This window comes from Malania oleifera, chromosome 10 (genome assembly GCF_029873635.1).
Source record: "Malania oleifera isolate guangnan ecotype guangnan chromosome 10, ASM2987363v1, whole genome shotgun sequence".
Lineage (NCBI taxonomy): Eukaryota > Viridiplantae > Streptophyta > Magnoliopsida > Santalales > Ximeniaceae > Malania > Malania oleifera.
In genome coordinates this window covers 37,414,854-37,486,942 of record NC_080426.1, presented here as the reverse complement: position 1 = coordinate 37,486,942, position 72,089 = coordinate 37,414,854, and the positions used below count along the sequence as shown (strand labels likewise).

At 35.1% G+C, this 72,089-nt stretch overlaps 3 protein-coding genes across 3 annotated transcripts; 1 reads left to right on the top strand and 2 right to left on the bottom strand.

The window, feature by feature from the left end:
• Positions 1-4,114: 4,114 nt before the first annotated feature.
• LOC131166618 (pEARLI1-like lipid transfer protein 3) lies at positions 4,115-4,504 on the top strand. The gene has a single exon (XM_058125202.1). It carries the CDS (start codon positions 4,115-4,117, stop codon positions 4,502-4,504), a length of 390 nt encoding a protein of 129 aa, XP_057981185.1.
• A 1,298-nt stretch (positions 4,505-5,802) lies between these two features.
• Positions 5,803-6,501, bottom strand: LOC131166036 (putative lipid-binding protein At4g00165). The gene has a single exon (XM_058124257.1). It carries the CDS (start codon positions 6,406-6,408, stop codon positions 5,980-5,982), a length of 429 nt encoding a protein of 142 aa, XP_057980240.1. The 5' UTR covers positions 6,409-6,501; the 3' UTR covers positions 5,803-5,979.
• Positions 6,502-14,109: 7,608 nt separating this feature from the next.
• On the bottom strand, positions 14,110-48,476 carry LOC131165966 (vesicle-associated protein 1-3). Its single transcript, XM_058124157.1, has 8 exons — positions 47,954-48,476; positions 33,541-33,611; positions 33,348-33,429; positions 32,760-32,875; positions 32,504-32,665; positions 32,101-32,142; positions 16,303-16,380; positions 14,110-14,469 (listed from the first exon to the last, which is right to left on the bottom strand). Exons 1-8 carry the CDS (start codon positions 48,003-48,005, stop codon positions 14,356-14,358), a joined length of 717 nt encoding a protein of 238 aa, XP_057980140.1. The 5' UTR covers positions 48,006-48,476; the 3' UTR covers positions 14,110-14,355.
• Between the last annotated feature and the right edge of the window lie 23,613 nt (positions 48,477-72,089).

Below are 72,089 nucleotides of genomic sequence, written 5' to 3'. Positions count from 1 at the left end.
CTCCTATGACAAATCCACTCCAATAGAAATGTCAGTGGCGGAGAATGGAGTCCAGCGGTATTTTCTGATTTTCGATCAGGCAAAAATCAGTTGAGAAATTGAAGGAAGTGGGAGAGAGACGGAGACAAGCGAGAGAGACTCAGAAAAGGGGGGGGGGGGCGGCTGCGGCTTCTCTCCTTGAAATTTCAATTCCTTCAGATGCTTCCGGAAGCTTTGCTTTAGAAAGCTTTGGATGATGATAATAATAATAATAATAATAATAATAATAATAATAATAATAATAATAATATAATATCAATATCATTATTATTATAATATTTAATTAATAATAATAATTTATTTACTTTAATTAATATAATTAATTATTTTATTATTTATTTCTTTTTAGGATCCACTACATCCTCCTGTAATAATTATTTTTGGGGCGTTACAATTACGGTCTAAAATTCCAAATGAAATACCATTCTTCCTTAGACCCGATTCATATTTTACATCACATATGGTTTTTACAACACCATCATACATTTTGATTTTGACATTTCTAATAACAAATATTTTGTATGAAATATTATTTTCAATCAAAATACAACCAGCATAAACTGACCTATCGGTGTCAAACCATTTCCTAGGATAAAAGCTTTCGGTGACTAAGATTCAAGAATCATCTGTGAGGCACCCCAAACCCGATGAAACACATAGCATATCTCCAACACTACATTATGAGTCTTCCTCCACTACACTTGCATATTTTGACGAACCCTTAGACATATATCAGCATTCCCGTTTTCACCAAACTAATGCCGGAGATTTCTCATCCATGACAAGATACAACACGTCCTTAGCCAAATAAAGACAAATGATTGCTCCCAATTCATTCCAAGTCATTGCATCCATGCTATCCGGTTGAAATTTTGTATAAACCTTTCACCAAAATCTTGTTGCACTAAGAGATCCTTCAATTCAGAGTCATACAACACGCTCTGATATCAATTGTTGTGAAATAAGGGCGGCCTCTCCCAACAATGCGCAGCGAATGAACATTGTGTAAAGGATCACACATACATACTTGCAACAAAAAAATTTTGGTGACAAACATAGCAATATAAAGAGAGTAAAGATAATAGTAACGACACCAGAAATTACGTGGTTTGGCAAAGCCTATATCTATGGGAGCAATCGGTAAGAGATTTCACTATGAAAATCAAAGATACACACTCAATGATCTTTTCTCGTTCTCTTACCCCTCTCTTACTCTCTTACATGTCAAATATGCCCAGAAGAGCATATATAACAAGCCCTCGGAGGTTTCCCTCCGAATCCCCAACTGTCATAGCATTCAAATTCAAAATTCAAATAACCTATTGCAGCCAAGTCGCACTCGTCGACGAGAACATTGAGTGCCTACTGTGCAGCCCCTCCATGTTCTTCTTCCTTCCCTTGTTTATGAAACTCCAAGTATAAGAGCCACGCCATAAACAACACTCCATCCTCGAGGGACTCGCCGATTTCGAAGCCACCATTTGCCTCTACACTACCTTTTAAGCCAATGTCCTTGGCGTTGACATAGACATTCCCATTTCCATGAACTTGCTCATGAATTACTGTGGAAAGAATGCACCAGTAGATTTCCAATGTGCCCAGATTTCATATCTTTTATTTTTTACTTTTCAAGTATACGTTGCAGAGGGGTTTGATCATAAACTGATCGACTATTTGTGAGCATGATAATGTAGTGTATTGGATATGATAGAAAGAGGAGCAATTAAGTTAGGTAAAAGGTTTTATCTAATTTGTATTTTGTAGAATGCAAAATTAATAAATGAAACACAATAATATTGTTTTTGGAGTATGCATATCAGACTTTGAATTTGAATTTGAGTGAATTTGAATAAATTTTAATACAATTTTGTATTATATTTTAGCCAAATCCAATCTCTCTCCAAACATATAAAGGGCAAATAAAAATAAATTTATCTACCTCATAAAACAGAGCAATTGACAGAAAGTTGAGTAGTAACAATTCATATATATTTTGCTTATAATCATTTCTCTTTCCTTTCATGTTCTTCAACTCAAAAAATGAAATAGAAAAGTGAGTTTTTATTGTTCTTCTTCCATAGCCTTTTTTCTTGCATTTTTATTTTCTATAAATATATATATATTTTAAACACGTACAATATTAAGAGAAGTGTTTCTTGGCAAGTCTTAGTCTAATGCTTACGATGGCACGAGAAAAGTAAAAATAATAAAGGGGTAAGGGTGTTTTCCTTTTTATCCTTTTTTTAATGATTTGGAACTCTAACTTGGACAAACCCTTGAGATGTAACCTCGGGAGAAATTAAACAAGGGGTCTCCCCCTCCACATGTCCGTGTACCTATATTTCAATGTTAAACATATGGCAAATTGATTATATATTCATTAATAAACATATAAATAGGGGATTCATTTTCAATTTGTTTAGAATTTAGGAAGCAATCACACGGACATGTGGAGGGGGGAAAATTGACCACCTCAAATTATTTGTTAAAGTGATCCGAGTTCGGATTTGCACTCTTAAGATTGAAAAATTATCTGCATAGGCCCAACAAAAAATGACTAGTGGATAGCCCCAAAAGCTCGTCGATTCATTTGGATTAGCGGATCCTAGAATGTGCCAAATGAAAATCAAAATCCAAAACATTTCTCGATGGGGTGTCATTTATTATATTACTCTATCAAATAGATTAATTCTCTTGAACTTAATTATTATTGAGTTAAAAGAATTGTAATGCTGTAGCTCAAATTTCACATCATCAATTATGAATGACGAGGGTCTGTGGCTTAAAAGATTAATGAACAAACCTAACAAAAAAAGTAATTAATTTAACGCAAATATTTGTAAGCCAAGAAATTTTTGTGCCCATCACCTTGATTGTTGAACTTTATTAATTAACAAAAATACCCATTAATCCTCAGTACTAGAGGTCGACCCACTTACTATTTCATCATCATGAAATAATCAACCACATAAAAAATATATGGGTTTCAAAAACATAATACCACGCAAATTAAATACACAACTGCAGTGGCTTTCTACTCGCATAGAAAGCCTTGGGGAACCTTCTTCCCACATGCGTTTACAAGCAAAGTGAGGGAGATTGGTATATTGTTGGGCTTGACAGTACTGCAGCGCTCAACAGATTAGCCTGAATGGCAGTGCACTGGCAGACTGCGGCCTCAAGTTCGGCAGGACCCCTCAGCAACGCCCAACACATTGGTTGTGAATTTTTTTTTTATTATAGTTAATGAAGTGCAGAAATTGTTTAAAGATTTTTTTATGAGACAAGGATTTTTTAGGAACGTTTTTTAGATATGGTTCACGTAAGAAATACTCCATTGTGCAATTTTTTGAACCCCAACTGAAATTTTTTTTATGAGAATTAATGCACTTTTAATGTTCTTTCTAGTTATAATTCGGATATAGAGAATTTTCAATGGCAATGATGTAATGGAGCAAGCAATATACATGGTAAAATAAAGAAATAGACACTTCGATTTTAACTGACTACAAATAGGTTAACCATATTCATTTTTCAGGCATTAACCTTAATTATGATTAGTTGAAAGTAGTTAAATAAGTGTCCCCAACCATATCATACCCATTCTCATGCCCTCTTAGGAAGGTCAGAACCCGAAACTTCAGACGCAAAATTTGCAAATCCAACTGTCAGAATGTCCTTGAAACAACACCTCAGCATGTTTATCTCTAGAAATTAACCAAACTGGGCTCTATTATACATGTCTTTGGTCAATTGGTACTGTTAATTCATTACAGCTATATTTAAGCCATTGGGTCAGTCTGAATCTGTCCAATTTCAGCCCATAAGCCAAGCGAATCGCATGGCTGCCTGATCATCAATACTCTTCGTACCTCTTAATTCTCTTCTCTCTATCTATAAAAGCCCAACGCCATCCCTTCCATTTCCCCACCACCACCCTTTCCCCAGTTGGAGACCAATCATCTCTACAACTTAACTTGATCATCCCAGCTTAGCCAGCTAGCTACCAATTCCAACCTAGCCTCGGGCCTCGAGCGTTCGGCTGTGGCCGACCGGTGCATACACATCCCTAAACATGGCTCCTCCAAAGGCTGCAGCTGCTGCAACCCCCACTGCTACCCTTATTTTTATCCTCTTCTTCGCGACGGCGAGCGGTTCGAGAGATATTGCTCATACCTACAATACTCAAGATGCCGCGGTGGACGCGTCGTGCCCTCAGGACAGCATCAAGTTTGGGGTATGCGGCGGACTGTTGGATGACTTGTTGCACTTTGCGGTGGGAAACCCCCCGTCCGGCCCTTGCTGCTCCGTCCTCGAGGGACTCGCGGATTTCGAAGCCGCCATTTGCCTCTGTACTGCCTTTCAAGCCAACGTTCTTGGCGTCGATGTAGACATTCCCATTTCCTTGAACTTGCTCCTGAATTACTGTGGGAGGAATGCACCAGTAGATTTCCAATGCGCCTAGATTCCATATCTTTTATTTTTTACTTTTGAAGTTATACGTAGCAGAGTGGTTCTATCGTAAATTGATCGACTATTTGTCTTCGGGATAATGTAGTGCATTGGATATGATAGAAAGAGGAGCAAAATTAAGTTAGGTAAAAGATTCTATCTAATTTTGTATTTTGTAGAATGTCAAATTTATAAATGAAAGACAATAATATTGCATTTCGGAGCATGAATTTCAGAATTTGAATTTGAATTTGAATTTAAGTGGATTTAAATAAATTTAAACATAATTTTCTATTACATCTTATTCAAATTCAATCTCTTTCCAGTCATATAAAAGGTAAATAAAAATAAAGTTGTTTTATTTTTACTAAAGGTAGTTAATAGGAGAACAATTGACAAAAAGTTGAGAAGTAACAGTTCATATATATTTCTTGTTCTTTTCATGTTCTTCAACTCAAAAAATGAAATAGAAAAGTGAGTTTTTATTGTTCTTCTTTCATAGCCTTTTTTCTTGCATTTTTCTTTTATATAAATATATTTATTTTAAACACATACAATATTAAGAGAAGTGTTTCTTGAAAAGTCTTAGCCTAATGCTTATGTTGGCATGAGAAAGGTAAAAATAATAAACGGGTAAAGGTGTTCTTTTATTTTATTTTTTTTAATGATTTGGAACTTCAACTTGGATAAGCCCTTCAAATCCAATATGAGGAGAAATTATACATGGGTTCTTCCCCTCCACATGTCTGTGTACCTTTATTTAGATGTTAAATATGTGACAAATTGATAATATATTCATTAATAAACGTATAAATAGAAGATCCATTTTCAATATGTTTACAATTTAGAAAACAAGCACGCGGACATGTAGAGGAGGAAAAATTGACCACCTCAAATTATTTGTTAAAGTGATCCGAGTTTGGATTTGCACTCTTAAGATTGAAAAATTGTCTGCATAGGCCTAACAAAAAATGACTAGTAGATAGCCCCAAAAGCTCATTGATTCATTTGGATTAGTGGATCCCAGAATGTGCCAAATAAAAATCAAAATCCAAAACATTTCTCGAATGGGGTTTCATTTATTATACTACTCTATCAGATAGATTAATTATCTTGAACTTAATTATTATTATATGGTAACACGAAGAGGAAGTTGCATATATATTAATTTGAGTTAAAAGAATTGTCATGTTGTAGCTCAAATTTCACATCATCAATTATGAATGACGAGTCCTGTGGCTTAAAAGATTAATGAACAAACCTAATAAAAAAAAGTAATTAATTTAACGCAAATATTTATAAGCCAAGAAGTTTTTGTGCCCACTGATTGTTGAACTTTATTAATTAACAAAAATACCCATTAATCCTTAGTACTAGAGGTCGACCCACTTACTATTTCATCATCATGAAATAATCAACCACATAAAAAATATATGGATTTCAAAAACATAATACCACGCAAATTAAATACACAACTGCAGTGACTTTCTACTCGCATAGAAAGCCTTGGGGAACCTTCTTCCCACATGCGTTAACAAGCAAAGTGAGGGTGATTGGTATATTGTTGGGCTTGACTGCGGCGCCCAACACATTGGCCTGAATGGCAGTGCACAGGCAGACTGCGGCCTCAAGTTCGGCAAGACCTTTCAGCAGGGCGCAACATTGTTGGCTAGGTTTAGCCCCAATGACCTCATTCACCACCCCCAACCAGCTTGAACACACCCCAAACTTTAGGGTATCCCTTGGGCACTTGTCCGGCCTTTTTGGGGCGGAAGGAACTGATGGCGGCGCTACCGGAGTCTTTGGAGGGAATGGGAGCTTATTATGAGACGAGAAGGCTGCAGTGAAAGGCAGCATCATGTTGAGGAAGATGAGAAGAGCTGCCCCCTTTGTGAATGCCATTTTCAGATAATGCATGCAGTAAACCCAAACTGTGTGTGTGTGTGTGTGTGTGTGTGTGTGTGTGTGAGAGAGAGAGAGAGAGAGAGAGAGTATGTGGTTGCAGCCACACACGGGTAGTGGCTAGTATTGATAGGGGCATGGATAGCGTTGGGGAATTTGGATACTTCTGGCTTGATGGTTGAGTAAGCTGGCTATCCATTGCCCGCAGCCACGCAAATTAATCCCCGGGCAAGTTTTCGGTTAAAACTGAATTAATAGACAGGACCAAAGTTCGGGCCGGTTCAATGGATCATTTCCATTAATTGAATATTTTCACTTTTAAGCAACCAAATGCTCAAGCATATACGAAGGCATATAGGCTAGGTGACATAGACCCTCAAAGAATGACTCAAGTAAGGAATGTGCGGCACTCGTTCAAACCTCTCCCCCAACCATGTCAATCGATTACACGTTCAAGTTTACAAACACAAGCATCACGTAAGTCGCTTTAATCACATGGCAGTCATTAAAGTAATATTACAAACAACCACAATTCACAAAGGCAAGAGATAGTCATACAAAAAGCATTAATAAATTAGTGAAATACATCACAATCCATCATAAGGAGATACAACGATGAAAATGACTACTTATTTTATTCAATCAAGAGAAGAACACTATATGCATCAACACAAGTAATTTGATATTCAATATAAGTTCCTAAAGAATACATATAAAGTTAATAAACACCCCCCCCCCCCCAAAAAAAAAAAATATCCCATTACATTGCTACTCCCTAACATCCTCTCCTAATCATTTTATTAACATCCTTGTCAATTCACTATAAGAAGTTTTCAGTCCTCTGATTCTAGTACCACTATCTTGGAGTTCAAGAAATCTTGAATCTTCTGGGTGGCATGCTAGAGATCTTTTGTCTTCTCCCAACCCTGTCCACTTTACCACGTACTATTGTTGATGACAACCTTCTTTGTTGATGACTCTATCTACAAGGATATTCTCATCAACATATCTGGTTGTAGTCTTCTTCTTGGAAATGGCTAATCTCCTTCACTTCTGTTAGCTCAAGTCTTCTTCATCGACATGGAATGGTTTTAAGTTGCTAACGTGAAACACTAGATGGAATGGCCGCCTATGACTCTTCATCCATTCTGGTTGTTCAAGTCGATAGGATGCATGTCCGACTTTCTCTATCATATGATTGGGCCTTCATATTGTCATAAGAGTCTTACTAGCACCAAGTCCCCAACTTTAAATTGTTATGGTCGTCGCCCTTGGTCTGCTCATTTATTCATGCACTTTGAAACTTTTTCAAGCCAAGCCTAAGTGACTTCTATGTTCTACATTGTTGACATGTCACAATCTTAAAAGGACTTTTATTAGTTGCAGAAGATTTCATTGAATTAAAACAAAATTGCATTGTGTCTAATAATGAAACCTAATTTTTCTGATTGGTGTTTACAAAATGTCGTAAATATTCTTCCAACATCCCATTCAAGCATTCTGTTTGGTCATCTGTTTGTAGGTGGTAGCTTATGGAGAGATTGAGACTCGATCCCATTTAACAAAAGAATTCTCTCTAAAATTCACTAGTGAATCTAACATCTTGATCGCTAATTAGGCTCTTTGAGACTCCCCAATACTTCATACCACATGTTTGAAGAATAACTAGGTTATCTTTTCTGCATAACATGGCTTTGAAATAGGCACGAAGGTCACATACTTTGAGAACCGATCAATCTCCACCAAAATTGTGCCATAGTCCTCCATTTTTAGTAAGGAGGGAATGAAATCTAAGGAGACACTTTCCCATGGTCTGGTCATGAACACTAGCAAAGGCTCCAACAATCTTGGTGTCTTCTTCATCTCCACCTTGTCTTTTTGACAAATCAAACAAGTTTTTGTATACCCTACTACATCATCTTCCATTTGTAGCCAACAATACCCCTTTGTGATTAGTGCATGAGTTCGTCGCCATCTCGGGTGTCCTGCCCACAAAGTGCCATGACATTCTTTTAATAATCTCTTCCATAAGTTCCTGACTTTGCGTACATACAATCAACTTCCTTTTGTTATTAAGAGATCGTTTTCCATCCAAAATTGACATATTTTCCCTTCTTAAACTAATTTTTTCAATGCCTTGGTCTATTGATCTATTCCTAAGCATAACCTATAAGTTCCTTTTATATATAGAATGGCCTTACTTGTCGATAGATGACTTATAAACTTCAAAGCTTCCAATTCTATTTTTTGCTCAAAGTATCAGCCACTTGATTTTTTCTCCCCGCCTTGTATTTAAAGTGGAAATCGAATTCATCTATTTTTTCTTGCCAACGGGCTTGCTTCAAAGTTAGCACTAGTTGTGATTAGAAATGCATGGCAGCCACGTTATCCATCTTTACCATACCAAGAACCCAAGAGATAGTGTCTCCAAACTTGGAGATAGTCTACCATTACTAGGAGTTCTTTCTCTTGGGTCATATTGTTCGACTTAACACCTATTAGTTTTTGACTTTCAAAAGCAATTGCATGGCCTTCTTGCTAAAGAACTCTCCCTAGTGCAGAAGTAGGTGCATTTGCCTATACTTTGAATGGCTTCATTAAATCGAGAAAAATTAACACTAGATCCCCCATAATTTTCTTCTTTAATTCATCAAAAGCATATTGACAATCTTCTGACCACAACCACTTGACCCTATTTTTCAATAGGGCTGTTAATGGTACGATTCTTCTAGAATACCCCTCTATGAACTTTCTATATAGTAGTTGGCAAGTCCTAGGAAGGAACGTAGCTCTGATAGATCTTGGTGGTTTCCACTCATAAATGGTTTGAACCTTAGTGGAATCCATTCATATATGTCTTTCTTCAATGATGTGCCCTAAGAACTTGATCAATCTCTGTGCAAAAGCACATTAATCTCCTTTTAGGTGCAACTAGTTTTCACCGAGCTTCTAAAATACTTAACGTAGATGTTCTTTGTGTTCATTTAGAGACAAACTAAGTACTATAATATTATTGAGGTAGACGACTACAAATTTTTCGAAGTAGTCTCGAAAAACCTTATTCATTAAAGTACAAAAAGTGGCAGGTGAATTTGTTAGTCCATAAGACATAACAAGGAATTCAAACGCTCCATACTGAGGTTGTCTTTGGTTCATCCCCTTTGGCAATGTGCACTTGATGGTATGCAAACCTCTAAAGTCCGGCTTTGTAAAATATTTGGTTGTACTCAGCTAGTCAAAGAAATTTGCAATTAGGAGAATAGGATTTTTTTTTTTTTTTTTTTTTTTTTTATGAATAGTCACTTTGTTGAAAGCTTGACAATCCATATAAAGTCAAAGACTTCCATTTTTTTTTTTCTAAAACAAAATAGGGGCTCTAAAAGGTGTTTTTAATGGCCAAATGAACCCTGCTTCCAATAGCTTGTTCAATTGTCTTTAGAGTTCAACTAGCTCAAGTGGTGCCATTCTATACGGTGCACAAGCCGAAGGTTTTACTCTAGGGTGAAGTTCAATTTCATGATTTATCTGACGTCAAGGTGGTAAAACCCTAGGAAGCTATTCTAGGATCACTTCTTTAAACTCTTCTAACACTTCTCTGATCTCCGTTGGACACACGTCTAGTTCTTCACCGCCTGAATCTACAAGCAACATCACAAATGAAGGTTCTCTCCTTTTAAATTCCTTTTTAAATTGGAGGTTTAAAAGCAGTTTCTTTTCTTTTATAGTGCTTTGGGCTACTAGCATGGTATAAGGGGTATCTCTCATCATCATAAGGCAACCGACAAAAGGGATCGGTACCGATCGAGTAATCTTGAGGAAATCCATACCCAAAACCACATCAAAGTCATCAGAGGGTGCCATTGTGAAGTTTATTGTCTTCAACCACAAACCCATCTGGCAAGCAACCATAAGGGCCCTACCATAACCCATTCCTCCCTTGGGTCTACTTTCGAGGTTTCTATTCGCTCTTGAAAGGCTTTCAAGGCGATTAGGGCCTTCTATTCAGGAAATTCAGCTGCCTAATGAGGCCTTATGTAGAGGAAACAAGAAATCAGTGGTCAGTTCTCCCCACTCCTTATATAATCGCCCCTTGATTCTCTAGTTTTGGAGGGCCTTCTCTCTCTTCCAAAATTATTCGGTGCCTTGTTGTTGCACCCACTGACAAGTCTATTCATCTTGTCAGGCTTTTGTTTATTATTGGTAGAAGCTAGGTTTTTCCTCTTTATAGAAATTTGTAAGAAACCATCTAACCATTCGATCAATGCAATGGTAGAGTCATGAACCCCTTGCCTCCGTAGCTCATTCTTTGGCTATGTCTTGAGTCCTTAGAGGAAATGAAATAGTTTATCAGATTCAGTCATACGTTTAATGTCAAGCATTAAGGCCTCGAACTCTCCTATAGAACCCCTTATCGAGTTTTTTTATTGTAGGTTATACACCTTGCAACGCATAATCTCCTCCACATTTTCCAGGTAAAATTGTTCTTTCAAAACTTGTTTTAGTTCCTCTCGAGTATTAAAAATGCATCGATTGTTTTGGATGTCCTAACATTTGGTTCTCCACCACAACTTATTGGCATCGTTGTAAAGGTATACTATCGTAATGTCTACTTTGTCCTTTCCACTTCAATCTGTGAACCTTTAAAATAGTGTTCTTGGTCAAAAATGAAGTTATCCAATCCCTTAGCATCGCAGGCACCCCTATAACATTTGGCCTCTGGTACTTCTATTCAAGATCCTTTGATGGTATCTATCATCGATCTTCGAGACATTTGTGCCAGTGCATTCAACATGGCACTCATCTCCTTCAAATTGCTCTAAAATTGGTCCATCGTGCTTTGGAACTTGTCCATTTCCTTTAAATCTTCTTTCGAAGCACTAATAAACTCTTTGCCATTTTATGCAAGCAAGTAAAAATTGTTAGTTATTTCCCGTAGTAAGGCCTCAAGCTCTATTGACTCTCCCCCTTGGGATGTTAAGGATGGCAACACGCCCTCAATCTATTTTAGCCTATTATCAAAGGCTTCCAATTGCTCGATGTTCCTCTAGATGGCCTCAAGCTATGTTGACCTTTTCTCTATGGATTTTATATGTAGAATAAATTTCTCTAGTTCCACAATTTTTTTCCTCAACTTTGGATGCACTATAGAGGATTCCTCTACTATTTTCTCTGACAACCTCAAGCTCTATTGGCACGTATTTCTCTTTTAATGATTTCACCATAAACACTTGAAGTTTTATGAGCTTTGTCTCCAAGGTTTCTAGTTCTGTCACTCTTGCCTTCAGCGCTTCAATGCACTCTGTCTTTGCAAACTTTGAAGTTCTCGTGTTACCACTCATGGTGCTAACACACTATGCTTAGATACCAACTGTTACAGACCCTTAAAGAATGACTCAATTAAGGGCCACACGACACTCATTCAGAGTTCTCCCTAAATCGAGTCAGTTGATTACATGTTCAAGCCTACAAATACAAGAATCACATAAGTTGCTTTAACCACTTCGTAGTCATTAAAGTAACATTACAGACAGCCACAGTTCACATAGGCAAGAAGCATTCATACCGAAAGCATTCATAGATTAGCAAAGTACATCACATCATAAGGAGATACAACGATGAAGAGGGCTACTTGTTATATTCTAAGAGAACAACACACATGCATCAACAATAGTAATTTGATGTTCGATATAAATCATAGAGAATACATATAAAGTCAATATCAACCCCCCCCCCCAAAAAAAAAATTATCCCATTACATTGTCACTCCTTAAGACTAGGTTTATACAAAACTAATCCATCTCCGTTCCTATCCATCTTGATTGTTCTAATTAATTATTTGTCACTAAATGCATCAACCACAGATATATTATATTATAGTGGCCAAAGCTGAACTTTAAGTTCGCCAATATGTCTAGTACTTTTACAACATATTTTCAAATTTGAATTTCTACATTTAGAAGAAAGGTAACACAAAATTATCAAAAACAAATTGTGTAAATTCAAATTCAAAGGTTGAAGTTTATGCTCTCATGTGTTAAGCGCATTTGGTGTAAGAAATGCCACAAGATATTATATTTATATTTGGATCCATTAAAGCGATATAAGAACCTCATTATTGAGATTCACACCAAATCACCATACCTCTCACATGTATGAATCAAAATGCTAATGTCGTATATTATGATTACTAGGTTTCAAATTTTAGAACCATTCTTTATAAATCTTCCTTATCTTGTATTTGTTCTATTTAATTGGTAGAATTTTAATCCATGGAAAAACCTCCCAATAGTACAAAAGGCATCACAACATATGCTTATTTTACTGGGGGGAAAAAAATTGTTGCTTAGTTCAGATTACATCTATTACTATAAGCAGAGTGATAGAAAAGTCTTTACACATGAAAATGTACTGTTGTCATAAAGTAAATAGTAATGTGATTACTATTTGCTAATGCAAAGTATTATTATTGTCAACTTCTTTTAATAATATTATTAATTTTATAATATTTATATAATTCATTAATAATTTGTAATTAGTAAATTAATCAAATGTTGAAAGTAACATTTTGCAGATCTAGACTCGTGGAGAGGGGGGGGAAGTGATGTTGAGTTCAGCTACTGTAGCATAAGGTGGGGACAGCACAAGGCAGCATGTGGCGATGGTGGTGCAAGGTGTCATGATCCTATATCGAATGTGTATTAGAAAAATCTTGAGCTTATAAGAATAGTTTAAGCTTCAATTATGTAAGTATTTTATAGGACAAACTCGTGAGACCAGTGAACCAAAGCGACAATATCTCATTAGAGTTGCACCCAAAACCGTTACATTTGATATCAAAGCTACCTGGGGGTACTATCATATGGGTGGATCCTACGTAGAGGTGTAACCCACTTCAACAAGTGCATCAGAGATCGATCATGAGAGCATGATCCCACATTGAATGTGTACTCGAGAGGTTTTGGACTTATAAAAATAGTTTAGACTCTAATTATGTGATGTGTCTTTTATAGGACAAACTCTAAGAGCAGTGGGTCAAAGCAGGCAATATCTCATAGAAGTTAGGTCCAACACCATTACATTATATAATGCAAGATGAGTAATCACTGGACTAGAGAGGTTTACAAACTCTTGACACAAAATCGTGAGAAGAGAGGGACAAGAACAGATGGTAAAATGATTTTCATAAAATTATAATATTTCTAGGGGAAAAACACATGAGAACAAAATTTGTTGTACTAGATCATTGTACATGAGGAAACACCAACTTTGGCTCATCTATAAATCACTTACCCTCCAATGCATTTTCTCTGGAAGGTCTTGTTCAATCCATTGAAGGCACAAATGAGGCATGAGATATCACGGAGTCGTTCATCTTCCATCTCTTGGTTGGATGAATTTAGATCACTAGAATTGTTTTGCCCTGTGTTTGAGAGGTATTGAATTTAGATTCCTATGAATTTAAATAAATATAATATTAAATTTTGTTAAAATTCATACAAACCTAAATCCAAACACTGAAATCTGTGCTCATTTTATAATTAAAGTTTAGAACTTTCATGTTAGAAATTTTTAGTTCGAATTGAGAAGACTCAAGTTGAGCTTTCATGGAGGGGTGAAATGCTTCCTACCAATTAGCAAAAAGACGAAGGCGAGAAGATGCAGCTATTAGCAAATCAAAAACATTCCAAGGCAATATGGGAAAACACGCACGGTCGCTAGACTAACTCCAGAGCTTGAGCCTTACCATCCACTAGTCATTGAAAACAAGGAAAATTTGATCCAAGAACAGTCCATCAAACTAAAACAAGACAATAATTCAAGGGAAAATAATACACAATGAAACACTAAATTTTTTTTTTTTCTGGTTGGGGCCTAAGTTCCTAGAATTAAAAATTTTTGGAACACCATTAACGTTCTTTGGGTATCCAGACAACAAATGGCAGATTACTCCAACCGCAACTCTTACGTCTTCTTAACCAAGTACCCAACCAGGATTCCCAGTAGGCCAATAAGCACCACAAAGATGAAGGAGAAGCCACCAGCACGGCTTTTGCTAATTTCTTTTCTCATTAACTCCTGTTTTATAGAAATTCATGTCAAGATAGAGCAGCCGTGAACAAAAAATAAACAAGTTAGTTGAGCTGCAAGTATAAATCGAGAAGCATGGAAACACAAAACCATGGTTTTGAAACCCAAACCAATCATTGTGTGTGCGTGCACGGGAATATATGTATATAACTAATTTAAAAGGATTCATCTAACAAATAACTAATCTATAGCTCAAACAAGTTGGCATGAAAATGACAATGTTTTGATTCAATTATAAATATGTTTAGGGAAGGAAAAAACACTTGTAGGATCAACGGATGAAGAATATAGACCTTCTGGTTTAAGTATCCGCACGTTAAAAAATACCTCAAGTTTCCCAATGTTGTAACAAAGCAACAAGAAAGAACCCGAGCTTGGCTCCTGTGGTTCTTTGCCTGGCTCCCCAAAAAGGATAGACCATCTTTTGTAATTTTCCATGGAGAGGATTTGGGAATGGGTTAGGGGTTCAACGGAATTTTTGGGGAGGCCGGAGGTAGCTCCCACCCAGTTGCTTATATCAGAGAATGGTAGGATGCCACACAGAACAGAAAAATGGAACAGAAGCACGCTAAAAAAACAAACAATGAGAAGGAAGGGGCAACAGCAAGGCAGATCAAGGGAGAGAGGCTGCGATAGACAGATGCAGAAACAGAGAGAACATTACCAGCAACGAACCGGGATGGAGAAAAATGCCAGAGATGAAAATCAGGCTGAGGCATTACAGCTAGGGTTGAGTGGCAGGAAAGGAGGTTCAGCAGATTGTCTTTTAAATAAATAAATAAACCAGTCTGATAGCCCTCTAGCGGCCTAGCCCCAGTTCATTCCAGTTCAACAACGGTTCGTTTTATTTTCAGGTTTTAGCAGTCAACCAAACTGACCTGGGGATCTCTTCCAGTTGAACCTGATTGGACCAACTAGCCTAGTCTAGGTTTTACAACATGGCACAAAACAACAAAATGATGTTGACCCATATACACTGCAAGACATTTATATATTGATTCCATCTATAAGGCCAGAGAGTTTCTCTTCCCTATTTTTTTTCCTTATTTCTATCATTCAGCCTTTTTTGACAGGAAACTTTCTTATCAGTCCCTTACTAATCTAAAATGAGAGGATGTGTTTTACCACAAATCCAAAGTCTTCAAAACTAAGGCTGCTCAGCTTGGTAGCCAGCATAGAAACACAAATATTTACAACCAGGAGAAGTCAAACATGAAATGTCTTCAGAATGCCAGATCCTGGTTCATATGCCAACCCAACTCAACAGGACATGGCAGAATATCTAGGCTAATGCCAAAAACACAAAACCCTCTGTTTCCAAGAAGCCAGAGATTCAAGACTTGACATAGAAGAAAACAGAGCTTTGTTGCAATGTCAACTGAAAATTGAATTATTGAATCCAAGAACATGAAATGACCACATAATATGCTAAACCAGAAAAAGATTCAAAATTCAAATTGAGAAAACAATGCGGAAAAAAACTGAGAATTTTGTGTCCTGGAGAGCCCTACTGTAATGACTAGTTCAAGAATCAATCACACAACATATATATGCAAAAAAACTACCTTTCAGATGAAAAGGAAGTTTCACGTATGTTGTCGGTTAGCAATTCAATTTTAACATCAGAATATGATACCAACTGCATTCAACTTACCTTGCTTTTAGACAGTGAAGGGTCTCATCATAGATAAGAAAGGTGCAAGATGAAACGCACAAAAATATTGTGGAAATAATAATGAGTTCTTGTACATTAAGCATATGCAACAAAGTTAAATTGATCAAGGCTATTCAGTGCATAAACATAATCAGCAGAAATCCTACCAGTTCCTGGCGAAGCCTCTGATTTTGTTGAATAGCAGAATTTTTCTCCTCATTCAATTTAGAAACCATAGACCATGCCTGAACAACAAAAGTCCAATGGAAAATTGATATATACCATAGCAAGGAAATAAAGTAATCAATCTAATGTAAAGCAGTAATAAGAAATCAGGGGAAAAATTTTTATATATAATATAATACATACACACACACACACACACACATATATGTATGTATTCCTGAAAAAGTCATAATAATTTTCTTCTAAACATGATAACAAAGTATTCCTTTGTGGTAAGCTCTCCCCTCTTAACAAATATGCCACGCATTTAAAAGGGTAGCTATTCATAATTTTCACTATTTTTTTAGACAGCTCTGAGCTGAAGAAATATTGTTTAACAATTAAAATGGGCATGGGATAGACTGGGCCAGGGTAACACCCTACAATAACACAACACATGTTGGTACTGCCCCTGATCAGGCCCTCAAAGAACTCCAGACCCTAAAACATGAAAGAGCATATATTAACAAATCTAACACCAATTATACACAAATCATGTTTATTTGGAATCATTAGATCATATTTACATAACTTGATCAAAATTAAAGTGTCGTCAGGTCAGGTCAGGACAGGCCAAGCTGTGGTACCCCCAGCATTTGTATAGACCTATAAAATTGCACAACCATGTGGACTTTAAGCAAATCAGGAGCCACATCTACCAGGGTCACTGGCCTGCTGATGAGATTTTACTTTCGTGATTACATGGTCGTTACTACTGCTGAATAATAATGATAATAATAACACTGCCAACAACAATTAGAAATATGTTGCACGTCATACAAGAAAATTGAATAAAAAGTATCCATTATTTATTGCAATCATGTAATATTTTATTTCCTTGGTGATCCACTATATAATACCTAGGCCAAAATGATCTAAAAAATTTTATTCTCACAAACCCCGCCCAAAAAAAGAACAAAAAAAAGTGAAATAGCCGTGCAACCACTTTAAACCAAGTTCTTAAAGGCCAAGTCCAATTTTGATCCACAATGAAGTATAATCAATGAAAAAAAAGTAATAAGCATTTCAATAATTAATAAAGAGACAAAACAGTGAGGAAGAAATATTTGCATTACTTAACATAGTTGTAAAAAACAACACTCTAACAATATACTCCCACACATGTTGTGGAGCCAGCACTGGCCCTAACTGTGATAAAAATGACCTGGTCCCTAGGAAAATATCATTAATGGTCACTCTAAAATTCATCATGATCAACTAGTAGGTCATATCAGATGATATTTAATGAAGGGATAAATCTAGTAACATCCCCTAAGTTTTCTGAATATGACACTCCAACCCCTATGTTTCTTAAAAATAAAAATTAAAAAAAACCCTAAAATTTAATTTTATTGACAACATACCTTTTGTTAGTCAACTGTTAATCAGCTGGTAAGTTTATGTGACTAAATGAATTTTATTCCTAATATAAAAGGATATTTTTTATGCCTTCATTCAATTGTGATAGGAAAATGACATGAATTTAATAAATGAAATTGATAAAGTCAATGTCAAGTATGATGCCTTGGAAATGGAATAAGCAAATTGGAGACCCATCAAGTTGATTGGCTTGACCAATTAACATCAACACAATAACATAATTATATTGTAATTTAAATTTTTTAAAATATATAAAAAATTAAAAATTACTAATAAATCTTAAAAATACCTAGTAATTATAATGCTATGAAATGTTTGTCTTACACAATTTTCATACAAATTAAATGACTAAAGACATCATAAAACAAATAAAACATAGTTCAATATTTTTAAATTCAAGTAACTTATATGTAAAAAAAGTGAAGAGTAAAATTTCAATGTGTATACTTCATAATTAAAATTATAAAGTTAAATGATAGCCCTTATGTGTGTAAAATATGAACGCTAAATGGATTAAAGTTTTTCAAATTTATATTAAGTTGTCAAACTTTGTTCGAGTTGATCCTTCGATTTTTATTTTTTTTTTATTTCGGTTTCTATGTTATTAAATGTGGCATTCAATTCATCCTAGAAAGTGAGTGGTTCCCAGTTTGACCCCAGTTCGACCAACCAGCCAACCCAGACCATGTTTTAAAACACAGGTCAAATCTCGGTTTCTGTATAGCATTCTAAATTTTCAGATCATTTGAAGAAAACAATGAAGGTCTCAGTGCTGCAGATATATGTATATATATTATGAGACTTTTAATTATTATTTTATGGACAATTTATATATGCTTCTGTTATTTATTGATATATATTATTTCATGGATTCATACGCTATAATGTTATTAATGCCACAAAACATAGAACTATACTCTAATTGGAATTTGTTAGGGAATTCATTGACTGAAATAAGTCATATTGTACAATTTCAGAATGTGGTAATGCACTTTGAACTCCTAAAAACGTAAATAAAAACGTAAATCAAAATATCAAATGTGGATCAAATGAGCAACACATGTCGTGGTCATATCATATACTGATCTGAGCAGGTTGGTTTGACTGGTTAGATTAGGAACTGGTTTGCTTTTTGGGCTGGGGTAAATGCCATACTGCACATCATCACAACCCCAATAAAATGGGGAAAGATTGACAAACATGCGACCCGACAAACCCACTCAAACTAGGGTCAATTAATTAATATAAATTAAATTAAGTTATTCTTTATCCATTTATCATTTACATTTTAGACATAGAAGGACTAACATTCAATTCTATTTAGTTTGTGTAGTACGTGCTTTGAATTTTTAATTTCCGTTTTTTTCTAACACTATCTTTGATAAGTTATTGTAATTTAAAAATATTAAACTATATTTTATTGTTTTTAAGATGTATTTAGTCATTTAATTCGCATGAAAATTGTATACAAACATTTTAGAATGTTATAATTATCTAAGTATTTTTTTATATATTAGTATTATTTATTTACTTTTATTTTTCTATTTATTTAAATAATAATATAATTATGTTATCATACTTATCTCAGCCGATTGACCCTAACCAGTAGGACCAGTCAGAACCTAGAATCAGGGCGTCAAATTCGCTTACCAATTCGATTTTCAAAACACTCTATTTAACTAACCAATTTTCCCAACTTAATTTATTAAATTGATGTCTTTTTTTCTAATTTTCATCTTATGACGATAGAATGAGAGAGTAAAATTGTTTGTTTTTTTTTTTTGGGTATGATTTTTTGTTTTTATGTTGACTTAACTGATGACTAATAAGAGGTTCTTTTTGTCCATAAAATTAAACTTCAGGAGTTGTTTTTGGTAGTTTTCGGAAACTCAAGGGGTGGAATATCATATAGAGAAAACTCAGGGGCTTGCTGTATTTTACCCTATAATAAATGTTTTTCCATACAAACACAAATGACACAGGTCACAGATACTCCAAGGCCAATGCTTATGCCTCGCCTAATATAAATTAATAAACAGTCATAATTCATAAGTTAATGCAACAGCTATGTCTGGAAAAAATCAAGCTAAAAGATTCAGGATGATGAAAAGGGGAAAAAACAAAACAAAAAAAATTGAAGCAACAAATCAACCAAGAGATTGTCCTGTCAGCCATGTGTATGAGAAACAAAATACATTTGTTTCATACCAAATAACTAGTAATAAACAAAAAGTAATATTTATTAAAAAAAAATTGTGTTCATAATGTGTTTTTTTTTTTCGGTAATTGCATTGATAATATGTGTGTTCAAGAGTGCAAAATAAAAGAAAAAAAAGGGGCATGAAATATCCCTTTAATATTGAATTTAACAGACATCAGCTCATCAACTAGCGAAGCTTGGCCAAACAAAATACAGAAATATAAAATCTTGCACAACTTCTGCCTGATGAAAAAACAATACCATCTTAATTTTGAACAGCCATTAAATGCTCACCCCAGTTTATCCTCAATTATATCCTGATGTTGGATAGGGGAATTGGAAGGTTCAATAGCAGATTAGAAAATTATTTCCACCATAAAATAGTGGCTGATAGGAAAATCTTTAAATTGAAAACATCAGGGAATACAAATGGAAAATGATATTTCGAAAATTGTGGACAATGGGAAGATCTGTAAGTTCAAAACATCAGGGACAGCTAAATGACATTGTGAAAATTGTTTCCATCATAAAATAGTGGCTGATAGGAAAGTCTTTAAATTCGAAACATCAGGGACTACAAATGGAAAATGATATTTTGAAAATTGTGGACAATGGGAAGATCTGTAAGTTCAAAACATCAGGGACAGCTAAATAAAATTGTGTCCTTTGGAGATAACAGAAAGAATCTTCTTTTATTGCCACAGCAAAAGACACTTGAATTTCTTTGCAATTGAAGAACTCTGGTCTGCCAAGAGTTCTTCCATTGAACCTGCAGGAACTAAGGACAGCCTCTTGCTGAGACTTTAGGTGAATAAAAAAGGACAGTCTTCTGTTGTGAAATCCCTTGATACAGGGAAACTCAGTTACCAGAGTTTCAGATGGTAAAGAGGCAGCAGGGCTGAGCATTAGGTTGGTGCTGTTAATTCGGTTAAATTTCTGAATTAACAAAATCTTTTCACTAGAAATTTATCCTAATCAAACCAACCAAAATTAGATTTACCAACTAAAAATTTGTCAACCAAAAATTTTGTTCATTAATTCATTTAATTCCAATAACCAAAACCTAGCACAGCAATTTCTGAAGGCCCAAAGATTTTTGAATTATCTCATTACTAGGCCCAAAGCTTTTGAATTCTTTCATCATAAGGCCCAAAAAAATTCCAGATTGTATTTTCAAACCATTTCTTAGATCTTTGTCTCCACTAACGGTGGAAGCTCTCGTATGTGCTCAATATTGTCCTAGACTATTTACCTCTGAGATGTGATTAATAATGTAGAAGAACATGCAGGACTGGAGAGACGTAATTTTAAGTTTTTATTTATTCTTTATTTCACTGTTATTTCAAAATGCATTCTTTATTGTCATGTGTTATTAGTCACAATACATTTTAACTTGTATGTTGACTTCATTCTATGTTTTTAGAATTATTGGCAGAAAACAAATCAACTTCATTGGAACCCACCACCACAATTGTTTAATGATTTCATCAAATTTTATAATTTTTATGATTGTGGTGTGCTGTAATTTACTAATTTTAGCAAGCTATGGGCTTGATATTGCCTACATTGTAGCCTTGTAATGCTTTAATTTGAAGTATGTAATATTTTATGAATTTGGGTTTTTAAATTTAAATTAATTGATATATGGATTTCTATCTTGCTCGTTGTGGCATGTAAGCATCAAGCATCTGACTTCAAGAGGCTAATGATGTTTCATGAGTTTAAAACTTTTAGACTCTTAATTTTGAGTCTTAATGAGGTTAAATTTTGCATAATTAGCATTATACATTTTGGTTGCATGTGAACTATGATGTTTTCTTCTTTTTTTTCCCTGTTATCATTCATTGATATTTCATCCACAAATTTAATGCACATCATGATTAGAATTTCATGCCCAGCCCATTTTTAATGTTAAATTGGCATAATTTAAGGCCTATTTTTCAGTTTCAACCCAACCAAACTGATCATGCTCAGTTTGTTTTAATTTAATGGTCTTGTCTTGATTCACATTGTTTCAAAAACCGAATATTTTGATTTAGGTACAAAATATTGCTCCAAACCAACCAATCCCAAGCCATTCACACCCCTAGGCTCTAGAATTACATGAAAGGTTTCGGTAGTTTCATCAGAGAGTGGGGTTTGCAGGGCATTCCCCAATCTAATGCACAATTTACTTGGTGTATTGCTGATCGTAGGTTGATTGCAACTCAGATCGATAGGTTTTTATTCACCACAGATAGGGAAGAAGCTTTAACTAGTTTTTCCTAGGAGGTCCTTTGGTCTAATCTAGTGAGAGGGGGCATTACAGCTGTTAGGTTTGAGGAATTGTAATTTTGTGGATGTCTCATTCCACCTTTTATAGTCATTTGTCACTTGGCAGGAAGAGTGTGCGGTAGAGGGTTGAGAAAGGGCCCATTTTATGAGGAAATTTAAGCCCCCATTTGGGAGCACTTTAAAAAAAGTGCTTATAACACTTGGCGTTTGGCTTGTATTGTGCAAATTCCAAAACCATTTTTTTTATAACTATTCAAGTGAATTTGACAAGTAATCTAAGATAGCTTTTTGGCCACTTATAAGTGACATTGTTCATAGGCAGAATCAATTTTGTAAATACAAGAAAATTTACTAGCTATTTTATAATTTTAAAAATATATTAGAAGATAATCATATATTATTTCATTATGTATTATAATATATTAATAATTAATGAAATATAATTCAATTGTAGATTGAAGAAGAGGAACCATCTATTAATTCAAATTAGTATTAAAATTTGAAAATACAAATTTACTAATAATATTATTTTAACATAAATTAATATGATAATCAAATATTATAAATATAAATTAACAAGAAGATTATTGTTAATAAAAAATAATATTATATTATTTTTACTTAATAAAAATATTTAAATGTTAATTAAAAATAACAATTGACATAATTATTAATAAAACTGTTAATTAAAAATTCATCATATATTATTTTATTATGCATTATAACCCATTAATTATTGCTAAAATGTAATTAAATTCTAGAATGAATAAAAAGAACAATCCATAAATTTAAATTAATATTAAATTAACTAAAAATAACTTAATATTAATACTATTTTTAACATAAATTAATGTGATAATCATATGTTATAAATATACATTAATAATAAGATCATTGTTAATTAATAAATAATATTACATTATTTTAGTTAATAGAAAATATTTAAATTTTAATTATAAAATTACTATAATTATCATTTAATTTTTTAATTATAAAAATATTAATATTTTTATTTAAAAATACATATTAGTTATTATAATTCAATAATGAATTGAACAAGAACTATTTATTAATTTAAATTAAAATTAAATAAATTAAATTTTAAATTTAATTAATAATATTATTTTTATCATAATATAATATGATAGTAATATGTTATAAATATACATTAATAAAAAGATTATTATTAATTAAAAATAATATTCTTATATTATTTTTTAATATAAATATTTAAATTTTAAATATTAATATGAAAATAATTATTAATAAAATTCTTAATTAAAAAATATTAAATAACTGTAATTCAAAAAATGTTCAAAAATAATTATATAGTACCCTTTAATAAAGTAAGTATTCAAATACCACTTATTTTAAACAACCAAATACTACTTATAACTTTCAGCACTTTTTCAATTCAACACTGATTAGCAACACCTATCAAATTCAATTCATTTTCTAAAAAGCACTTCTGCATAAGCGATTTCAAACGATACCTAAGCACATTAAAGATAAGTCAACAGTTTGAATACTCTTAAGAATCCAATGATGTGTGGGTTGAAAAGAGAGTGAGCAAGAGGCTCTCTTACAAAGAATTTGCTTGGGAGACTAGTTCATCTGTTAATAAGTTAGACAAGTTTTACTAGGGAAGAGGCTAGTTGGAGGCAGAAAACTAGATTAAAATGGGTTAAAGTGATAGTAACAGTAAACTTTGTTAGCCCAAAGATTTCATTAACCTGGTTTTGATGATAACAAACTATTATGGACTAATGGTTTTGTGCTTAAGTTGTGTTCTAGAAAATTAAAGTCATTAAAGTTGAAGAAAATTTAAAGAAATGAGAGAAGATATTGAAGACTTTAATTGATTTATTTATAGTGTTTTTCTCTCATTTGTATTGTACGTCACTTGTAAAATTATGAGAACACATAAGGCATAGAACAAATGAACTTAAAATGGAAAATTGGAACAATTGGAAAACCAAATCCCTGCCTTATGCTAGCAGCGGTTGACCGGCCCAGGCAAAGACCAAAGGAAGTCAACAAGCCCCTGAAGGCGGTCGACCAATCTAGCATCTCTTGCCTACAACAATCTTCTACTTGTCTCTTAACAGCTAGAAAGTTGTTGACTAGACCCAGTAAGCAGCCAAACGATCTGACAAGCCAAAAGGATCCAACGGGCATAAAACGGCTAATTTTCATCCAAACTCTATATATACACCCTCCTAAGCCTTGAGAACATTAGAGAACAGACCTATATTAAATATCAAAGTGCTTTTGCTTTCATTCTCCCTTTGTGCTATTCATTGCCAATAATTGAGAGAACACTTTCAAGCTATATCTCGATTATTCATTGAGAGTTTGTCCTTAACTTCAAGTTGTAAATCTTCCTTCTGAAGAATTTGTTTTTGTAAGCTTTGTTGATTTGGTTGCCTTGGTCTCCAGAAAACAAGGGGTGTAATTGGTGTCTTTGCTGCAGTGAACGCAAGGGGGGTTAGTGAAACCTGGTTGGTCTTGAGAGAGTGGACGTAGGCCAGTTTTCGAGCCACTATATAAGAATTTACAAATTTCTCTTCCCTTCTCTCTTTAATTTGCTTTTATATTCGTGTGAATTGCTTGGTTGGTTTAATTGCTTTAAAGTTTGTATCAAACACTAATTTTATTAAATCCTATTCACCCAAGGTGACTTAACGGAGGAATATCATAGGCTTAAGAACTCTATTTAAGAGCTTGAAATTAATGGGGCACTGTAATTAAGAATACCAAGTCTATTGTTGAGGGGATAAAAAATTAGAGCCTTTTCAGTTGAAGGTAACACTCTGGTTGACAGGTTGCATTGGAGTTCTATAGCTGAGGGTAAAGCATCTTAATGGGGTTTTTTTTTTTAGGAAAAAGAGAGGAGAGTCATGTGAGTTTTTCCCCTCCCACTACCTGACTTGGCCAAAAAAAGAAAAAAAAGGAGAGTGGTTTTTTTGAGATGGAGAAAAACAATGCCACTGGACCAGATGGTTTCATAATAGCTTTTTTGCAATGGCTTTGGGACGTTTTGAAATGTGATCTCATAAAAAGGTTCTTAATGAGTAATTTGATAATGGAGTAGTGGGAAAGAATTTTAAAATTTTTAATTCTACCTGCATTATCCTTGTGCCTAACTAGGACTGGCCATCAAAGTTTGGCGTTGTAGGTACATTTGTCAGATACCGCTCTTTACAACATTTTGGCTGAATTTCTCTCCAACAAGCTGGCTGAAGTTCCACTGGACATTGTTTCTCAAGAGCTTATTGGGGGGTTGTTAGATTCAAGATGTAGCTTCAATAGGTAATGAGGTGGTGGAGGATGCAAGAAGATAAGGAAGAAAAGGAATTGTTTTGAAATTGGATTTGGAGGCATGTATGGTTGCATTCATTGAGATTTTCATCATACAAAGTTCTTTGGAGAGAGGATTCTACGATCTCATGGAGAAAGTGAACCTGTGGTTGCCTATCTTTTACAATTTTCTTTCCATTTTTTTTATAGAAAAAGAAGAGATCTAATGAAAGAAGAAAGAATGTATAAAAAGAAGAATAAGAAATTCTCCTATGTAGAAACAAAATCAAATCAAATCAAATCAAATAACTACAATGAAAATAACACAGCCTGCTGACCTCGTTGTAATCTGAAAAACATGCCCCAAACAACCAGCTGCAAAAGACCAAACCAAAGCCATATAATGGATCCTATCCTAAAGCAAAGAACACGTCATCTTCTTGCCCACAAAGATGTATGCATATTTGAACCAAATTCCCAACAAACGTACAAAAATCCCACATCTCCACTAAGTCAAGCCATCTCTACTATCAAAACCTGTATAGGAAGTAGAAAACAAATCCTCCACCTACCAACAAACCCAGTTCGCTCCAAATAAACCAAGCAACTTAATCAAACCCTCCAAGAGAAAGAACAGAGAAACAGAAAAAAGAGAAGTCAATTTTGAAACACAAAAAAAAAAAAAAAAAAATTTGGGGGGTGGGGGGGGGGGGGGGGAGCCTATATCTTGGTTTAAAGCTTAGGATAAATGTCTTAAAAGGCGAGGCTTTTTACCCTGGATGAGATGAGACATAAGTGATAAGGCATAAGCCTATAGGGGAATTTAATTTATTTAAAAATTTATAAAATAAATTTTATATATTATATCTAATAAAAAAATTTATCAAACGAATTATGAAATCATCTATATAAAATGATAACATTTCAATTTCACACTACTCCAGCCAACTTTATCCATAAATTGCAGAAGCCACAGCCACATGCCTGTCCAAGAAAGCAAAATTACTAATGGGCTATTGTCCCAGCCAAAATGAAGGAATAAAGCATGCTGCTTGAGAGAGTCCTAGGCCCAGCAACATCTCTCATAACCCAAATTCCAGCACTTCAGCCCTAGACTCTCTTTAGCACTTCTCACACAGATCATCCCAGAGAAAATTAAATACAAAGGGCTCATTGAGATTAGAATACGGCATCATATCACACACAAAAGGCTTTTCAAGATCAGAGAGAGAGAGAGAGAGAGGATTGGAGACACTCGCCAAAGGGAGACTAGGGTGGACAGTGATCATTGGAGAAGCTTGCCAAAGAAAGAGGAAGTTTGAGGTTGTCAAAGAAGCTACCAGCATGTGACCATCAAGAAGAGGGTAAAGGGTGGGCGACGGCAGTTCATCTCTTCCTTTCATGCTGTGGAACAAACAAAGGGCCTACGATCCCCAATCTATTCTTTTGCTTTTATATTTCTCATAAGAAAATATATAAATTGTGTTCCTATTATGCATGCATCTTCTTTGGCAAGGCATCAATGGCGTGCTTTTTCTCATAGGCATATACCTAACAAAAGGAGGGAAAAAAGAAATATCAAAACTGCTCCTTTTAGAACTAAGCCCCATTTGGTTTGCAGAATCAGGCTTTGGAATGGAATCAAATTCAAAAGTGTGATTCCAATTCAGGCATTTAGTTTGCAGTTTCAACAACAGAATCCTATTTTGGCCAAAATACTAATTCCACCATTTGAGAGAATGCTGATTTGCCTCTAACCCATAGGAATCACCATTCAGTTCCTGCCTTAATTTTCAGAAGACCACTATCCCCATAAAAAAAATACAATAATACCAAAAAAATACCCATCAATTAAACTACCCAAATCATAACATCGAAAATACCCTAGCATCACATGCGTCTCACTCATCTCTTTGTGGCCAAAATACTAATTCCACCACTTGAGAGAATGCTGATTCACCTCTAACCCATGGGAATCACCATTCAGTTCCTGCCTTTATTTTTCAGAGGACCACTATCCCCCTAAAAAAAATACAATAATATCGCAAAAATACCCATCAATTAAACTACCCAAATCATAACATTGAAAATACCCTAGCATCACATGCATCTCACTCATCTCTTTGCTTGGAGAGTCCTCCCTCCCCCTCTCTCTCCCCCCCCCCCCTCTCTCTCTCCCCCCTTTCTCTCTCTCTATGGCTGATTCTTGCACCGCATATTTTTTGACATCACTGCACATTCTGTAGACGTCCCTATGCCTCCAATATGCAACATATTTCAGAATCTGTGAAGGATTTGAGCCCTTGTTATCTTTTTCAAATAAGGAAATCCTCAGATCATGATAATAGGTTTTAATAGGGAGAGAGGAGTGTTTTGTGGAGATTTTCATTGGGATTGAGACTTCCAATCTAGAATTTTATGCCTGGATTGATAATAAAAATTGTTCAGAATTGAATAGTAAAACAAGCGTGAGCTTTCTTAATGATGATGGTGGTATGCACAGATTAGAAGTGAAGTGCAACCAAAGGGCTGCCTGCCAGCATGAATAGGAAAGAGTGGTCATCAGAACAGTGGGTTTACGTTATGGCAATTTTTAAAACAAAATAATAATAATAATAATAATAATAATAAAGTTATATAATTTGAAATATTTCAAAAATGAATAATTATTTTGAACGGATATTTTCAGAAACTGACCAACTTTTCATTCAATCCCAGTCAGTGCAGTCACAATCCAGGAACACCAAATGTGGGAATAGAATTCAAAGTGTGATTCCAACAGAGATCACGTGCGCCTAACCAAACCAATAATCACATTCCAACATTGATTCAGTTTCAGCCTTAATTCCATTCCTGCCTCAATTCCTTTCCTGCCTAAATTATATTCTGCGAACCAAACACAGGGTAATTCCTTTTGAACAGAGAGCCTTCATGCATTTTGGTTCCAAAAAGCCCTAAGCATACCTCAAGGCGCACATTGAAAATGCCTTCGAAAACACTGACTAAGATAATAGGTAGAGGGATGGACAGAGGTTTAGCAAATGTGATTCGAATGGGGTCTAAAAAAATTTTCCATTTCAATACTACAATTCTCAGAGTATACAACACTTTTTTTGTTAAGAGGATATGAGAACTTTTGTAATGTGTTAACAATTTTACTATTCTTTGAGAAAGTGTACCGAGTTAAAGATCGATTTGTATAGCAGTGGAGTGGTAGGGATTCATGTAGATTCAGATGTTCTCTTTTGGAATGCTTTGGTGGCAGGTTGTTGTGTCTTCAGTTGGCCTTACTTACCCAGGTCTTTCCTTAAGAGGTAATCGCATCTTCTTTTGGAGCTTGGATGTATGAGGAAGTGTCTAGGAGGTTGGATGGGTGGGGAGGTTCAGGCCTGTCTCTCTTCTATCTCATTTTATTATTCGACTCAGCATAGGATTCCTTCCTATCAGGGTGGCACATATATTAGAATAGTTAAATGAGAGATTTCTCATGGTCAGGGGTGAGGAAAGGACCATAAATCACCAATTTGGGCAAGGTTTTTATGTCTGAAAAGGAGGGAGGTTCATGTCTAGATAATTTGGTGTCTAAAAACATCTCCTTGATGGGGAACCGGTTATGGTGGTTACTTCTAGAATCTGAGCCCCTATAGCAAAACGTAATTCATATTATGCTCCAACAGAACATGTTGGATGCTAGAGTTGGGGACAATGTTTTTTTTTCTTCTTTTTACTTTTTTGATAAAAAGTTGCAGGTAATTGTTACGTCTTCTGTTCTTCAATACCTAAGAGTCTTTTCCCCACAAATTCCTAATAATTTTTCCCTTGCTCACTACCGATAATGGGGAAAGGGTGTATATGTGGGTGGACGAGTTGGAGATGTCCCTTTGTTTCAAGAATTTTCTTGTCTTTTCCATCTGTTCAATCCATAATGTGTATATATATAAAAACAGAAGCTCATTCTGAGCAATCCATGTGTCCACATGGCAATGTTCAATAATTTTTTTTAAAACCCTTCCCTTCGTTCATTGCTTGCATTGGTTCATAGCCTCTTCCCATCCCTTCGTTCACTGCTTGCATTGCTTCATAACCTCTTCCCACGACTGAGCCTTTTCATTCCTTATCTCTTCATTCACCGCTTACATTGGAAACTTCACAGCCTCTTCCCAAGACTGAGACATTTCATTTCCCAACAAGTTGAAGACTTTTCCTCCTTCCATAGAGCCAATTGGCCCAATCCAATCATTCATTCATAAATTCACTTCAACGCAATTTTGATCAAGCAAAAAAAGAGAAGGAAATAGGGATAATTGCAAGATTTGTAGTCTCTGGAAGACAATGACTCAGTCCCATCAACAGATCATGATGCTGCACAATCAAAAACCTCCACAACTACGCAGTCCATCCTTTGTAAAATCAAACATTCTAATACTGGCGATCAACCACCAGACTTTCCAATTCCAGGCTATCATTGATTTCACAAAGATGGTTCTTGATTTTGAAATTTGCAGGGAATGGAAAACAACAATTTTTTGTTCTTTTTTTTCTACTTGCTCTGGAAAGTGTTTAATTTTGTTGGTCTTTAAGTCATATTCAGCTGTTGAAGATACATGGGTATTGGAGATGCATCCTGAAGCAGCCAACGATGGATCTGAGTTTCAGTCTCACCAAAGCCCAGATGTTATTTCCAATTACGCAGTAGCCAATCTGTGCCAGTGGCAAATCAATTAATTTTATTTTCTATCATAGTTGTCAAATCGAGATTCACATCGTGAATTGATATTCCAATTTTGGGAATTGAGAATCAAGAATCAAAACAAATCATAAGATTCGGTACACATTTTCAGAATATATTCTAAATGACATGCATATATCGGTATAAAACAAGAAGCGAAATAGTAAAATACATTTAAATCTTGATCATAAAAAAATCATATACCATGTTGCATGCTTTCCTAAGCAAATGAAAAGTAAAAGATTGTGCCAGGAAATATCAACAAAATGAATTTTACGCTGTTTAAGAGAAGGAATCAAGAAAAAATAATAAAAATTTGAACTTTACAATTACTTTTAAAAAAATTCATGCATATTCTTTCTCAAATAAAAAAAATTAAAAAATTAAAAAAAAAAACCTAAAAAAACATAATAATTGAACAAACTGCTAAAAAAACCAACTTTTGAATCTTAACTACACAACAAAACATGGGTACCACCTTAGCGATGAGTGCTCCACCCCTTCTTCTCAATGGCATAACACTGTACTCCTAGAGTGACTAATAGTTTTGTGAAGGCAGCATAAGACCTAAAGTTCTATTTTCTCCTTTTTCTTAGCACAAAATTAATGTAGGCAAGGAATGGAAGGTAATCTTGCAAAAATAAAAGCAATAAAAAAGAAACAACTGTTGTTTTTTAAGGTTTAAAACTATTTGGATTTGTTAGGATATGATAGGTCTAGAATCATGTGAATCAATAGAATCGGATCGATTTGCTAGATTCATGAAGCGAATCAATAGATTCAGCAACAATTGAGTTGTTTATAGATTCGTAATGAGATTCAAATCAATTTAGCATATGAATCAAATTGCAAAGATTATGATTCTAACTACTATATTTTCTATTTTTAAAAAGAAAAAAATAAATCATCAAAAAATATTAATATAATTTTATAAATTTAACTAATAATATACCATACCGTGCATCACATGGGTTAGTGTCTAGTTTGCTTAATGCTCATGCTCTTTTTTTCCCCCCTGCAATGTAGAGTGAAGTCTTGCAATTTTCATTTTCAAAGCAAGAACAAATGATTAAATTCATTTGATGAGATTCTTGGGTTTTCCTTGCTTTTTGGGAAGGGATAAAAGGAGTTGAGTTAGATGCTTCTAAGAACTTGCAAATCTTCCTTCACTCATTTAATATGTATTTCTATAGCAAACCTTTTCTTCTTTACTATTTGAATTTTGTTAAACTAAGATTACCATCAAAATAATTTCACTTGGACTCCAGTCCCTTCATAGGCTCAATACTAATGATCTGCTTTAGAAAAGAAGACCAAATAAAGCTCTTTCACCTTGTGTGTGTGTGTGTTGCTATCATTTGTTTTCACAATGTCCCTTTTCTGAGTACATAGAATAAATTTTTTTTTTTTTTGGTGAACGTCAGCCAGGCCCAGCTTTCGAAAGCTTTTCTATCACTTGGTTTTGGGATTTGGGGAAGAAGGAGAGAGGAACCTCTTTGGAGAGACTAAAGTTTTGTAATTATTTGCTGTATTTGGTTGGAGTATGATGTGAGAATCTTCAAAGGGTCATAAATTGTACTTGTTCGATGGGTTAAAGAATGATGTGGCATCGCATAATTATCAAAAAACATTCATACACAAATCAATCATAAATTTAAAAAACTACACCTCAATTAATTTAGAAGGTAAAGATTGGAAGATGTTATACTCATTTTCTTGGAAACAGCATGCAAACTCTAAACAATATAAAATATTTTGTACACGCAAAGTCATAAACTTTTATCATAAATAAATAAAAGATATTAAAATGTTAGAAAGAAAAAAATAAGGAAAAGGTAACGAAAGAAAGACAGTTACCTCTGAAGATCCATCCTTGGGCTCGTCCAGAGATCTTGAGACCTGAAATATATAAAATGTAAAATGCATTACAGGATTTGTCAAAAGAGTAAAATTACTGTGTCCACAACCTTAAGGTTTGGAGGTCAAGTAGCTGCTAACATGGTAAAAATGTTGAAGGTCTCTGAATCAAAATGTTGATCAACTCACAGCCCAATTAAAAACAAAAATTCCACATGCTGCCCACACATAAGAGTGCTACAGAATTGTTTAAATGAGTAAAAATGACTCACTATTCACAATCTTTTAGGCTTTTGGAGTCGAGCATAGGGGAAACATATGCAACCCAATTTGCAGTTAGCCTTCCCTCAATAGATTTTGGAATGGAAAAACCTTGAGCAGGACTGACAGAACAAAAACTTACAGCATCAAAAGGTGAAACATTTTGATTCCCATTCTCAAGCACCGATGCCATGGGCGAAGATCCTTCTTCAGATCCTTCGGGAACTGGTGAGGGAGGATTGGCTGGAATGTAAACAACCCGCAATTTAAACTCCTCGACAACCTTCCCATCTTCTTTGTTAAACTACAAAAACAAATTTATGCAGAAACTTAAGCCCAAGAAAATTAACATACTTAAGACAATCCTCACAACAAAGAGAAACAGCAAATTATCCAACCATTTCTGGGGTTATGTCCTTGGTTGCTGCACCATTTGGTGCAGCAACACTCTGTAGGAGGAATTTGTCCTTGCACTGCATATCAGACGGTGCCTCTTTCTGGGCTTGCATGGTCACTAACAGGATACAAGCCAACACCAAACACCAAGAAACATTACATCAAACAGAAGATAACAAGTAATGAAATTCATACAACTCATCATCAAATTAATTTATAATGCCAAAAAAAAAAAAGGAAAATTTTACCAAGAAAAAAAAAAACATCATCTACCTAAAGGAGCAGTGTCCATAATTAGCAAAAAATAAACTTCACACACAACATTCAAGCAATTCCAAATAAATAACTAAACAAATAAATAAGATCTATCATCTAGAAATATTAAATATTTAACCATGAAAAGTAGCACAAGAGAAAACTCTTAACAAAACGCTAAGAAAGATGTCAAATTTCTGGCTATAAAGGTAAAATTCACTCAACCTGTCCATGGAGCAATCTAAAATTACATGAACAAAATTCACAACAGTTAAAAGCTAAATCAAATGAAACATCAAATAAAACACTACAGTAAGAATATACAGCATCATTACCTGTAACGCTGCACGATGCCCCAGGTAAAACAATTCCAGTGTTTGGACGAACACAGTACTTTTTGGGGTTGGTTGTTTTGACCTTTCATTTACAGCGTCCATCACTTAATTAGACAAAATATAAGCAATGTGCAATTACATAAGAAATCAAACCTAAACAAATTAACATACAAAATAACAACTCAAAAACTACCTTGAAGGCTACATACTGATTTGTCTTATTGGTCAATTGCATGGAACATGAACTCTGCTTTTTCAATTCAACTGTAAAATGCACATGTGAAATAATGCATAAAATCAGCATGCAACCAAGAAAATTCCAGCAAAGGAGACAACTTTAAAAGTTTGTAGAAGAAACAAAAGGAGGAAAAATTATCAATAACAATCATTGATTTGGTGGGTTGACAATGAAGGAAGTTGAACCAGGGAGTTGAATTGAATTTCGAGTTTGAGTATTGGCCACAGTACAATAGCAATGCTGTTCACATCACCACAGAACAAGCATTCTCTACAATAATGCAACAGTGCATCTCATGGTGCAATTTTCCCGCATTACTAGGACGATTACTGTAAGATTTTTTGGATCTTTATTTTGAATTACTTCTAGGTGGAGTTTAGTTCACAGTTGGAATCAGAATCAGAATTGGAATCGGAGTCCACAAGAATCAGAAACAGAATGTGGGACTTCTCACTTATGTTTGGTTCCACACAGAATCGGAATTGAAATTATATTAGTGTTTGGTACATATAGACATAGGAATCAGAAATGAGTCTAATTTATCAATTATGACATTATAATATAAAAATTTATTCAATTAATTTAGTATGAAATAATAACATTATAAATATATAAATATTATATAATACTATTTTAATAAATTATACAATAAAACCATTTCAATAATCATGTATTTGATTCTACTAAGCAATTTGCAATTTACATACTATATTTTATCATATTTCTTTGTTATTAGCATTTTGTTTAACTATATTAATAATATACATTTCATCTTATATTTTATAATTATCATATTTTAATATTTAATTTATTATATGTCAAAATATCATCATATATTAATATTATATCATAGTTTATTATTTAATATAAAATAATAACATAATAAAAACAATAACCGTAGCATTATATGTTATTATACAATAGTATTATACTCTTTTATATATTATATCATTATTAAATTTTACTATTATGAATTTGTATTAATAATATTAATAATGAATATTTTATATATATCATAATATAATAAATAAATAATCATACCAAAATTATATCATAGTGTTTTAAAATTTAATACTATGATCTTATTTTTAACATGTTATAATTTTACTACATATAATAGAAATATTAATAATAATGGCTATCATATTTTATATTAAAATTATTATTATGTATTTATATCAAACGATATCATAATATTAATATTATTTTTTAGATTTATGTAAGGTATGTTGCATTATATAAATATTATTTTTTAACTTTATGCAATATATATTACGTTGTATTATATATAATATTATATTATAATAAATATGAGCCTGTGTATATTTATTATATAATAGTATTATATTCTTTCGTATACTATATCATTATTAAATTTTATTATATGTTTATAAGTGATGACAACAATAAATATTTTATTTTATTTTATTTTTAAAATTATAAATAATAATATAATAAACAATGATCATACTGCAATTATATCATAATATTTTAATATTTAATACTATTCTATTAATTTTTATATGCTATAATATTGTTATATATAATAATAAATATTAATAATGTGGCTTAATTAAAACATATTATTATATATTTATATTTATTGATATCATAATATTAATATTATTTTAAAATTATGTAATACATATTATATTATATAAAACATCACATTTTAATGTGTAGGGGCGCATGTATATACATTATAATGAGTAGGATAAAAATATTGTGTTTTTAGAAATCAGGATTTGATTCCATAAGACAGAAATCAAAAAGTAGCAAAAAGGGGAATCCAATTCCTGCGTGAAATGGGAATAGGAATCCGATTACTACAAAACAAATGCTAAGAATGACCATCAATCATTCCGATTCTGATTCCTGGAGTTAATTCCCAACTACCACACACCACCTTCGAGTTTCCTTCTATTTTATCTAGACAGTTATGTATTGCAAAGTCAGTTTATTTTGATGCTTGAGATCAATTATTGATAGGTTTATATTAAGATAGCAAGAGTCCTATATAAATTATAAGCTGTACGCTCTAATTTTCTCAGCAGTTCAGTCAACTGATATCATTAACAAAGAGAGAAAGGAGTACAAGCCAATGGATGACAAGAAGTTCTCAAGATTTCTTTTTAGAGAGAGAAGAAAATCATTAAGAAGAAAGTACAAAGAGGATGAGAAATCCTCACAAAGCAAAAGAAAAGCAAAAACAAGCAGTACTCTGGAAACCAAAAAAATAAAGCTAATTGAGCCAAGCGATCATGCTAAAGGTGATCATGCTTAAGGTCAAAGAAGACAATACCACTGTTTTAAAAAGTGAATGTGTAAGGTGAAGCATTTTAGTAAGGGGAGGCATAATGCTTTTGAGAATTTTATTTTTTGATGGAAATATGTAAATATATTACATATATTTTATTTTAAAAAATTTAAGAAAGTTACAAATAAAATGTAAAAAATAAAATATAATTTGCAAACAACTTTTTTGGCCATTCAAAACTACTAACTTGAATTCATTAAGTAAATCATGCGAAGATAGTTATAACATTACAAAGTTCAAATTATTTTCAAGATATATGAAGCAACTCTCAGTTATTTTGGAAAGATAAGAGATTGAAGAATGATTGAGACTAACTCATATTAGGACATCCATTTCATATAAACATGTGATTAAAATTTTATAGCTATATCTAACTTAAGATTCACATCCTCAAAATGCATAAGCCTAACCTAAAACATAGTGGAAGGCGCGTCTTTTGTAAAAAGTGCAAAAGCCTATATATTGGTCTTTTCGGAATTTGGTTTTTAGGCTGAGTCAAGGCGTTTTAGGCACAACCCATCTTGAGGCAAGCCACAATTCAGACTTTTTAAAAGACTAGGCCATACTGCCAAAACATCCGGACCCGATAGTAAACACCAACAAGGAAGCCAATATGTGAGTGTGTGTGTGTCCCAGATCAGATTTACAGATGAAGCACAATCACGAAAAATCATTCTTCTCCAACCAGATCAACAAGAAGTCCTCATCATGAATGTTGGAAAAGAATATGTTATTTTAGTGATTAGGTTGTGTGAGTGGAGGTATTTTTGTCCTCAATTCTTCATTATCATTACTACTATATCAGAAGGCAGACCTGGAACCGTATGTAGGGTCCAGGAAACTGCTACCCAATTTTTCCTCTTCTTCTCCTCTCCATCTCTAACTTCACAACAAGGTATCAGAGCAGTAATTGCTAAATTTGATTTATCTGAACGGCTTTTGACACTTTGTTCTTTGATTTTTTTTTTCCCCCTAATCAGACCTCAAGTTTGATTTTTTTAGAGTCATATAGGGACACTCTTCCTCATGGTTAGTCTGTGCAGCATCCTTGATAGGAAGCTGTGTGTTTTCATGGTGGTTTGCTGATGCGAAGTCAGTTATACTCTGTTTCTAGGATACTGTTGATGCTGTTCCTCTGTTCCACGCACTACTATCAATTGAGCTCTGTTTGTGGTTTGCTGATGATGCGTTCGTGATTGATTGATCGCAATCTTGTATCAATTGCTGATTTGTATCTAATGGTGTTTGATGACTTATTTCCTGTCCTTTGCCTGCATCACTTCGAGCTGCTGCCAGACAGAATGCCTGCAGCTGCTGCCAGGATGTTTATTAAGTGCCTGCACTACTTTGTTGTGGTCTGCCCTGTTCTTTGTGGTTAAGTAATTCCTCCTCAGATCATCAGTTCTGTGGACATAGCTTCCTCTTGAAGTTCTGGATTTTGGACATTCTGAAGTGCTGTGAGTTCTGGATCTTTTTGAAGTCCTCAAATGCTGTTCTGTGCTAGTATTGCTGCCTGACTCCTTCTCAAGGTTCTTCCCATGCTAATTCAGCCATGCTTACTGCCTCTAACCATGGTAGGGGATAGGACAAAGACAAGGTCTGAATTTTGGTCGAGGCAATGGTAGTGGAGTACATCATGGCAATTCCCGCATTTGCACACGTTGTGATAAGGACAATTATGTCGCTGAACACTGTTGGGATCTCCTTGGGTTACCAACTTGGGCCAATAAGTCTCTTGCCGATGATGATCCTACTATTGACACCTCAAAAGCACCTAACCACTCCAATAGGGAATCAAGTACACCATCTCCCATGGCCAGGGAGAAGTATAGCAATCATGTTTGTGTGGTCAAAAACTCTAAACTAAGTTTTCTACATTTAGGGCTATTGTGGCCTATTTAGGTACAACTAGGCTTCTTGCCTCTTCATCCTCCTCACCTTGAGTTATAGATTCTGGTGCCTCCTCCCATACTACTAGTCCTAATTTGTTTCAGACCTTGAAGCTCACTACTTTACACTCTTAGGGTTACTCTTGCTGATGGTTTGGTTACCCCAGTTTCTGATTGTGGTGACTTTCTTTCAATTCCTTCTTTTCCTCTTTCCACCACAGTATATGTGCCTAAATTTACACTGAACCTATTATCAATTAGTCAGTTAACCAAGTCTCATAACTATTTTGTGACCTTGTTTCCTTCTCATTATGTTATTTAGGATTTCCAAATGACGAGGATTGGTGGAGGATTTGAGAAGAAAGCCCATACAACTTTAAAGGCGGTCGTGGTGGATCAATTATTGTCACACAGCTTCCTCAATTTCTACTAATGGTGTTTCTTTTGACCAGTGGCACGCTCATTCAGGTCATCAATTCCTTCAAAACTATAACAAGTTTTTTCCATGTTCAAGTTTGTTTCTATTTTTGAGTGTCCTGCACGTCAATTTGGGAAAGCATATTAGGACATCTTCTCTGTCTAGATTCGAAGTTTTGTCGTAAATCATTGTTTTCTCTTTCATTTAGATATTTGAGGTCCATGCAGAGTCAAGAATTTGAGTGATCATCAATATTTCATGTCCTTTGAGAATGATTTTCACATGACTTAAATCCATTTGTTAAAAAAAAGATCTACATTTTTTTAACCTATTTATGCAATTCTGCTGAGAAATAAAAACTCGGTTAGGCATCAGTATTCAAATTTTTGATCTGATAATACACCTGAATCTGCTCATAATTAGCTTCAATCTTTTCAATTGGCCAAAGATTATTCACTGAACATCCTGTATACAAACCCCTACAGAGTAGCTGAATGAAAAATAGACATTTACTTGACATAGCAGAGTCTCCACTCCTTATGCATGTTCCTAAATCCTTTTAGACTGATGCTCTTCTTTCTGCTTGGATGTCATCTAGTGTTTTACAAGACAATACCCTTCTCCTTCATGTACCCTATTGTGCCTTATGTCTACACATGTTTCATGTTCCACATACTGGTCAGAACAAGTTATATCCTCATGCTATTAGTTTTGTATTTATCAGGTACTCGAGAACTCATAAAGGAGAAAGATGTTATGATCTCCACACTTGTGGGAGATATGTTAGTGCCGATGTCACTTTTTTTTAGGAAACACCTTATTTTACTAGTGTCATGTCCTCCTTGGATGAATCTATTTTGAGTCCATAAATGATTTATGGTCCCTCCCCCCCTCCCCCCCCCCCCCCCCCCCCCCCCCCCCCTTTATGTGTAGATCCTCTTGTTCCTACACTTATCCCTCTTGAGAAATCTTCTGCTCCTTTCCAAATCCTTTAGAAACTCACCTAGAAAAGAAAATTTTGTTTATAAACGACGTAAAGCAAGCACAAACATCACTACCACCATGCAACTGCCTCTTTTACACATTACTGTTTCAACTTCTAGTCCTAGAGATCCATCCACCATGACTTGGATCTGCCCATTGCACACCAAAAAGGTACACAAACATGTACTCAGCAATCCTTAATTGCTTATGATCATTATGTTTCAGTTCTCCACCTTCCTAGTCCTAGTGTTCTTTTGCCCTCTCTATTTCCTCTGTTTCTATCTTGCACATTGAAGTGCTTGCTAAACCTAGGCAAAAGCATGCAATGGATGTAGAAATGGGTGCCTTAACCACTTGAGGGACATGGGGCTTAGTGGATTTTCCTTACGGCAAGTAGTTGGTTTGATGTCGTTTGTCTACACCATCAAATATCTTCCTAAAGCCTCTATCAAACTTGCCAAGGGATATACTCAAGCATATGGTATTAATTATTTTGAGACCTTCTCTTATGTTGCTCGACTAAATTCTATACGCATATTATCTCGTACTTAATTTTAATGGCCCTCATACCGATTGGATGTGACAAAAGACTTCTTGTATGGAGATCTGCAGGAAGACAGCATGTTGCCCAAAGGGAGGATGGTAAAGTATGTGAGTTGCATAAGGCCATTTATGGTCTTAAGCAGTCTCCTCGAGCTTGGTTTGACAAATTTAGTGCGATGGTTTTCTCATTTGGCTTTATCTAGTGCTACTCCCCTGCAAAAAGGAGACAAGTGAGGTACTTCTCGTAGTTTATATTGATGATATCATCTCACTGACCAAAGCAATTTTGCACATGACACCAATATTGCACATGTTAAATAGTGGCTTCAAGCAAAGTTTAAAATCAAGGAATCAGGTATTATGTGTTAATTTTTTGGTATTGAGATTGTACAATGTGAGAATGTGTTGAATTTATCTCAACAAAAATATATGTTGAACTTGCTAAAAGAGGCTGGTTTGTTGGGAGCTAAACCAGTTGATCCTCACATGGATACCAACGTGAAGTCATCTACAAATGTTGGATGTTGGAGCGACTTTGAATATAAACATCGATTTAGGCAATTGATTAGCAAAAATCTACTTGATTGCCACTAAACCTGACATATCTTTTACAGTGGGACAAAGAGTCAGTTATGGAATATCCTTAACAACCACATCATGATGATGTTTACACTGTTTTATAGTATCTCAAAGGCTCTCCTAAGAGGTTTGATATATTGCATTGGAGAGAACATGAGATACTCTAATGCAGATTGGGCTAGCTTTACTCATGATCAAAGGTCTACAACACTATACACTTGTACGAGGCAATCTTGCTACCTAGCATGGTAAGAAACAAACAGCTATAAAAAGATCTAGTGCTAAAGTAGAATATCAAGCTATGGATCATACTACAGGTGAGCTTATACGGCTGAGGTCTCTTATGCGAGAGATGGGATTCGTGCTAACAGAGCCAATGGATATGTTTTGTGATAATCAAGCTGCCATTTATATTGCTAGCAATCCTGTGTTTCATGAAGGACAAAGTAGATTGAAATTGACAGTCATTTTGTAAGTGATGCTATGTTGAAGAAGGTCGCAAGGATTTCCTCTATGAGATTTGTGGATCAGGTGATATTTTCATGAAACCTTTATTTAATGCCACCTTGTCTAATGGTTGTAACTACAACCTGGGCTTAAGTGAAATTTATACACCTCCAACTCAAGAAGTATGGAAAGAGAATATGTTATTATAGCAATTAGGATATGTGAGTAGGGGTATTTTTTTGTCCCTGAGTCTTTATTATTAATATATAAGCAGGCAGACCTAGGCTCCATGAAATTGGTGCCCAATCTTTCCTGTTTTTCTTTCCTTTTCATTCCTTTTCTTCTCTCCTTCATCTCTAATTTTACAATAGCAAAAATATAGCTGCTGCAAATTGATTGCTTTAAAGCCTAGAAAATGTGAAGCTTTCTTATCCACAAGAGTGAATCCTAGACCTATTAGTGTGAGGATAGTAGTATATGCCTAGTTACCATGAATCCCTCTAATTTCTAGCCCTAACTTCACCTATTTTCCAATTTCTAGACAACCTTAACCCTCAAGCTTCCCCATTTTCCCCAACCCCCACCCCAATTGTCCTACATCACAAACTCAATGCAAACATCAAACAAAAACAATGCGATGCAGGAGCAGCATCAAGGATCTACAGCCATGGGAGAGATTAGAAGAAAGAGAGGAAGGGGAAGAAAGGAGAGAGGAGATACAAGGGGGAACTCACGTTCATTTCTCATATTCAAATTCATCAATAACTGCCTACAACATGGCTTTCACATTATTTATAAGTAAGCTTCTTTACATGAAATTACATATAAACCCCTAAAAATACATTACATTACAAACAGGCCCCTAGAATACAATAATATTACAAACCCCCAAATACACATAATACTATCTTAATTAAACTAAACACATAATAAACTACTAATTAAATCCAACAATCCTCAATCCAATTCTTCTTAAGTATTATCCAACAAGAATAATCTTCCCAAGGTCTTGCTTCATGTCCTACATCAACTCTCCCCCTAGTCAAAAAATATTTGACCTCAAATTTCAAAATGTTGGAGGATTAGAAGCAAGAAGTAAACTTGGACTCTTTGAAAGCCAATGTTTGAGTGAAACAAGAACCACATTCCATTGGCAGCATTATAGACTTCAACTGCAAGGAAGCATCAATGAACACATCAAGAATGACAAACTCAACAATTGGTATGTCTAAAAGACTTTGGACATCTTCAAACACATCCATTTCCTTCCTTATAGTGTCTTCAAGTTGAGTAATTGTGCCTGATTCCTCGTCTTGGTTGATTGGTAGAGTGGGCTCCAAAATGATCTTCTTACAATTATAGTGGAAGAAGTATGTGTTGTCATGTCCTTGAGTCACACCCAAATCATCCAACCAAGAAGAACCAAGGAGTACATGGCAAAACTTCATAGATATGATATTACACCAAACATAATCAAAATAAGCACTCATTTGGATGGGAGCCAAACACCTTTCATAAACATGTAAGGCAGTGTTATCAATCCAAGACATCTCATAAGGCTCTAAGTGAGGTTCTGGATGAATTTGCATACGAGTGACTCCATTTGTAGAAACCATATTCTTATTTCTTAGGCCTTGCCCATCAACGATGATTTTGTAAACATTTTCTCCGCACTTGAGAGAGGAAAGGAAAAGCTTGAAATTGTGCCTAGATATGATATATGGCATTCCTTTGTCCAGCAATTTGTCACCATATTGCTGGATTTGTACCACTGCAACTATGTATCACCAAAAAGTCCTTAACACAATTTGGCCACAATTCTCATTCTATTCATGTAAGACACAAGTTCACTCTCAATTTTAAACAACTATTTTTAAGTCACCTTAAATCTTGAGTACCATGTAGAAATGAAACAACCTCACTTACAAAAGTCACAAAATTGCAGCTATAAAACCTGATTTTTTATAATGGCAGTGACAATTTCTTACTTTTTGTAGCAAATTATTGCGCTTGCTCGCAAAATATTGTGTCCACAATCAAAATATCTTGTAGCAAGTCAAAATATCAGGAATAAAACCCAAAATATCGTGGCAGGGACACTTTCTCACAAGACAGGAAATTGCAAGACGCTGGGAGACTTCCTCACATGCGTCGCTGGTGCATGGGCACATGCACCTCCAGCGAGGGTCCTCTGGTGATGATTTGTGAGGCAAAGATAGATAAGGGCGGTCATGAGTCTAGTTGTGGGGGCAGTGTGTCAAGAAAACTCCAACAATGCTAGATTTTAAAGGGAACAGCAGCTGGGTAACCTAGTGGTGGCATGTGGGACCACACACGTGGTAGGATGTTGATGAAATTGTAGAGGAAGCGGCATTGGAGTGTCCTGTCTTTGATGGTGCGGGTGGTGTTTCAGGATGGTCGCAGGGAAGTGGTGTTCAAAGATTTGGGGACACGACCAGATTTTGGAAATTGTTAAGAACTACTTTGTTTTTTTACTGAAATTTCAAAACAGAGAACCAAGAATTAGAATCGGAGAGATATAGGAGTGAGCGAGAAGCATAGAATGAAGAGAAGATAAGAAAGAAGATAGAAGAAGGGAGAAGAATGAAGGAGGAGGAAGGAAGAACATCAGGAAACAGGAAAAGAGAGAGGATTGAGGGAAGTAGATTATGGGGAGAGACATAGAAGAGGAGGAGAATACAGAAGTACAGAGAGATAGAAACAGGAAGGCAGAATTACAGAGCAGAAATTAGAAGGCAGCATAATGTTAGAGAAGGACCAGTGAAGAACAGAAGGAGAAGAAAGAAGAAGAGAGGAGGAAGATGAAAATAAGAAGAGAAGAAGGTAAGGTTGGGGGAATTGAAACGGAAAGATAAGATTGTGGTGGGGCTCTGATACCAAATGATGCAGGGGCAGCATCAAGGATCTGCAGCCATGGGAGAGATCAAAAGAATGGAAGAGGAAGGAAGGGGAAAGGAGGAGAGAGGAGATACAAGAGGGAACTCACATTCACTTCTCAAATTCAAATTCAAAAAAAAAATGCCTACAACATGGCTTTCACAAACTATTTATAAGAAAGCCTGTTCACATGAAAGTACATATAAACCGCTAAAACTACATTACAGTACAAACATACCCTTAGAATACACACAAATACTACAAACAAACCCCAAATACACATAATACTATCTTAATTAAACTAAACACATAATAAACTACTTATTTAACCCAACAATCCTCAACCTAATTCTTCTCAAGTATTCTCCAACAAGGATCTTCCCAAGGTCTTACTTCTTGTCTTACATCACAATGGTTGTGGAATTAGGGAAAAGAATTAAAAATAAAATAAAATAAAATAATTTAGGCTTGCCATAAATGAATGATACATTATGTAGGCAGTCCTTTATTGCTTTTATCTTAATTATATAAATTAATCTCAATTTTTTCAAAATTAAATAATAATTGCTTTCTAACTACCTAAATTTGATGATCAATGCAAAGGGCATGTGCAAGCGCTCCTAATCAAAGATTTGCCATGCTAATTTAGTTATTGTAAGCCACACTTATTAATTATAATTATATTTTGTCCAATAGGAAATTAAGAATCTGTGCAATACTATAGGGATCACAATGCGCAAAAGGATTTAAACATATGATATGTGGCATGATCCTTTTAATCTTGGAATTCGAGAGGATAGAGAGATTTGGATTGGGGCTTGAATCAGGATCCATTATGGGAGGTCTAACCCCTTTACTTTTCTCAGCAAGCTCAAGTGCCCATTATGTGTCATCTACGACACAAGTCCCTTTCCTGCTCTTCTCCAAGTTAATCATAGGTTACTACGTCAAGTGCTAGTAAAACACTTTCTCCTATTGGTCAAATGCCTACAAGGCCTTGTTCATCGAAAGACGGTCTCAGACTCAAGTCTCAACACTATAAACAATGCTCTCCTTACCTCGATGAGGGAACTTTTGCCATGACTTTCAATTGAGATTTTTTAATGTAGACCTACTCTCTAGAAACCTTACACCCTTAAACCATCCCAATGTCACCCACACTTCACTTTCAAGGAAATTCCCTTAGATCACCCTTGTAACAAGAGCATCATACCTTCATCCTTAGATCACTCATCATCATCCTTCCACCACTGAACACTTGAGCTCCTAATGATGCTTGGTTCTCCTATTGGGAAGAATTGATTGCATAAAGTAATGTCCCAAAGGATGAAAACAAACAATATCCCTAACACAAAATTCCCACGCTCAAGATATTTCTTCCAACCTAATTGCTAGTGCAGACTTTCCAACCCTCCTAAGAAAGAAAGTTCAATATCCTCTACAAGAATAGGCTACTTGACTAAATTGTGGTCACAATCCATCAAATTCTCCCCATGTTCACTGCCATTTCACAACCCCAAGACACTACCCAAACTCCTTCATCCAACTGAACACCAAATGGGAACAATGATATTACACACACTAGTTTCAAAAAGAATGGTGATTACACCCACCCACCCTCCCAAATGCAAGGGTTTCCCTCCAATTCAAACCCACTTTAACAACCCAAACAACCGCTTCTATGGAAAGCACCCCAGCTATATCCTATGCACCCACATCATAGTCACTTAACTAAATTGTGGTCAGCATCCATCAAATTCTCCCCACGTTCACTGCCATTACACAAGCCTAAGACACTACCCAAACTCCTTCATCCAACCTTGCTCCAAATGGAAATCATGATACTTCACACACTAGTTTCAAAGAAAAGGAAATTACACTCCCCCAATGCAAGGGGTTCCCTCTAATTCAAACCCACTTTAACAACCCAACCAACCGCTCCCAAGGAAAGCACCCCAGCTACATCCTATGCACCTACATCTACTACAAATCCAACCAAAGGGATCAATTCCACATGCCCCACCAAACCTCTACCCCACACCCTAACTTCAACTCCAACAACTACCAACTTCAACTCCTATATCACCAAAATCCCTTACCAAAAGCAAGAGAGGACTCCCTTCATTTTGACAAGCTCCAAACTTCCTTATTTGATTTGTGTTTCTACAAATCTTTATCCAAAGGATTACACTGGGCGTCATTCCAAACCAAGGAATTCATGGAACCTATCATAAAATTCCACAAATCTTTGAGTGCATACACTTTGGAACTCAAGGAGTTTTCTAAGTCCATAGCTAAAAAGGTGGCATATTGTTCCTACTCATGGGTTTTCTTTCATTTTCAATTCTTCTCTAACTATCTACTCTGTCTTTACTTTCTTCTTTGTTCTATGCTCAATGCTGTAAAAGGTTCAATTGAGGCTCGTTTTGAGGCAAACCTAAAACACCTTGAGGCCCAATCTAAAATACCAAATTCCAAAATGGCTAAGACAATACACTCAATCTTATGTCTTTTGCACCATTTCAGTTGAGAGCTTACTCATTTTATGTGATTCTCAAGTTAGATCTAGTTAGAAAATTTTAACTCCATGTATATATAGAAGGAATGTTATAATATGAGTAAATTTTTAAAACTCTTGAACCTCAACCTTTCCAAAATAATTGAGATTTGTATCTTAGATCTTGAAAATAATTTGAACTTAATCAAGTTATAGTTGTCTCTTGTCATAATTTATTTGATGAATTCATGTTGGCAATTCTTGAATGGCCAACAAGTAATTTGCAAATTACATTTGATTTTTTTTTGTTTACATCATTGTTGTAATTTTTGTAATTTTGTCTTGATTTTCAAATATTTGTAATATATTTACATATTTTTATCTAAAAATAAAATTCTCAAATAATCTTATGCCCCAATGCCTTAAGGCTTATGCCTCGCTCTTTAAGAGTTAGAACACCTCGCCTTATGCCTTCACCTTTTAAAACATTACTTTTGCCTACAACATCTTTTTTCCTTCTACCTTCTTATTTCTTCTTCTCTCCTCTCTATTTTTCTCTCCCTTAATTCTCCCTAAACTCTCTCTATTTCTATTTACGGTTTTAGTCCAACATTAGCAAGTCAACTGTTGCAGCCTCCACGCCACTATCATCACTCCCATCTGTTGGTACGCAGAGGGGTTATGAGCTAGCAAGACACTCATCTCCCATTGGTCAAGACCTTCTCCTATTTAAGGATGGCTTCACCCTAAACATTATAATTATAAATATCCCTTCCTCACTTGAATAAGAGAGCTTTTGCAATCTCCTTCCCTTGGACTCTCTCTCACTCTAACAAACCTTCTCTCTAGAATCCTTGCACCTTTATTTAACATCACCCTTCCACTTGAACTTCTAAAGATATCCCTTACATCAGCTATGGAGCGAGGATGCTGTACCTTCACCCTTACATCACCCATCATCCTTCCAACTGTCACTTGACATTGGGCTCCTAAGGATTGCACAATTATCCTCTCATCTCTCTCTACTTCCTCCATATTACTTGTATGCAACACCACCTCGTCCCAAATTCAAGAAACCTTATCCACAAACTAGTTTCAGCAAAATGTGAAATTTGCTGTCGTATCCAAGCTTGATGTGAAAGTATAGGAAAAGAAATGAAGTTTTGAAGTCTAAATTCCACAGTACTTGAGACCGTAAAACAAAAACCACAACTGAATTACACCTGATACTGTGCTTAGATTAATTGGCTTGTAAGTTATTTTAAAATTGAATAACATAAGTGATCCCAAATAATGCTTTGTTTTACTTTCTTTCCCGTCTGTTTTCTGACCATCAAACAGATTAGAATAATAATCATTATAGAAATTGTCAATGTGTGAGTCCGTGAACGCGCAGGAGTAAGGAAATAAATTGAAGCTTAAAAGTTTCAGAATTTACAATCAGAGAAACAAGAGACATCCACTAAGCTGACACGGACACACAACTATGTGGCCAAACCTTCCATTAAAAATTCAAAACAGCACATCACCCAAAAAAAAAATCAAAATTTTACTTTCATTTCTTCTCTATTTCTCCCATTCCATTCCTCAGCAACCAAACGGAAAATTAAGGTAACCTAGTAATAAATCTTCAATTTTCAATTCTTTACAGAAAAATCAAAGAAACAAAGAAAAATTCACTCATGACTCACCCACGCCCGATTTTCTCAGAACCAAAACGAAAAGAACGTTAAATTTAAACTTCGTTTCCTTTTCCTCCATTTTCTGGAAGCCCAAACAGAAAATTAAGAACTTACAGGGGAACTTGAGTTCTGTAGGTTGAATGTTGAGAAGATCTCCCGTACTCATGACTTCCAATGAACAGACTTTACACTGAATGAGAGGACTCGAACAATTGTGCAATTTGAAGGCAAACCGAAGTTAATCGGGAATCGAAATTAGGGTTCGCAGGAAACAATTCGAGGGAGATGGGAAGTGGAAGAAACTATGGCAGAAATGGCCCGAAAATAAGTTCTCGTTTTTTGTTCTTCGTTTTTTTTTTTTTTTTTTTTCTAAATTTCTACTTCCGTTTGAAAGGGAACGCCGATCCACCGGTGAGAACTGTGAACATTTCTACACCCAAAAAAAATGAAAAATAAAAAAAAATAATTAAAAAAAAAAAAGAAGTATCAGTGTGACTGAAATGCCCTTTACGATTTAGGAAAGAGAGGTGGCGCGAAGGGCGCGATCGATAAGGGTAAAATAGGAAGAATGGAAAGAGCCTGGAGTGGGGAGAGCGCAGCGGAAGTGGGCGCTGCCGTGTGCAGTCAATGCGCCCACTCTGAGACAAAGCAGAGATTTTACAAATGTATGCACGGACAGATTAACTTTTATTAATTTATTTATTTATTAAGAAGAAGGACTTTATTACTATATCATCACTCGAAACTTAAAAGTGAAAATAATTTTTCAGATTCTAGCATCCATTCGCCTCCCACATGAAACGACAATTGAATCTTTTTTTTTTTATCCGGGTCACTATTTGAACGTGTAGACAACTTGAGCAGCCTGAAGGTTTTGAAAAATATTTTTCGATTTTTAATTTTAATTTTTAAAAAAAAATTATAGAGATTTTAGCTTATTTTTAAAATTTTGAATTAAAAAAGTAGAAAAGAAAGAGTTTGGTTTAATATATAAAATAATTTTTTTTATATTTTAAAATAATCACAAAAAAAGATATTTTTTTCCATTTTTCAAATCTTATTTAAGATAATATTTAAAATCATGAATTTTGAGGCTTAAATTTGAATTTTTGTAGATTTATAAAAAAAAAATTACATAATTTACGCAAATTAAAGTTTAAAATTCGAATCCATGCTCTCATATGTAAAGTAAGAATATGAAATTTATTAACCCCAAGGTGTGATTCAAGTGGTAGTGCGAGCTGCAGGAGTCTCTCACGAGGTCAGGTGTTCAAACCTTCCCGAACTCGTTTCCGCCCCTGAACTCCTGAATTTAACCTCCCTTTAGAGTTGTGGGGTCAACTTCAAAGGGCGCAGGATTAGTCATGTGGATCATAAAACGGACGCGGATACACAGTGCGTAATCCAAAATATATATATATATATATATATATATATATGAAATTTATAAAATAATGAAAAATATATTTTTAACTTTTTATATATATTTAAGAAATTTAAAAATAAATTAGAATTTTTTTAAAATTATTTGAAAACAAACAAATAGGGTCAAAATTATTTATTTTTATTCATTTTTCATACAAATATTGTAAAAAAAAAAAATTTGCTAACTTTTTTATTGTAGTAACCCAAAATATGGTTATATAATATTAGTGGAGTGGTTTCAAAAAATAATATAAAAAAATAAAATTAAAATTAAATTAATTAATTAATTAATATAATATATTAATATAATATTATATTATATTATGATATTTTATATATATATAACTAAAGCTTCAAGCTTCAGGAAGCATCATTTCAGATTTCTCACAGAGAACCCCTTCGTCTCTCCTCCGTTTCTCTCTCCCACTTCTTTCAATTTCTCGGTTGATTTTAGTCCGATCGAAAATAAGAAAATATCGCTGGGCTCCATTCTCCGCCACCGACATTTCTTTCGGAGCGGATTTGTCATTAGAGCAGCATAGGCATATCTCCTAAGGTAAGCTAAATTCTCACTTTTACCTCAATTTCTCGTAAATCTTAAACCCAATTAACGATCGGACACCACCACGAGAATCTAGGGATGATTCTCTACAAGTCTAACGGAGTGAATTTCTCATGAGGTGGTCGTAAGCATAACCCCAAAATTAGGTTAAGGGGATTATTAAGGGGCTAATTATTATTCAATTATTTGTAGATTTGGAAATGTTGAATATTGACATTCTGAAGTTGAATTAGGGTTATCGAATTCAGGATTCGGATAAGCGCCGCAGGTGTAATTTCGGGATCCTGTGGGCATAGTTCAGAAAACCGAAGTAAGTTGATTATTTTGGAGTTTAACAATTTATTTGGGTTATTGGGAACCTAGGAAATGTTTTATGGAATTTTGTTGAATGTTCTGGGGAAATGAAAATTGTAGGTTTTTGTGCTGGAAATGTCACGGACTTAGGATTGAACTATGTAGGCATCTCAGTAAGACAAGTAAGGGGAATAAATTATAATAGAATTTTCGTGAAATACTGGTTGATTTAGTTGTTAAATGGATTATTATAATTTTTGAACTTCTTATTATTATTATTATTATTATTATTATTATTATTATTATTATTATATGATTGATAAATAAGATACTGTGTGACATATAATTTTGGAAAAATGGTGAAATGAATATTGTGGCATGTGACTTGAAATGTGGGAAAATTGAGAAAATTGATATGATAATTAATATCCTTGGAAAATGGTTGAAATTGAAAATGTTAACGTGATTTTCTGAAAAATAATGGAAAGGGGATAAATGGATGTGAAAGGGATTTCATGGAATATTGATATATGTCTGCTCGAATTGACGAAATATGTGAAATGGAATATATTTTCGTATGTATGTATATATTGTTATGAAATAAAACAGGATGTGAAATGCAGGGAATACTGAAATGTGGAAATTGACATATGAATACTGATTTGTGAATAATGAATGTGAATATTGGAAATGTAAACATTGCAATGTAACAACTGAAATGTATATATATGGAAGTGGAAAATGATAATATAAGAAAGTTAAATGGTGAAAAGGAAAAACCCTGATAGATGGACATGTAAACCCCAGTGATGGGTTATGATATCGAGCATGGTACCGATGTTAGCGGATGAAAAGTGCAACCACACGAACTCGCGGAGCGTGTGGCGTGGCAGTGCGAATGGGCCAGAGTAGGGTCGTATGTTGCCCCCTGGATTCCGGACCAGGGTATGAGGCAGGTCATTCGTTACTACAGACATGTTTATGGTATTATTTGATCTAACCGGGTCGGCCAACCGCTATTAGATTCAGCCTTCGGGCCGCACAACTCTGATCATGGGGGAAAGCATAGCGTGGAGAAAAATCCTCAGGACAGCCATGAGTTACAGACACGACATGGTACAAGGTAATGAGGATACCACGGGCTGGATAGTGAAAGGAAAGTGGCCATGAGTTACCGACACTGTAACGACCCAAAAAATAAATAAATAAATAAATAAAATAAAAAAATTATTAATTAAAAAAAAAATTATTATTATTATTAAGAAAATTAATTAAATTAATAAATTTAAGGATTTTGGATATATATATATATATAAAAGTATATATGTAAGTATATATATATAAAAGTATATATAAGTAAGTATATATAAGTATATATATATATATATATATATATATATATATATTAAAGAATGGATAAAGGAGAAAGAAAGGATAAAGGAAGAAAAAAAAAAAAGAGAAAAAAAAATAAAAAAAAAACGAAAAATTAGTGTGTAAGTTTTCTCGCTGGAACAAAACAGAAGGAAAGAGGAGAAAAAAAAATTCACGCGCAGATAAGAAAGGAAAGAAAGAAAGAGAAAGAAAAAAATTAAATATATTCTCTCACTCTCCACTCCTCTTTCTTCTACGATTTTACGGCCGATTCTCGCCCAATTGGAAATCCGAAGATATCACCGAACTCCATTCTTCGCCACCGACATATCTACCGAAGTGGATTTGTCGTAGGAGTAACGTGGGAATATCTCGTGGGGTAAGCCAAATTCTTATTCTTATCTCAATTTTTCCTAAATTTTAAGCCAAATGGGCGATCGGACACCACCACGAGAATCTAGGGATGATTCTCTACAAGTCTAGCGGAGTGAAATTCTCGTGGGGTTATTGTAGAAATAGTCCAAAATTAGGATAAATGTGTTATTTAGAAATTAATTATCATTTAATTATTATAAATTAGGAAATGTTAAAATAATATTTTATTGGGGTTGATTTGATTGAATCAGGGTTCGGGTGAGCGTCGCGGGTATAAGTTTGGGAGCCCTGCAAGCGTAATTCAGGGAATCAGGTAAGGGGGAATAAAATTATATCAGTATTTTATTAAAGTGAACCAATTATTTACAAGCATACGAAATTTATTATTTATTTATATGATTTTCAGAATAGTTTGATTACTAGAAAAAAAAATGATTATTTGGTTTACGGTTATATTTGGGATAATTGTTTATGATATTAAATTCGTGTGACATGGGAGTAATTTTCCTAATAAATTGGATATGAATTACTGTGGTATTTGGGTTTGCATGTGGGGGTGTTTGAAATGATTATGGTAAGATGAATGAGTTGTTATGTTTGATTCCTGTGTGGAAATGATTTAATGCGTTTGTGTGAACTAACTGTGTGGTTATTCGTATGCATCTCAATATAACGTTGGCATGAGGAGGTTGTTATATTGCCTATATATAAATGATGATGTGACGTTGGCAGGTCGAGGAGCTCGTCATATCGTTATTTATATGGGGTAGGATATTGGCAGGTCGAGGAGCTTGTTCTACTGATGTATGACGGGTAGGTCATGGGGATTGGATACTGGTGAATAATGGCGCCCGTGTGGGCCACGTTATATACCCTGTGTGGGTAGTGGTGCCTGTGTGGGCCACGTTATATCCTGTGTGGATAATGGCGCCTGTGTGGGCCATGTTATGTACCCTGTGCGGTTAGTGGTACCTGTGCGGGCCATGTGTAGATAAGAAGTACGTAGGTGCCTGTGTGGGCCACGTACTGACATGTACGCAGTTGCTCTGTGTGGGCCACGTACTGAGGACATTGGAAGATGAAGTATGAGATGCATGATTTCTGTGTGGATGTGTTGTGTGCATGTGAATTTAATTATAGCATAAAAATAATGGTATAGCATATTGTGAATGCATGTGTGTGCATGCGGCGAGGTAAACATACCACCGGGAGCTTGCTGAGAAAGGCGAGTGCTCTGTTAGGTAGTTTCTTGGTATCAGTGCAAAGGGATGCTACTTGTATGGGCGGGTAGACATCCCGATCCTCGGAAACCTTCGCCTTTAAAATAATAATTATCTGTGGACTAACGGCAAGATAATACTTCACCTAAGGGCTTACTGAGTAAGGTGAGTGCTCTGGTAAGTAGTTTTTAGTACTAGAGCAGAGGGAAGCTACTTGTATGGGCGGGTAATCTTCCCTATCCTTGGGGACTTTCGCTTGCATAAAAATTATATACTTGTGCATATTGAATGTGTGTGTGATATTGGATGTCGGGAATGTTATTAATGGTACATTTTCTCAGTTGTTATTGATGTTATATAAGAAGCAGTTTATTTTGAGTTATAAATATTAAAACTCATTTGTCACACACTGTTATAATTTATTCCACCCTTACTGAGAAGTGTCTCACCCTAGTGGATTAACAATTTTTCAGGTTCTTCTGGAGACCGGGTTTGAAGGCCTAGGCTGGGACTGTTTGTGATAGTTTCTTTTTGGGGTATTGTGAGATACTAATATATGTATAGATATATTTGTACGGAATTACGTTTTAAATGCTGGTTGTGGATACAGTTATTTGGATGTTATAGTGTTGATTTTTGGTTGTTATATAGAACTCTGGTATTTATTTGAGGTTATTTAGTCATGTGCCGCTGATTGTATGTTAATTATGGTATCAGATACAGGTGATTGAAACACCTGGCACTCGGGCCCCACTTGGCGGGTCGGGGCGTCACAGACACGGCATGGTACAAGGTACTGAGGATACTCGCGGGCTTGTTAAAAGAAACATGGAAAATAAAGGGAAAAAGGAAATAATAATAATAATAATAATAATAATAATAATAATAATAAAGAATAGGGAAATGAGAAATGAATGAATTTGAAAATGTGGATAAAGCTTATAAAAGCGATGTTATATATCTATGTGATTATATGAATATACCATTATTTTCTCAGATGATCAACAGCTTAAAAGAGCTTTCATTTATTATTACAACTACACCCATATTGCCACACACTGTTAATAATTTATTCCGTCTTACTAAGATGTGTCTCACCCAAGTATTAAACTTTTCGGGAGACTAAGATCAAGCTGGTGATAGAGCTCCCAGATAAAGTGGAGCAGAGACCCTAATATACAGGGTGAGTGTGTTAGATGGGGTTGGATAACTTTTTAAGGTTTTTATGTTTGGGAATGTACTTTAGATATGTGTATGGATTTGGGTGGAATATACTATGGTATGTGTATTTGTTGTGCCTTGTTTATATATGATAACTTCTGTTGCTAGGTGATTTATTTGTGTTATGACTTGGTATACCCAGTACCCAATGTGGGTTGGGTTGTATGCATGGTATCAGGATTGATGATGTGGCCGATTTATGTGGATAAATAATTAATAAAAAAAACTTATGGAAATCGAGGCGTCACAGTTTGGTGTCAGAGCCTAGGTTGGCTAGGTTCTGCAAACTTTAGTAAATAGCGGAATACAATACCAGAATATAGGAATGGATTTTTAGGAAATAAGGCATGGATAGAATGAGAAATAAGCATGAGATTGTTAGAGGATGAGGTTGAGAATTTAGGATTCTATCTTGCAACCTGGAAGTAGGAGTTTCGTGGTTGTTTCTGTGTTTTTCCTGGGGTGACGATTTCAGGAAAGTCATGGACACTATCACTGGTTCTTGTTTCTGAGTGGTAGGATTGAATCTTAAATGAGATTTAAGGCTGATGAGATAGATGATTTTAGAAGGATGACATATGATTTATAGATTGATGTATATATAGATTGTGAGAATGGTGATAGAATTTTGAGATTGGTTGTTTTCTTTTCAGGATAGACCCTGGGGGTAGTGACAAATACTGGGGGTGATGGAGCAAGACCTTCTAGTATGGGAGGCAGAGATTCTGATATAGTATTGTGCAACGTCACCCAGCAGGTGATGGCTGAGATGGCTCGAAGCTTTGGGGAGCGTATGTAACGACCTGCTTAATTTACTGCATAATCAACCATATTAATTATCATTAATTTAAACCATAATAAAGTCAACCCGAACCCGTGGGTAACGGGGACACACCTGTCATACACAGTGGAAACCTAAGCAACAGTAAATATAAATTTCAACCACTCAACCATATAACACAATATAACAAAGTACCTACATTCCACCATATACTATTTAAATATACAGTCCTCAAAATCACCAAAAGATGAGCTAGAATCTAATACCAAAAACCAGCTGATCCTAACTCAAAACTTACCCTCCTAGCGGGGTAGTAAAAATTGTCTCAACGACAAGCTCGGTCCGCTGGTCTTTCTAGGTTCCCTAAAATAATTTAAGTTGGGATGAGACACCTCTTAGTAAGGGAAATAAACTAAACACAACTATGTGACAACATGAATATTTATGCTATATAATAAACATACAGGACGTGTCACATGCTTGGAAAACTGATAATGTCATAACTGAATAAACATATCATTTCATAAATACACTAATTCATACTACATTTCACTGTTCATAAAATCATCTGATATAACTAGTAATTCTAAAATTTACCCAGAATGAATAGTTAGCTGATGTAATGTATTATCCCCCATAACGGGTTGTGCAGCCTGAAGGAGGGACCCAATAATGGTTGGTCGACCATTGCTGAGTCAAAAATTTTTGTAAGTACGATGGGCTCGCCACACCCTGGTCCATACTGTCAAGTGGACGTCTATAACTCTCTACACTGAAAGCCACATCGACTATCCATCTCTCACCCCCCCCCCTCTACTAGTAAAGGAAGTTAGCACAAGTTTGAACAAAACTGAACTGAATAGCTACAGTATCGTGCTCCTGAAACTGATCTGAACTATCATCCGGGTTCTGATAACATATAATACATGATAATATATTGTTTAACGTAAATAGACTGATAGTATTTTTTGATTTCTGTAATAACATAAATAATTATGGCCTTGCGCCGAATACATTCATAACTATGACCTTCCGCCGAAAACATGCATAATCCACGACCTTGCGTTGGCTATCAATCATGGTCTTGCGCCGAATATATCATACATACTAATCTGAGTAAATGTATTATTTATCATGCATTCTAAAATCATAATGTACTGCATTATCCTGTTATTTCTGAAAATCATTGAAACATGTTTTATATGTAAAATTGACTTAACATAATACAATATGCGTAAAATAATATTCATGTCACACATTACTGAATAAAATCATATACTCTATTCTAAAATCATATTTCTTGACATTTCATGCTAAAAATATACATTCCTATGTAACCACAGTATTTTCCCAAATATACATTTTCTCAATAATACTCACATATAATACATGCTTTCTGAACATAAATCTGCTAATAAATAATAATAATTTTCATAAAAAATTACTGCTTTAGTTTATTCTCTTACCTGTCTACTGAAAAGCCCCTACAGTGTCTAGTCCTACACCCGCAAGGTTCCCCATTCAATACCCTAAAAACAATATCTCCCTGAACAAAACTTTAGTATTTCTTCGAGTATTACATTTCTTACAACTATAGGAAAGCCAAATATTGAATAAAAAGTCTTACTTTGAATTTGGGATGAAATCCAAGTTAACCCCACCAACGATCCACTCCAGCAGACTTGAAAAGAACTTTCCCAGCAGTGTCGTGGTGGCCTCGGATCGTCGAACCAGCAAGAATTCGGCCCAAAATCTTAGAGAGAAGGGGGAAGGGGCAAACAGGAGAAAGAGAGGAAGAATTTTTGTGAGATTCTTTAGAAAAATTCGAGTTTAAGCTATTTATACACCTGCACTCGTCGACAAGCCACGTCACTTTGTCGACGAGGCAACAAAGGAAATTCGTCGACGAACGCTTCTCGTCGACGAAATTCAGAGTTACAAAAATAGCCTCTCGGTATCTTCTCGTCGACGAGATGCATGTCCCCGTCGACGATTCCCTCAAGCGTGTTTGTCGACGAGCATGCTGCACTCTTCGACGAGACCCCTGTTACATTTCAAATTCAATTTATTTTCTCTCCTCCTCCTATTATTAAATTATGATGATTATTCGGGTCTCTATATTCTCCCCTCCTTATAAAAATTTCGCCCTCAAAATTTATTATCCATGTGATTCACCATCCTTTAAAGAAAACAGTCTACTTATTTTATTACATACCCTCACTTATGGTGGAGAAATACCGTGGTTACATTCAGAGTTCTAGAGATTACATATATATAAAACAAAACTCTCCCAAAACTAAAATACTGCTTACTAACTAAACTAATACATACACCGACTAACCTGCAAAAGAAACATTACATAATTACTTACACTTTATCTAATTATAACTGAACCTCATGGAACAATTGTGAGTATTTCTACCTTATCTGTTCCTCAAGCTCCCAAGAAGCTTCTTCTATTGCATGATTCTTCCAAAGGACTTTCACTAGAGGAATCTTCTTGTTACGTAATTCCTACTCTTTCCTATCCAGAATCTGTACTGGTACCTCCTCATAAACTAGTGAATCACTAAGTTCTAATTCACCATAACTGATCACGTGAGAAGGGTCTGGGACGTATTTCCTCAACATAGAAATATGGAATACGTTGTGTATCCTGGACAACACAGGTATCAAAGCTAACATGTAGGCAACCCGCCTCACTTTCTCTAAAATATCAAACGGGCCAATAAACCTAGGGCTAAGTTTACCTTTCCTTCCAAATATCATAACCCCTTTTAACGGAGCTATTTTCAAAAACACATAATCACCAATATCAAATTCTAATTTCCTACGGCGATTATCGGCATAACTCTTCTGTTAGCTCTGAGTTGTACTGATTCTATCTCTAATGAGTCGAACTTTGTCATACGCTTGTTGTACTAACTCTGGCCACATAACTCTCTGCTCACCCATCTCATCCCAATATAAAGGAGAACGACATCTCCTACCATAAAGCGCCTCAAACGGTGTCATGTCAATGCTGGCCTGATAACTGGTATTATACGCAAATTCCACCAATGGCATGAATTGAGTCCAACTACTCCAAAAATCTAGCACACATGCTCGAAGCATATCTTCTAATATCTGAATCGTCCTCTCAATCTGTCTGTTTGATTGATGATGGAATGTTGTGCTAAAAGATAACTAAGACCCTAGAGCTTCCTGCAAGCTCCTCCAAAATTGTGACATAAAACGCGGGTCTCGATCTGACACTATAGACACTGGCACATCATGAGAACGAACTATCTCCTGAATATAAATCTCTACCAGTTGGTTAAGGGAGTAGTTGATCTTAATAGGAAGGAAATGGGTGGTCTTAGTCAAACAATCTACAATCACCCAGATTGCATTCTAGCCATGCAATGCTAATGGCAACCCTGAAACAAAATCTATGGACATATGATCCCATTTCCACTCTAGGATATAAAGTGGTTGCAATTGACTCGCCGGTCGCTGGTGCTCAGCTTTTACCTGCTGGCACATCAAACACTGTGCTACATTCTCAGCAATCTCCTTCTTCATACCACTCTACCAATACAACTATCGCAAATCCCTATATATTTTCATGCTGCCAGGATGAATTGTGTACAAAGATCTATGAGTCTCTTATAGGATGATCTTTCTAATATCAGCATCAGTAGGAACACATAATTTAGAACGAAACCGCATAGCTCCGTCATCTGCAATACAGAATTCCTCTCCCTAACCATTCTACACTTTGACCAATACCTCTACTAATTCTGGATCGTCTTTCTAAGCAGCTTTAATCCTTTCCTGTAGAGTAGACTACACCACTAAATTGACAATACATGCACTCTCGACTAATTCTATGCTGAGTCTCTCCAAATCCATTATAATCAGATACTGAATCTCCATAGCTGCCAATGCTGGTCCCACATACTTCTTGCTCAACGCATCAGCTACCACGTTTGCTTTACCTGGGTGATAACTGATAGTACAATCAAAATATTTAATAAGCTCCAACCACCTTCTCTGTCTCATGTTCAGTTTCTTCTGAGTGAAGAAGTACTTTAAACTTTTATGGTCGGAGAAGATTTCACATCGCTTGCCATATAAATAATGCCTCCAAATCTTCAATGCATGTACTACTGCAGCCAATTCAAGATCATGGGTAGGGTAGTTCTTTTCATATTTTTTCAACTGCCTAAAAGTATACGCTACCACCCTGCCATGCTGCATCAATACACAGTCAAGTCCTTTCAAGGACGCATCATTGTAGATAACATATCCCTTACCCCTTGACGGGATAATCAACATTGGTCCCATGACAAGCCTTTGCTTCAATTCCTAAAAGCTCTACTCACAGCTGTCGTCTAATTCAAACCTGATGTTCTTCCTAGTCAGTCATGTTAGAGGCACTGATAACGCTGAGAATGTGATACCCTATGGATGAAAGACTTACAAATATTAGATGTTACTACCCATATCAATAAGGTGCACCTTTCTTTTCGGGAGCTTTCCCATAAGAACTCCATAGTTAAGTGTGCTTGGCTTGGAGCAATCTTGGGATGGGTGACCACGTGAGAAGTTTTCTCAGGAAGTGTGTGAGTGAGGAAAAAACACACTGAAAAGGACACGTGTTGGTTTGTGGGGCCAGTTATTAGTCTGATAAGGCCCGCCCCCCTGTTGTCTGGTCCAGGTAGAGGAGGAGAGACGCAGTGCTCCCTGGCAAACCCAGGTTGGAGCGTTACAAATGGTATCCGAGCCAACACCCAGCCAGAAGTGTGATGAGATTCACATCACCTGGGTTTGGAAATGTGGGTTCACAACGAGGACGTTGCGTTCTATAAGTGGAGAAGAATGTGATACCCCATGGACGAAAGACTTAAAAAGATTAGATGTTACTGCTCATATCAACAAGGTGCGCCTTTCTTTTCGGGAGCTTTCCCATAAGAACTTCATAGTTAAGCGTGTTTGGCTTGGAGCAATCTTGGGATGAGTGACCACCTATGAAGTTTTCTCAAGAAGTGTGTGAGTGAGGACAAAACACACTGAAAAGGACACGTGTTGGTTTGTGGGGCCAGTCATTAGTCCGATAAGGCGCACCCCCTGTTGTCTGGTCCAGGTAGAGGAGGAGAGACGCAGTGCTCCTTGGCAGACCCAAGTTAGGGCGTTACAAAATAATTTTATTCCCCCTTACCTGATTCCCTGAATCACGCCTGCAGGGCTCCAAAATTATACCCGCAACGCTCACCAGAACCCTGATTCAATCATATTAACCCCAATAAAATATTATTTTAACATTTCCTAATTTACAATAATTAAATACCAATTAATTTCTAAATAACCCATTTATCCTAGTTTTGAGGCTATTTCCACAACGACGCCACGAGAAATTCGCTCTGCTAGATTTGTAGAGAATCATCCCTAAATTCTCATGGTGGTGTTTGATCGCCCATTTGGCTTAAAATTTAGGAAAAATTGAGATAAGAATGAGAATTTGGCTTACCTCAGGAGATATGCCCACGTTACTCCTACGAAAAATCCACTTTGGTAAATATGTCAGTGGCGGAGAATGGAGTCTAGTGGTATTTTCAGATTTTCAATTGGGCGAGAATCCGCGGCAAAATCGTAGAGAGAAGAGGAGTGGAGAACGTGAGCTAAGAGAATTTTTTTTTTTCTCTTTCTTTCTTTCCTTGCTGTTCTGCGCGTGAATCTTTTTTTTTTCTTCTTTCTTTCCTCTTCTGCTTCTCCAGAACTTAACCACTAAGTTTCCTTTTTTTTTTTCTTTCCTTTATCCTTACTTTAGCCTTTTATATATACTTATATATATATATATATATATATATATATATCCAAAATCCTCAAATTTCTTAATTTAATTAATTTTCTTAATAATAATTAATTAATTAATTAATAATAATATAAAAAAATTTTGGGTCGTTCATTCTCCCCTCCTTAAAAGAATTTCGTTCTCGAAATTCGTTAATAAATTATAGAACAACGAATCAGTTTAACGTTTAAATCTTAAATTGAAACATCAAACAACTAGCTTATCCCCAAATCAACTTAACCTTCAAGTTCTAATTCTGAGTTCGAGTCTCTTTGCTCAGAAACATCACCGTCAACAGATTTACCGTGGTTTTCTGAAACTGGCCGGATTCAGAAACTCACAGAAGTCCATCAAGGGATTTTTGCCTCTAAGCTATGAAACAAAACTCAAAATCTCGTATCAATATCCTAATCTACCCATTTCTATCCTTATCCTTATTCGTACCTATACTCTGGTATTAATCAATCCTAAAGTCTGCAGAATCTATAACCTAATGCTCTAATAGAAACGCAGTGCTCTCTGGCAGACCTAGGTTGGGACGTTACAAATGGTATCAGAGCCAACAACTAGCTGGAAGTGTGATAAGATTCACATCGCCTGGGTTTGGAAATGTGGGTTCACAATGAGGACGTTGCGTTCTATAAGTGGAGGAGAATGTGATACCCCATGGATGAAAGACTTAAAAATATTAGATGTTACTACTCATATCAACAAGGTGCACATTTCTTTTCGGGAGCTTTGCCATAAGAACTCCATAGTTAAGCGTGCTTGGCTTGGAGCAATCTTGAGATGGGTGACCACCTGGAAAGTTTTCTCAGGAAGTGTGTGAGTGAGGACAAAACACACTGAAAATGACACGTGTTGGTTTGTGGGGCTAGTCATTAGTCTGATAAGGCACGCCCCCCTGTTGTCTAGTCCAGGTAGAGGAGTGCCTCTATCACTTCTTATATGAGTTATCTTATAGCCTTTTTCATTTTGAACTCTACTTCAAAGCTTAGTAAATTGTTCACATGATTCATTTTTATGTGAGAGAAATAACACCCATATAAACCTAGAAAAGTCATCAACAATGACAAAAGCATATGATTTACCACCAAGACTTTGCACAGAATTAGCACTAAAAAAATTCAAGTGAAGCATTTCAAGTGGTCTAGTGGTAGATATACATTTCTTTTTCTTAAAACTTGATTTTGTTTGCTTACCCATTTGACATGCATCACAAATTTTATCTTTTACAAATGATGTTTTAGGCAAGCCTTTTACTAAATCTTTTCTTACTAGTTTTGACAATAAGTCCATGCTAGCATGTCCTAAGCGCCTATGTCACAACCAACTAGTTTCATTTATTGCAGAAAAACAAGTTACTTCTTGTGAAGCTAAGTTATCAAAGGTGGTAGTGTATACATTTTCATGGCAATATGCAGTAAAAAGCACTTTATGATCTGATTTACATTCAACTATGCATTTATCATTTTCAAATGATACCTTATATCCTTTATCACACAATTGACTTATGTTCAATAAGTTATGCTTCAACCCATCAACTAATAGAACATTATCAATAACTAGGAAAGGATCCTTATAGACCTTACCTACGCCGATGATGCGTCCCTTTGCATTGTCTCCAAACGTCACATAGCCTCCATCCTTGGGAATGATTGACGCAAATTTTGCCTTGTCGCCGGTCATGTGCCGTGACCACTCGCTATCCAAGTACCACCTGTCCTTGTAGGAGGACAATCTCAAACACACATCATCATTGTGTGCGATCAAGCACAGATTAGCAACCTCTGAGTCACTGCAGTCTGAGTCTGAGTCTGAGTCACTGCTACTTAATTTATCCCATGAAGTACTTGCTTTCGTGGCTTTCTTCTTTTTCTTAGCATCCTTTTTCATTAGTGGGCAATCCGGCTTGATGTGCCCAACTTTGTTGCAATTGCAACACATACGAGCATTTGATTTTTCTTTTATTTTACTAGACTCTCCCTTCTTAGATGCAGACTCCCTATACCTTTTGTATGGTTTTCTATTCCTCTTGAAGAATTTGCTGAATTTTCTAGTTAGTATGACCATATCATCCTCAGAGTCAGGTTTGCTGCATTCACTAGATGTATTAGTGGAGGTTTTCAATTCAGTCACCTTTTTCGCCCTATTATGTTCATTAAGTCTCTCATTTATAACTAATTCATAGGTAATCAGGGAACCTATAATTTCATCTAGAGTCATGGCCTTAAGGTCTCTACCCTCAGAAATGGTCTTAGTCTTAGCTTCCCAAACAGGAGGTAAGCCTCTAAGGATTTTCCTAATCATCTCATATGTAGGATAGGTTTTACCTAATGCATGCAGTGAGTTTATAATGTGTGTGAATCTAGTGTACATGCTCTGAATGGACTCACCTACATTCATCCTAAAAGCCTCATATTCACTAGTCAGCATATCTATCCTACTATCTTTCACATCCCAAGTACCTTTATATGTGACTTCTAACTTATCCCAGATTTCTTTTGCAGTAGCACATGCCATTACTCTATTAAACTCATTCACATCAATACCACAATACAAAATATTCATAGCAGTGACATTCAAACTAACAGATTTCATATCATCATCATTATATTCTTCCTCTGCTTTAGGAACTCTAGTTGTGCCCTCTGTTTTCATAGGAACATAATTTCCCTTAGAGACGATCCTCCACACCTTCCAATCTGTATTTTGAAGGTAGATGCGCATCCTCTATTTCCAGAAGGTGCATTTAACACCACTGAAAACTAGAGATCGTGTGGAAGATGGTCCCTCAGGGAAAGGGATCACAGAGCTATGAGCCATCTAAGATCTTTTACAAAATAACTATGAATTTATGCTACGTGGCTCTAATACCAATTGTTAGCTTTACCGTGATCCCAATAGGGGGGGTGAATTAGTATTTTAAAATTGATGTCCTAGGTCAATATCCTAACAGTAGTATTTTCACAACCCTAAAGTCAATCTAGTGCAAGTAAAATAAACCAATTGCAGTATGTAGCAGAAATTAAATAGCACAGTCTAATCAACTAAACATGCACTAAAAAGCAATAAAAAGTAAGTGACACTAAGAAGTGTTATTGAGGTTCGGCAAATTGCCTATGTCCCCGCCATGGCTAACAAGCACAAGGATTACTACTATAATGCTCACTTAAGCGGGTGGAGTGACACCTAAACAACTAAGTCAAATAGCATAGGATTGACCTCAACCTTTACACACAATCCTTACCAGGCTGGATTACCGCCCCCTCAGGTCATGCTTGGAATACAATTGTATTTTTCTCAATAAGACTGGTATAGTGATTATTCTTTCAGGTAAAGCAGATATGTATCCAATACGCGCAATCACATACACATCAACAATATAGATATAGTGTAAGTTCAGTGATGCAAATAGTTGTGCAAATAACACTCAATAGGGTATGATCAATGGAATGCTCAAGAGTGTTCAATACAAGCAATATCTTAGAATTTAAGCGAAACACATTTCAATCGCTAATCAAGATTCCAAAGATATCAATTAGATATTCAAACTAGCTCAAGAAAATTTTCTTCAATGAGATAAGCACACTACTAGTTTGAAAAATATTTTTGCACAACCAAAATCAAAGTTATGGAAGTCTTGCAACAACTATGCAAAGACCCCTAAGCTTGCTAGTCTATCCCAACAAAGATTTATAATATGAAATCAGTGGGATAAAACTAAGATTAAACTCCCCAAAAATAAATCACGCAATCAACTAGAATGATGGGAGTTTAAGCACTATCTAACAATCACAAGCACACTCTATAAGCTCTCACAATCTCAGAATGTATCAAGGAAATGAACATTTGAGAGTATTTGAACAATATGAGTGTTTGCAAAAGAGAGGATTCTTGACTAATGATTTTGCTAATTAAATTGCTAATCCTCACAAATGAGCCTATATTTATAGGTAAGGTAAAAATTATAACCATTTGGGACCTATTGGGTATTCTTAGAAAAGTTTCAAAGTGTTTAGGAAGTATTAACCCTCATTAACTCGAATTTAGCACAGTTAAAATAATTTTAACACGGCAAGGTTCGAGTGGCTGAACCGAGGTTCGATCGCCTGACCAGATAAAATAAGGTCTTTAAATCAATTCAGCAGCCTGAGTCCCAATTCGGTGGTCCGAACAAAAGTCAGAAACATTTGTTCGTAGGTTCCGGTGCCCGGTCCTAGATTCGGTAGCCCGGGGCCTATTTTGAACTAAATTCCTCGGTTTCCCGAGTTGGTGAGGGGTCCCTTTCAGAGGGTTCGGGCACCCGTGGAAGATATGCATAAAATGGTTCGATCGCTCGAGAGCTTAGGTCAACTATTGACTTTTCAACAGTTTGGGCGCCCGAGGAGTTTTGAACTCTTAGGGTTCGGTCGCCCAAGTTCTCTCAAACTCCCTAATAATATTCAATTTTAATACATTTTTAACACTTCTGAATTTTGTATGATATATGTGCATGAGTGTTGGAACCTAGAGTCATACTAGGGTCTTATTGAGCTTACCATATCTCCTATATGCATGACATGCAGGTAATTATTACATACCATATCCCTGGTTACTATTACAAACTCATATTACATAAATTGAATTTACAATATGAAATATAATCTTTAGGATCTTCATGTCTTGCTTTAGGTGTCATTCCTTGAGATGCTCATCTAAGCCTGCACATACACTTGAAAACCATCAAATACCTAAGTATTTGTCATTATCAAAATCGGGTGTGACCTATAAGGTCAACATAGTACACTCAAGATCAATCTCTCAAATAATATTCAATGATAAATTTTTGAGATGAAAAACTCTTTGAGAATAAGTAGTAACAAATAGATCGATTTACCAAACCTCAATACCAAGTTGAATGCACAGCAATTCGCTAGAATGCCTTTTGAAAATCAATGTAGCCTTAGCTCAGATTTGACGTATATGCTTTGAAATCCCAAGCAAGAATTCAGCAGTGTGATCAATGCTCTCAAGTTGTGCTAAACGTTCAAGACACTCAATCTTATGCCAAAAGTTGAGGCACTAGGGTTTAAAGGTTGATTATATAGGTAATCTCGGCCTTAGGATAAGTCATAACCATTGGATTAATTTGATCAAGTGTATAACCCGCGTATTCTCTCGCTAAAAATCAGATTTTTAAATTTTCCACAGGTTCAGACGTCTGAGGTCTCGAGTTCAGACGACTAAAGTTCCTTAAAGCACTGAAAAATTTTAGTTTTGACATAGTGTCAGACGACTAAACTATGGGTTCAATCTTCTGAAGTCCAAGTTCAGACAACTGAACTCAGGGTTCAGTCTTCTGATATGCTTATGTTTGTTTCTGAGTTTCACCAATAAATTTTCAGACGACTGAATTTAATCTTCGGTCTTCTAAAGCAATTCTTAAGATGACTGAGCATAAACTTCAGTTTTCTGAAGTTGACTCTTCAGTCTTCTCGGCAGTGACTTCGGTCTTTTGAACAGTTTATTTTCTGGTTTTTTTTTTTTAGTTTCCAAAATCTGTTTTGCTCTCTTTCTTTGCTCTTTTATAAAACATTTTCTAGAGTTTTAAAATAGGTCTCTAAGTCCATATTTAACCCTAGAAGGTTCTCATGAGATGCATATGTATATATTTTGAGCTTCTAGCTATATCATATAAAACATGCACATACATCAAGTCTAAATACCCATTCCCATGACGATCTTGAACTTGATGCTTGCATAAGATGCTTGCATCTTCATTCTTATACTCTTCTTAGTTCCATAGCTTGTGCCAGGGTATATATATATATATGCTTTAATCATCGTGGCTTCCATGACTTCATCACCTTCTGTGCATGCTAAATACTGTTCCTGTTCACAATCTCAATGCACAAATAAAATACCAAGTGATTTGTCATTATCAAAATAGGATTGGACTCATAGACTCAACAAATGCTACCATCCAATCTCGTAGTACTTGATATGCACAAATTTGACATGATTCTGGGAATGGACTAGCTAGCCGCCAACTATTTCAGTATCGATTGTCATTAGAAAGAGGTAGTATTCAGACCTCCTGGGGAACAGAGTACTGGTTTGTTGGGTCGAGTATGTGCTCCTCACCACAGATATTGTCAACCGTTTAGACGAGAAGGTTACTTCTGGAGGGATGTCAGGGGTACTTAGCCTGTGTGAAGGAAGCATTAGTAGGAGACTTAAAAATTGAAGATATTCTAGTGGTGAGGGAGTTTTCAAATGTATTCCTAGAGGATTTACCTAGGTTACCTCCCGACCATGAAATCAAATTTGCTATTGACTTATTTCCAGGGATGACACCAATCTCTAAGGCTCCCTACAGAATGGCTCCGGCAGAGTTGAAGGAATTGAAGGAGCAATTGTAAGAATTACTGAATAAGGGGTTCATTAGACCCAGTGTGTCACCCTGGGGCGCACCAATTTTTTTGGTTCAAAAGAATGACAGGTCGATGAGGATGTGTATCGACTATCGGGAAATAAATAAAGTGACGATTAATAATAAATACCTACCACCCCGAATTGATGATATGTTTGACCAACTCCAGAGAACACATGTTTATTCTAAGATTGATCTTCGATCTGGGTATCATCAAGTGAAAGTCAAAGTAGAACATGTTCCAAAGACTGCTTTCTGAACCAGGTATGACCATTATGAGTTTTTGGTTATGCCTTTCGGACTGACTAACGCCCCTACGACATTTATAGACCTGATGAACATAGTCTTACATGGATACCTAAATCAGTTTGTCGTGGTGTTCATAGATGATATTTTGATTTATTCGAGTAATCTTGAGGAGCTTGAAAATTATTTGAGGCTGGTACTTCAGTTGCTAAGGGAAAATAAGTTTTATACTAAATTTAGGAAATGTGAATTTTGGTTAAAGAAAGTTGCATTCCTTGGACACGTGATATCTAGGGATGGTGTTTTTGTAGACCCGAGCAAGATAGAGGCAGTTGTGAATTAGGCGAGACCGAAGAATGCTCAAGAAATCAAAAGTTTCTTAGGTCTGGCAGGGTACTACCGGCGGTTTATGGAAGGATTTTCTAGACTATCGGGTCCTCTGACACTGTTGATGAGGAAAAATGTGAAATATGAGTGGATCGATGATTGTGAGCGAAGTTTTCAAGAACTAAAACAGCGACTCGTCACTGCTCCAGTTTTGATCATTCCATCAGGAAATGATGGTTTCATAATTTATAGTGATGCATCTCAGAAAGGGTTGTGGTGTGTTCAGATGCATGAGGGAGAAGTTGTGGCTTATGCTTCTCGGCAACTCAACGAGTACGAAAAGAACTACCCTACACATGATTTGGAATTGGAAGCAGTGGTTTATGCATTGAAAATTTGGAGACACTGCTTATATGGCGGAAGATATGAAATCTTTACAGACCACAAAAGCCTTAAGTATTTCTTCAAGCAGAAGGAGTTGAATATGAGGTAGAGGAGGTGGCTGGAATTGATTAAAGATTACAACTGTACCATCAGTTACCACCTAGGGAAGGCTAATGTTGTAGTCGATGCCTTAAGCTGGAAGTTAGGGAGTGCATCAGTATTAGCAATGGTAGCTCAACATCAGATCATGATGGATTTAGAAAGGCTTAGTGTGGAGCTAGTAAAAGGAAATCACCAGGCATTTATTGCTAATCTGGTACTTCAGCCAACTTTACTATAAAGGATTAAGACTACTCAGATGAAAGATGCATAGTTTGTAAAGATCATGGATAAAGTGCAGAGTGAATTGAGGGCAGATTTTAATATCTCAAATGATGGAACTTTGAGATTTCATACCAGGTTATGTGTACCCGATGACGCTGAGATTAAAAGCACTATTCTGGAAGAGGCGCATCGTTCCCTGTATATAGTGCATCCAGCAAGCACTAAAATGTATATAGATCTACGGGAATACTTATAGTGGAACAATATGAAGAGAGAAATTTTCCAATATGTAGAGCAGTGCCTGATGTAGACACCCTATTTTTGCCCTAGCCAAATAGAACACTGGGTCCCCTCTTATTTTATTATTATTATTATTATTATTATTATTATTATTATTATTATTATTATTTTATTATTATTATTATTATTAGCATTAGTATCCTATTTTGGCTATTATTATTTTTATTATTATTTTTAGTATTATTGCTTTATTTTTATTAATATTAATACTATTATTATTTTACCAATAGTATCTTAGTTTTTATTTTTACTATAATTATTTATTATTATTAGTAGTAGTATTATTATTATTACCCTATTGATACTAATATTATTATGATAATTATTATTATTATTATTTCCTTTTTCATTATTACCATAAGAATAAAAGAATAAAAAAAGAAAAAGAAAAATAAAATCCCAAAAGGAAAGTTGTTTTAGGGTTTTAGAATTTTTTTTATATAATGGCAATAAGGGTTCACACAAGAAGGGGGGCGCAGAGGCCAAAACAGCAAAAAAAAAAAAAAAAAAAAAACAAAGCGCACAGCAGCAGCGCAGCCGGAAAAAAAAAAAAATTTTGCTTCTCCTTCTTGGTCTTCTTCTTCTTCCCTCATCCACCACCATCATTCATCTCACCTCTCTTCCATCTATCTTAGTATGCACGATTCCCAGCCACCATAGCTGCCCTCTCCGGCAGAGCCTCACGGCTCTCTGCAACACTCCACGTCCATATCCCTCCCAGCACCAATCACCTAGCCTCCCCTCTTCACGCCACCAGCAGCAGCGACCACCAGCACCAGTCCCAGCCGCGGCTGTCTCTGACCTCTCCACAGCAACCGAGAACCATCTCCACACCAGAACTCCACGAACAACACAGCCGCAGCCCCTCTACAACTCCACCGCAGCAGCCATCTCCGGTGGGCAGCAGCAGAGACCCGCACACAGCGCACACACTGCACACACGCACACAGCACGCACACACAGAAACGCACACACACTGCACACACACTGCACACAACACACAAACAGCACACACAGCACGCACACACAGAAACGCACACACACAGCACACAACACACAAACAGCACACACATCACACACACAACACACATAGCACACCTACCTTGCTCTTTGCTATACATATATATACATATATATATATATATACATATTTTTTTATTATTATTATTATGTTTAGTTTATTGTGTGATGCTTATATTTGTTATTATGTGTTGGTATTATGTTTATATTTATCATTACGTTCATACTTACTATTGTGTTTTTCTTTATTATTATAGTATTAATTGTGTTTATATTTATTATTATGTTTATATTTACTATTATGTTTATGTTTATTATTATGTTTACATTCATTATCATGTATAGTTTATTGTTACGATTCTTTTTATTATTATATATTATGGTAGTTTATTGTTATGATTCTTTTTATTATTATATATTATGGTAGTGTAGAGTTACGTATTGTGTTATTATGTTAGTTTAGCATTTTAGTTTATTATTGTATTATTATCTTTATTTTAGTGTATTATGTTTGTATTTACTATCATTTTTAGTTTATTATTAGGGTATCATTATTATGTAGGAAGGTAGTTTACTATTATGGTATTTTATTAATTACTATGGTAGATTGTTATTATGTAATTATTATTATTGTTTATGGTAGTTTCTTATTATGGTAGTGTATATGTATATATATATGATATTATGGTATTTCAGTATTATTATTATGTTTATACTCAGTACTATATATTATATTATTTTTGGTATTTTAGTACATTATGGTATTTTTATTATGGTATGTTTAGTATTATACATTATTATATTAGTTCATTTTTATAGTAGTTTATTATGTAGTTTATTGTTATGATATTTTATTATGTATTATTTATTATTATTATTATATTGTTATGAAGTTTTACTACATATATTAGTATGATGTTATTATGATATTATATACTACAATTATAGTATTGCATTGTATTATTAATATAATATTATTAGTACAAGGTTGTTATTATATTGTTTTCAGTGTTGTTACTATTATTTCTGTTTTATTATCACTAATATTAAATATGTTTAGTATTTTTGTTTCTCTGGTATATTTTTATTTTGTGTTGCATATTAGGGTATTTATTTTTATTATTATTTATTTTCATGTGTGTATATCCCTATGATTTTATTGCGGGGGTATAAGCCTTCGGGCTTCACGTACCTTTAAGCTCTGAGGGAATATATGTATATATTTATTTATTTATTTTCTCTATGTATTTATAAACTTATAAAAAGGAGTAATTTAAAGACTTATTAGATTAACTTAGGGATAATTTCAAATTAATTAGGTACCGTTCGTAAGAACGGGCGCGTAGGGGTGCTCGTACCTTCCCCTCGCGTAACCGAACTCCCGAACCTAACTCTGGTAATGTAGACCTATTTTACCCCTAACGGGGTAGTCATCACGTGTTCTAACCACACTAAAGGTTAGTGGCGACTCCGACATTCCATGTTTTTCCATGAAAAAATTAAAATTGATTTTTAATTTCGCTGCTCGGGGCACACGCGCTCCCGGGACGCCGCGACACTTGACATGGCAGCAAGTAAAGGCTGAGCATCAGAGGCCAGTGTAGACACCCTATTTTTGCCCTAACCAGATAAAACAAGGGGTATATTTTTATTTTCATTATTATTACTATTACCTTATTAATATTATTATTATTATTTTATTATCACTATTACTTTTATTTATTATTTTTATTATTTTTATTCTTATTTTTTTTATCTTTATTTTATTATTACTTTTTTATAATTATTTGTATTATTTATTATTATTACTAGTAGTATTATTAGTATTACTTTACTATTATTATTTTGGATATATTTATTATTATTATTATTATTATTATTACTATTTTCATATATTATTATTATTACTTTATTATTATTTTTATCATTTTGCTATTTATTGCTTTCAATATTAGTATTATTACTTTATTTACTAATTATTATTATTTTTATTTATTATCATTATACCATATCTATTATTACCATAAAAAAATAAAAAAATAAAAAAAAAACGAAAAAATGAAAAAAGGAAAAGAAGGGGGTGTTAGGGTTGGCAAAATTTTTATAAAAAGGGGGCGGGCGCACAGCACAAAGACACACGAGGAGAAGC

Bases quoted from the DNA above. Each gene is read 5' to 3' on its own strand.
- LOC131166618 (XM_058125202.1), top strand. From the start codon at position 4,115: ATGGCTCCTCCAAAGGCTGCAGCTGCTGCAACCCCCACTGCTACCCTT.
- LOC131166036 (XM_058124257.1), bottom strand. From the start codon at position 6,408: ATGCATTATCTGAAAATGGCATTCACAAAGGGGGCAGCTCTTCTCATC.
- LOC131165966 (XM_058124157.1), bottom strand. From the start codon at position 48,005: ATGAGTACGGGAGATCTTCTCAACATTCAACCTACAGAACTCAAGTTC. The intron at 33,612-47,953 runs GTAAGTTCTTAA...TGCATTTTACAG, and splicing joins TACAGAACTCAAGTTCCCCT to TTGAATTGAAAAAGCAGAGT. The intron at 32,876-33,347 runs GTAATGATGCTG...GTATCCTGTTAG, and splicing joins GGCATCGTGCAGCGTTACAG to TGACCATGCAAGCCCAGAAA.